Source organism: Lissotriton helveticus, chromosome 2_1, assembly GCF_964261635.1.
Source record: "Lissotriton helveticus chromosome 2_1, aLisHel1.1, whole genome shotgun sequence".
Taxonomy (NCBI): Eukaryota; Metazoa; Chordata; class Amphibia; order Caudata; family Salamandridae; genus Lissotriton; species Lissotriton helveticus.
The window spans coordinates 1471526977-1471599065 of NC_136059.1; positions in this window are offsets into that span (position 1 = coordinate 1471526977).

The window sequence follows — 72089 nt, forward strand, 5'->3', positions numbered from 1 at the left end:
TTGCGGCCTGACCGAGCTGAACTATCTTCGAGGCCCTGCTGACGCTGTCGCGGCCTGACCAAGCTGAACTACCTTCGAGGCCCTGCTGATGCTGTCGCGGCCTGACCAAGCTGAACTATCTTCGATGCCCTGCTGACGCTGTCGCGGCCTGACCGAGCTGAACTATCTTCGAGGCCCTGCTGACGCTGTCGCGGCCTTACCGAGCTGAACCATTTTCGAGGCCCTGCTGACGCTGTCGCGGCCTGACCAAGCTGAACCACCTTTGAGGCCCTGCTGATGCTGTCGCGGACTGACTGAACTGAACCACCTTCGAGGCCCTGCTGACGTTGTAGCGGCCTGCGCATCACTGAACTATCCACGCACCGGCTGGTGCCAAGACTGTCCCGCTACCCCCTTCTTCCCGAATCCAAGACTTTACGGGTCCTACGACCCCTGTGTGCTGCTACGACAAGAACGTGCTTTTATTGCTATATAAAGATTCTTGAGAATATCCCTTTGTGTGGTGTCCGTCTGTAGTAGTGTGATTACTCTGCTGGTACGATTGCAGGAGAGGAACCTCGCCAAGGAGGCCTCCCTACAGCGCCCAGCCTAGTCTCTACTGAGAGGTGGGTCTCGGGGCGGGCAGTCAGACACCTTCTGTCTCCCCTGGCATCGCCTTTCCAACAATGTGTTTAGTGAGTCACCTTTGTGCAATAAAGTGCAGTACTAATAAATGTAGAATGTGTGCAGTCACTTTTTTAGTTGTAGAGTAGTTAATAGTGTTGCTGGCTTAGAATTAGACTTGTGTTCTAAATCTACAATTGTGTAGTCAATCTACATACACTGCTGCATACACTCTTTGGCAGAGTTAAAAGCCCCTTGCGCCTCTTTGTTGTTCTATTGTGTCACTTTTTTATGTAATGTTGGCAAAAATAATGCAGCAAATTGGAATTGTATTTGTAAAATGAGTCAGGGTTGTCCACTGAAATGTAGTAGTTATATACATGGAATATGTGCAGTCACTTAACCGTTTTAGTGTAGTAAATGTGTTTTGGTAAATTGTATGGTCTCATATTTTTTGTCTAGAATCACACTGAGCATCTGTTTACATTAAGAAATTATACTTGCCCCTTTTTCCATAATCTCCCCCCTCTCTCCTCACAGTCTACCTTTCTCTGCTTATACTGTCCCCTCTCTTCTGATATTTCCCCTCTTTCTTTATTCTCACTTCTATCTCCTCATAGTTCTACTTATCCTCATAGTCCCTCCTGTCCTCATAGTTCCCCTCTGTCTTCAATGTCTCCGTTGTCTCCTAATACTCCCCCTTCTTTTTATACTCCCTCCTCTGTCCTCTTACTCATCCCTCTCTCATCATACCTCCCTCTTAACAATTCCCCAGTCAGTATACATACACTGCTGCATACACTCTTGGGCAGATTTACAAGCCCTTTGCGCCTCATTGTTGTTCACTTTTGTGATGTAATGTTGGCAAAAATAATGCAGCAAATTGGAAATGTATTTGCAAAATGAGTCAGGTTTGTCCACTAAAATGTAGTAGTTATATACATGGAATGTGTGCTGTCACTTAAACGTTTTAGTGTAGTAAATGTGTTTTGGTCAAATGTATGGTCTCATATTTTTTGTCTAGAATCACACTGAGCGTCTGTGTACTTTAAGTAATTATACTTACCCCTTTTTCCTTAATTTCCCCCATCTCTCCTCACAGTCTACCTCTCTCTGCTTATACTGTCCCCTCTCTTCTGATATTCCCCCTCTTTCCTTATTCTCACTTCTCTCTCCTCATAGTGCTCCTTGTCCTCTTAGTCCCCCCATCCTCATATTCCTCCTCTGTCCTCATTGTCTCCTCTGTCTCCTAATACTCCCCCTTCTTTTTATACTCCCTCCTCTGTCCTCTAACTCCTCCCTCTCTCATCATACCTCCATCTTAACAATTCTCCAGTCAGTATACATAGACTGCTGCATACACTCTTGGGCAGATTTACAAGCCCCTTGCGCCTCTTTGATGTTCTATTCCGTCACTTTTTTGATGTAATGTTGGCAAAAATAATGCAGCAAATTGGAAGTGTATTTGCAAAATGAGTCAGGGTTGTATACTGAAATGTAGTAGTTATATACATGGAATGTGTGCAGTCACTTAAACGTTTTAGTGTAGTAAATGTGTTTTGGTAAAATGTATGATCTCATATTTTTTGTCTAGAATCACACTGAGCGTATGTGTACATTAAGGGATTGTACTTGCTCCTTTTTTCATAATCTCCTCCCTCTCTCCTCACAGTCTACCTCTCTCTGCTTATACTGTCCCCTCTCTTCTGATATTCCCCCTCTTTCCTTATTCTCACTTCTCTCTCCTCATAGTGCTCCTTGTCCTCATAGTCCCCATCCTCATATTCCCCCTCTGTCCTCATTGTCTCCTCTGTCTCCTAATACTCCCCCTTCTTTTTATACTCCATCCTCTGTCCTCTAACTCCTCCCTCTCTCATCATACCTCCCTCTTAACAATTCTCCAGTCAGTATACATAGACTGCTGCATACACTCTTGGGCAGATTTACAAGCCCCTTGCGCCTCTTTGTTGTTCTATTCTGTCACTTTTTGGATGTAATGTTGGCAAAAATAATGCAGCAAATTGGAAGTGTATTTGCAAAATGAGTCAGGGTTGTATACTGAAATGTACTAGTTATATGCATGGAATGTGTGCAGTCACTTAAACGTTTTAGTGCAGTAAATGTGTTTTGGAAAAATGTATGGTCTCTTATTTTTTGTCTAGAATCACACTGAGCGTCTGTGTACATTAAGGAATTATACTTTTCCCTTTTTCCATAATCTCCCCCTCTCTCCTCACAGTCTACCTCTCTCTGCTTATACTGTCCCCTCTCTTCTGATATTCCCCCTCTTTCCTTATTGTCACTTCTCTCTCCTCATAGTGCTCCTTGTCCTCAAAGTCCCCCCTGTCCTCATGTTCCCCCTCTTTCCTCATTGTCTCCTCTGTCTCCTCTGTCTCCTAATACTCCCCTTTCTTTTTATACTCCCTCCTTTGTCCTCTTACTCCTCCCGCTCTCATCATACCTCTCTCTTAACAATTCCCCAGTCAGTATACTTGGACTGCTGCATACACTCTTGGGCAGATTTACAAGCCCCTTGCACCTCTTTGTTGTTCTATTGTGTCACTTTTTGGATGTAATGTTGGCAAAAATAATGCAGAAAATTGGAGATGTATTTGCAAAATGAGTCAGGGTTGTGCACTGAAATGTAGTAGTTATATACATGGAATGTGTGCAGTCACTTAAACGTTTTAGTGTAGTAAATGTGTTTTGGTAAAATGTATGATCTCATATTTTTTGTCTAGAATCACACTGAGCGTCTGTGTACATTAAGGGATTGTACTTGCCCCTTTTTTCATAATCTCTCCCGCTCTCCTCACAGTCTACCTCTCTCTGCGTATACTGTCCCCTGTCTTCTGATATTCCCCCTCTTTCCTTATTCTCACTTCTCTCTCCTCATAGTGCTCCTTGTCCTCATTGTCTCCTCTGTCTCCTAATTCTCCCTCTTTTTTTTACACTCCATCCTCTGTCCTCTTTCTCCTCCCTTTCTCATCATACCTTAGATGATATCGAGTTTGATCATATAACTTCCAAACATGATAACCAGGAAAATGAAATACCTGATGAAATTATTTAAGACGGTCTATTAAATAATGAGATGTTACAAGAATACATTTATTATTATATAATAATAATGGCTTGAGTACTATGTATTAAAATATTCACTGTAATAAAAGTGTATCACTTATGGATTCTCTTATTCATTTTTTAAATTCTTTGCCAGTCTGTATCCTCTACACTTCCTTCAAACACTCTGTTACTGATGTTTTAGTATTATATTGAGCCATTCAGCGGAATGGGCTTATTTATGCACTGTGCTAAACACGAAGCCCTTTTACATTCAGTCAGTCACTCTCCTTGCAGAACTGTAATTATCCAGTCAGTACCCAAGTAATTATGGAGCAAAGTAGGCCTTAAGCCATGGACTGCTTTAAACTCCTCTAGACTATGCTTGCAGTCTTCTATGCACCTGCAAACTTGCTTTTTATATGTTCAATTCCCCAGTGTCTATCCTTATACTTCCACCAAACACTCAGTCACTCCTGTTATAGTTTTGTAGTGACTCATTGATCAGTGTGTAGTAATCCATTCACTACATTAAAACACTAATCCGCAGATGTACAATAAGTGGTACATCCTTAGGGATATGCCAGTTATTATGCACTGTGACATCACCACCATGGATGCACCGTATTTACAATGTGGTGCATTATGGGGCAAATACGGCACAGAAATGTGATGTATCTGTGCTGTGAATGTGGCGCAGTGCTTGATTTGCGTTGCAAGCGCAACGCAGCTCCAGCAATGCTCTTGGGGCCCTCTGCTCACAATGCTATGTCAATCCTTACACCCGCTTCAAGCAGGTGCCGGGTTTTGACGCAGTATAAGCCCAAAAGTGACTAAATGGAATCTTATCGATTTCACTCAGTCACTTTTAGGAGGCGTTTCTGTGCCAGAACACCCCCATGCGCAGTAAATCCTCCTTCTGTTGCAGGGCTTTACAATGTGATGCACCTTCCAGATGTGTCACATTGTAAATACCACACACCAAGGCACATCTTTTGCACCACCGCTGCATCACAAAAGTGACGCAACAGCTGTGTGAAAGAGGCACATGGGGGTTGTAAATCCACCCTTAGCACATACAAATTCACCCAGGCAGTTTCACCAGCAGTAAGACGCACATGGGGGTTGTAAATCCGCCCCTAACACATACAAATTCACCCAGGCAGTTTCACCAGCAGTGCAAATTGAAGCATAGACTTGTAACATATTTATGTGCATATGTTACATTCAAGTGCTTCGGAAGTACTACAGTATACTATAGTTAAACACCTTATAGATTTATGCTGTAGCACTTCCTTATAGTTGTGCACGTTCACATTCACCATGCACTACTAATGTATTAATTCATTCATTTATGGACTACACATTCATTCAGACAAAGTTTTACAGACTATCAGAGAAATATAGCTCTTTCTTTGATGAGTGGAGGTAGTTCTGAGAAGAACTTTTTTTGTCTTTTCAGTTTTGTTTTGTTTTTGTATTTTTTTAACAAGTTTTTTTTTAAACAAAAAAATTAAACTGCAACCCAAAAAGTGTCCAACAGGAACAAAACAATGAAAGAAAAAAATTAATGTTGTGGATAATGATGCTCCCATTTCCTGCGTTTGATGAGGTCAATTAACTGTTCCCCATAACACAATAATTCATTGCAATAAATACAAAGAATTTTCAGTTCTCCAAAATCAGGATCTATGTTAGGGTTTGGACTGCTTGCCGAAGGTGGTGGTGGTGCAGTCGATGTACTCGCTACAGCAGGCAGTGGGTTCTCCTGCAACCTTCCTGTTGCAGCTCTTGCGAAGTACTTGGGGTGCAAAGTTTTACGTGTTCCACCATACTCGCTGTCCCAAACGAGTACTTTTTTGTTGGATCACCCCTGGAAAGAGTTGTATTTTGCAGGTTACTTTCGGTGCATTAACCTTTTTTTCCCCTCCAGGGAAAGTAAAAAATTTCCATATTAATGCTTCTTTTTTTTTCTTCAGAGGCTCTTAAGGAATAAATTCTCCCTCAGAAGAATGGTTGGAAGAGGACTCCACAGGTGTAGTCATGGTGATCTTCCTTCTATTTTGACAAGATTCACAGAAGAGATGTTTCTCCTTAGAAAGTCAAAGTAGAATGATTAAAATGGGAAGGGTATTTCAACAGTTGGAATAGGAAGTGTTATGAACCAATCAAATCTCTTCTTTTAAAGTCACATGGCTTTGCGTATGCTTACGGTGCAATTACGGTGCTCTTAAGATACGAGTACGTACAACGTACGGCCTCGATTTGCGTCATTGTTTTTAAAAGTAATATACGCTTATTAAAACTTAAAAAAAACTATTGTTATGATTATCCCAGATAATGTCTACCCTTAATATGTACATTAAATATATGAATATATGTTTTTGAACAATTAGAAACTTTTGCGCCGTACGCGTACGGGGTGCCGTACATGACGTCACGCGGAAGCGTTGATGCGACACGTAACGTCAAAGCGTATTCTTAACGTGTGTGCTGGTACACGTAGAGTACAATTACCTGTACAAAGTATGGTGCGATCACCGTACGCGTACAGTACGATTATCCCCCAAAAAACTATGAAAAAGGAATTATATACAATTTAATTTTAATATATTGAAAAAAAATAATTAATAAAAAAAATATTTTTGAATTTGATTTTTTTATCATTTTACATTAAGAATATGAAATATAACTTAAACCGTAAAATAAATATAAATATTTATAATACAAATGTAGGAAATTAATATAAAAAGAAAGAAATATAATAATTAATACATTTAAAAATTAGCATTTACAAAACCTTTGAAATTCACTGAAAAAACCATAGGTTTTACACACGTTATAGTTAGGAATTAGCATAAAAAAACCTTGCAAATTCACTGAAAAAACATAGGTTTCAGCCACGTTATAGATAGGAATTAGCATTTAAAAAACCTTAGAAGTTCACTGAAAAAAAAATTGGTTTCACAGATGTTATAGTTAGCTGGACATTTCACTCATACAAAATCATCAAAATTCCCCCGTTATAGTTAGTTCAGCTAACTATAACTCGTGCGCCCGCAATGCACTTCTGATGATGTCACATATTACATCACTGATGACATGGTCAGTGACATCACTCATGACATCACTGATGACATCTCAAATGACATCACTGATGACATCAGTGATTACATCATCCTTGTGAAAGAGTGGCACACCTCCTCTCACCCTAATATAACCTTTGATACACACATTGAAAAATAGAAACTAAACAATGGAGATATCAATACCAGTTAGAACAACCTATTCAGTAATTCCATAATCTACATACACATCCACTTATTCATCAACAGTTCTCATAAACCAACACATCATTTTACAAACCTACACTCATATAGAGTTACTCACACACATACTCACACATGCAAATAAACAATAAAACATCCATTTACTTGCATATACAGCTATACACCCACCACTACACTTACTTCTACAGAAACGTACACATACTTACTCTCTTAAATAAGCACTTATAGAAACACATACCAATTTACACAGGAAGTCTTCCAATCTCTCACTCTCGGGGCAATTGGGTGCCTAGTTTCATCAAATCTATAAGTCTAAGTTCACTTACTTGAGTCTTCCAAGTCCCATAATTTTCAAATCTCTTAAAATCCTTACTCCTTCAAAGCGGCTTCATTTACTTCAGTCTTAGAAGTCAAATCTAATCCAAGGTTGTTCCATGGGTTCTTTGCATCGTCGCCAGTGTTATAATGAAGAATGAAGGGAAAACACGTCGTGTAGAATAGGATCACAGCTTTATTAGATGTTAGTTAGATCCATTTTAAAGCCCCACCAGGAGCAGGCTCTCCACTGCTCAGCCCTTCCACACTAACTGACACACTCTTCCAAACTAAACACTATCAACATTCCATCTGACATCATCAGTGGTTGAGCAGCAGGGAGAGAACCTCTGCAGGGAGGGTGTATTAAGTAAAGGTACATTATAACAATCTTCCAATCTCTCACTCTCGTATATCCTCACTTATATACATCAATAGTCACATATAATAGTTTAAAACATATGTAATTACTCATGAAGACACTATTGAGACAGTCATTCACTCACTAACATACCCATACACACACTCATCCACCCATACAGTCCTGCACACATGCTGTCTTCAAAAGACATATAAAACTCTGAGTCAGTCATTCATTTATCTATGCGCTAAGTAATATCCCCCACCGAACCATACAGACACTCATACTGATACTCAAAAAAACAACTAATAACCCATATACACACTCAATTAGCTAGTCACCAACCCATGCAGTCACTTATTCACAAAGTGACCGACTGATACAGATATTGGCATATTTAAACATTACTCACTAACCTATGTATTTGCTAAGATACACTTAATCAATCAGTTATACAATCAATTTTACACAAACAAAATCATCCATTTAGACACTTATATACCCGTTTATTCTTCCATCGACCTTGAGATACACATATATAAAACATAAAACATATTTAAATTTCAGAAAAAAAACATTCACTGGATGATGTCATCAGTGAAGTCAACAGTGATGTCATGAGTGATGTCACTGACCATGTCATGAGTGATGTAATATGTGACGTCATCAGCAGTGCATTGTGGGCGCGCAAGTTATAGTTAGCTGAACTAACTATAACGGGGGAATTTCAATGGTTTTGTATGAGTGAAATGTCCAGCTAACTATAACATGTGTGAAACCTATGTATTTTTCAATGAATTTCTAAGGTTTTTTAAATGCTAAATCCTAACTATAACGTGGCTGAAACCTATGTTTTTTCAGTGAGATATATATATATATATATATATTCACTGAAAAAACCATAGGTTATAGACCATATATAGTTAGGAATTAGCATTTACAAAACCTTGAAAATTCACTGAAAAAACCATAGGTTATAGACCATATATAGTTAGGAATTAGCATTTACTAAACCTTATTTTACTCACACAAAACCATTGAAATTCCATATATAGTTAGTTGCACTAACTATATATCGCGCACCCGCAATCCACTGCTGATGATGTCACATATTACATCATTCATGACATGGTCAGTGACATCACTGATGACATCACTGATGACATCTCAAATGACATCACTGATGACATCACTGATAACAACATCCAGTGATTTTTTGTTTCTATAAAGTTTAAATATGTCTTACATATTGAAGAATGAGTGGATGTGTAAGTGTCTGGACGAAGGATTTAGTAGGTGCATGACTGACTGTATGAGTGAGTGATTAAATGTGTCTCACTGACTGCATGGGTTAGTGACTAAACTGTCTTAATTTGTGCATCATTATGTCTGTTGTTCTGTAAACTGCTGCATGTGTTGATCAGTAGCTATATGAGTAACTATATGGGTTATTGATTGATTGCCCAAGTATTTGTATGGGAGACTGAGTGTGTGTGTGGCTAGCTGGGAGGTGTGTGACTCTGTGCAGATCAATCTGTACTTGTATCAATGATTGTATAAGAAGGTAAGTATGTGTTAGTATATGTTTGAAAATGTAAGGTGCTCTATGTTTAACTGTATAGACAAGAAAATGGAAGTGTCATTGATTCTTTACAGGACTGACTAGGTGTGTGAGTAACTCCATGGATGCGTGGCAGACTGTGAGTGTCTGTATAGGTGTATGAGTGCATATGATAGTGTTGTAAAGATGAGTGATTGTATGTATGAATGATTGTATGGGTGAATGAGTGAAGGTGTGTGTAGACGTAGCAATCAGTGAGTGCGTATGTAGTAACTAGTATTGGTGTGTCAATGGTTTCAAAAATTATACTCTCTTTTTAACACTGGGTGAAACAGAGGTTATATTAAAATGTGAGGAGATGCATTGTATTGTCACATGAATGATATCATCAGTGATGTGGTCATTGATGTCAAATGAGATGTCATCAGTGATGTCATCAGTGATGTCATTTGAGATGTCATCAGTGATGTCATCAGTGATGTCACTGACCATGTCATGAATGATGTAATATGTGACATCATCAGCAGTGGATTGCGGGTGCGCGATATATAGTTAGTGCAACTAACTATATATGGAATTTCAATGGTTTTGTGTGAGTAAAATAAGGTTTAGTAAATGCTAATTCCTAACTATATATGGTCTATAACCTATGGTTTTTTCAGTGAATTTTCAAGGTTTTGTAAATGCTAATTCCTAACTATATATGGTCTATAACCTATGGTTTTTTCAGTGAATTTCATTGGTTTTTTAACAGCTAATATCTGTAGCTGTAAAATTTATTCTTCTTTAAATCCAAAAATATATTTTATATGTTTATGAATAATTATTTTTTTAAATATTTTTTTTTCTTCGTTCCCGCTTCGCGAATCGGGAACCTTACAGTAAAAAAATGTTCAGAAAAATAAAAAAAAAAGTTCTTTTCAGAACTACCTCCCCGTTATTAAAAAATTGGTACAATATTTGGAACTGTGCCAACCTCTATTTCTCTTAGTTCGCTTCCTAGTTCGCTCGCTGGTACGCGAACTGGAAGCGAACCAAAAACAGTAAGTATAAGGGAAGGAAACACACACTTATGTTAAAAGAAAGACAGCTATAGGGGAGTAAACTAGAGATACTATTACCCATAATCCACTACTGATGATGTCACATATTACATCATTCATGACATGCTCAGTGACATCATCAGCAGAGGATTGCGGGTTTTTTGGCAACATGCCTTATCGACGGTTTAATAACGCTGCCTTTTGCTTTATATAAGTTTTCAAATTGTATGAAATATATACCAATAGGTCTTTATGAACCTTTAGGTAGTGCTTTTGTTCATGAGGTCTGGTCGCTTCCATACACATACAGATGTTTCAAAGATGATCAAGAAGTTTATCTGAATGGAGAGGAATGCACTGAGACGCCAGATCATTCACTAATGTGTAGGCACATACAGTTACACGATTCATGCAACAAACACCGACCAAATATGGCTTGCGTGATGCAAGGCACGCCAGTTCCTGCTATCATCCCCACGTTCAAGTTGTTGGAAAATGGTAGTTATTTGATGCTCAATAATGAAGATTGTTCTGAGTTAATTAAAAGTATTCCTTTTATCGTAACAGTAAGTGAACGGGTTATTTGCTGCAGAAATGTTCTATTTCCTCCCACACATGAACATAGGGAGTTTTCAATCTGGCCACAAATACCAACCTTGGGACACGTTTCAACGGCATGACAAGAATAAGAGCTCTTTTGTCTCAGAGAGAGGTGGCCTTGAGTTCGGCCCGTGAAACTTTCGTACTTCACATAGCGAACACCCGTACACAGGTTTGCCTTTCAATTTCAGCAACATGTTTCCGACTATCTTTAACGCATCCTCCACAAAATCCCTGGCACACTTTTTTAAAGTTGTTACCAGTGGTCTCGTGACTTCATTTGAGAAAATCTTTGGAGTCATCCCTGCTCCCTTTCATTCCATTTTCTCCACTCTGGTTCGTGGATTGCATTTTTACTTGCATTACCAGCGGACGCTCTTGTGCTTTTTTACATTTTTAAATATGGATGTCCCTCCTATGCAACCTCCGACCCTGCAGCTGCTGACACTGTTCCGCAATCGCATGCTAGAATATTATGGCACAATGCCGTTGGCGATATTAAGCACGGCATATGGATTATCTTTTCGGTTCTCCTACTTCACCTGTGTCCAGCCTGTATTTCACTGCCTGACCTGTGATTTCGATTGGGCCATTGATTTGTGTCTCTGCAGACCGGTTTCTCCTGACGTCGACTTTAATCAGCTGATGACTCCTATCATTACTCACGAGTTGATTTGTCCTGGCGAAAGGATTATGGCTGTGGCATTGATGCATGGACTACTTGGTCCCTGGAATTTACTGGCGGCAGCACAGTCTTTCTTGGAACACAGCTTTCTTGAAAACCCACCGAGCTGTCCTCTGATGGTGATAGAGGATCCGGTGCTGGGAGAGCACGTATGTTCTTTTCCGCTTTTAAATTGGATGGCTGAACTGTTTTCGGATGAAGACGGTGACTTCCTGTTGGAGGCTGTTGCAGCTTATTTTGCATACACAGTTATGTCATAGACCTTTTTCATGTTTCATATGCTGAGTACTAGCATTTCATTGACAATTCATTGACTTAATTGTCAAGTTTTTATTATTTACCTTGCCTATTGGCTTAAGACTCGATAAAGTACTTGGCTGTTTTATTTTTCTTTAGCATTGAATTTTCCTAGTTTTTAATGCTTTACCTTGCGGACCGTCCACATATAAACTTGCAATCTGCTCTCATGAGATGGCACTTCTATTATCTTATTCAGTTCGTTTCCGGATCATGAGGAGGTGTCATCTAGGTCCTGGATATCTTTACACCGTGTTAAGTTAGCATGGGCTCATTACCGGTTTAAACGCCATTTTTCCTTTTTTGCAACTTCTGCACACGACATTTAGTTGTTGCTTTAGCTTTCCACCTAGTAGTTCATCGTGGTTTACATGAGAATAATATGTTATTGGTCTACTATCTGCTTTACTTGTTAAACTATATCTGTACAGCGAGTGCTAAAGTTTCAAGAACAACACGGTACAGAATTGTTATGAGGTCTGATCTCCACGACTTAATACTCATAACATAAGTGCAACTTCTGCCAATTCTGGGCATGAGGCGGGTTTTATATTGCTTTGCCGAACACACATACACAACAGTTGATGCGGTTCACATGAAGAGAGAGCTGGTGTATGCTGATGTGATTCCTTCAAATCTAAGACACTAAAGTATGGGCACGCCCTAAACCAACACAAAGAGACCTTCTTAGCAAATAATATAATATGTGTATTAGGGAGGGTGAGATATAAGCAGCCGCGGGCCGTGGAGGGAGTTACGGTGAGGCAGGGAGGCGGGGAGGGGGAGAAGCAGGGTGGAGCCCTCTCTACCTTGCCCCTCCCCCTCCCCGCCTCCCTGCCCCACCGTAACTCCCTCCACGGCCCGCGGCTGCTTATAAGTGTTGCTAACTCTTATTCATTTACAGCATGTTAACATACTGTCACCATTCGCTTTTTATGTACTAGTAACTATGCTGGTAATTTTGCTACTGATAATATGTGTACTTGTATTCTCCACCCTGCTTCTCCCCCTCCCCGCCTCCCTGCCTCACCGTAACTCCCTCCACGGCCCGCGGCTGCTTATAAGTGTTGCTAACTCTTATTCATTTACAGCATGTTAACATACTATCACCATTCACTTTTTATGTACTAGTAACTATGCTGGTAATTTTGCTACTGATAATATGTGTACTTTTATTATCTAAGGTACTACGCCTGAGAAGACGGCATTAGTAAATAAACATTTCAAATACACATGTGTTCTTCTTAACTCCATGTTCTGGTTTCTAAGAAATATATAACGACCGACTGTTCATGAGTTCCACGTATCCTGAGGTACTATAAGTTCATATTCTGGATTGTCTAAACATTGAGAGTTTGTTATATCCAATGTGACACTGTACCTAGCTTGCTAAATAGTTTTTGATTACTAACGTGAGTTTTGGGACACCCTAATTCGCCGAGGTTCCAATCCTCTGTCCACAGTTCTGTGTGAGAACAGAAACCCTGCGACAGGGGCACCCCCGACCCTTGCTGGACCTTCATCACACTTGCGATACAACTCCAGCAATGCGCCACCTTTACGGCACAGATACATCACGCATCTGTGCTGTTTTTGCCCCGTGATGCGCCGCATTGTAAATGCAGCACACCATAGGTGACGGAACAGCGGCACAGAATGACTAACACATCCCTGGTGATGCGCCAGTCATCATAAATCTATCCCTATGCTTCTTATCTTGTTAGAGATGAACCGCCATATGTATCATCAAAGTTATTTGCATTTCCTAAATAGCGAACTTTAAGGAATAAATAGCGATTCTTTACCATTCCTAGTTTGCGATGAGCTATTTGCTAATTAGCCGAATGTAGCCCAATGAAGCCCAATGTAGCCCAATGTAGCCCAAAGATGGCCGCCAGACACACAAAAAAACAAATGTAGCCCAAATATCAGCCAGATGTAGCCCAACTATAGCCCAGTGACAGAATGACCAATCAGCTTCGCAAACCTCCGTTACGCGAAGCGGAGCGCTGTTACAGATATATATCTTTTTTTGAACGTTAATTTCTCAAAATCCACTGGAGCACATATATTGAGACCTAGCAAAGGCACATCGGGCTACCAGTCCCTAATATTTTGCCAAGTTTCGTGCAAATCCATTCAGCCGTTCAATTATTATTTTTATTATTTTTTTTTTCCCCGCGGGGCCCTTTTAAAACCTCCACATCAAACCTAGGGGGTCAGCGAGGATCTACTATGCCCCCTTATAGTTATTTCCCCCTTTGTTTTGACCTCCTCTTGTCTCTCGATCCTACCGAGAGACAAGATGGCGGCCGCTACGGACTGTTTGGAATGTTGACAGACGCCGGAGAACCAATCAGCTTCGCTTCACAAAGCTCCGTTGCGCGAAAAGTCCGCGAACCAGAGCGCTAACCGGTCCGCTGTTACAGATATATATCTTTTTTTAAACGTTAATTTCTCAAAATCCACTGGAGCACATATATTGAGACCTACAAAAGGCACATCGGGCTACCAGTCCCTACAATTTTGCCAAGTTTCGTGCAAATCCATTCAGCCGTTCGGGCTAAAAGTGAGGCCAACCGCCCTATGGAAAACTCAATGTTAAAAACACGTTTTGGGACCCCCCTTTTTTCTCGGCCCCCACTGGACGAACCCCCCCCAAATTTTCAAGGGCTGCTCAGAAACAAAATGTGCCATTTTCCTGAAAATTTCAGCCAATTCCGTCCACAAACGCCAAAGTTATTAGACATAGAATTTTCAAAAAACCCATAGAGAAAAAATCCTAACTATATATACCTACTGGCGACCGCCAGTAGGTAATATATATATATATATATATATATATATATTTACTGAAAAAAACATAGGTTTCAGGCCTTATATAGTTAGGAATAAACATTTAAAAACCTTTAAAATTCACAAAAAAAACGGTAAGTTTTAGGGGTGTTATAGTTAGTTGGACATTTCACTCATACAAAACCATTGAAATTGCTCCTATATAGTTAGTTGTACTAACTATATTTCGCGCACCCGCAATCCACTGCTGATGATGTCACATATTACATCATTCATGACATGGTCAGTGACATCATTGATGACTTCTCAAATGACATCACTGATGACATCACTGATAACATCATCCAGTAAATGTGGTTTGCTTCGTTATTTAAATATGCATTATATATATAGCAATTTGCATTGAAGAATGAGTGGATATATAAAAATAATTATTTGGATGGAGGATTTAGTAGCAGTGCCATTGAATGTTTACTTGACCAATTTATAGTGTATGACTAAATATAGTGGATAGTGACTAAACTGTTTGAATATCTGTATCACGTTGTCAGTTGTTGTGTAAACTGGTTCTCCACTTGGTTACTAGCTATGCGAAAGTCTATATTAGTTATTGATTAGTTTACTGAGTATTTGTATGGGAGAGTGAATGTGTGTGTGGTTCGGTGGGGGGTGTGTGACTGCCCAAAGATGTGTGAATAGTTGATTCACTAGATATATGAAGTTAAAACTACATGTTCTAACAGTTGTTTGGGTGAGTGAATATCTTTAAGGTTGTGGTGATGAGCAAATATATTTCTCAATGGTACATGTCCAACAAACTAGTGAAATAAAAGGCAGTGTATGTGTCAGTTGTTGTATATAAATAAGTATACTTAAGACTCAATGATTGTGTGAGTGACTGTATGGATAACTTTATACTTGTAATAATGATTTTATAATTCACTAAGTATGACTTACTATCTAAATGAATAGATGAAGTTGTGTTTGTATAAGTGTGTAGCTAAGTAAATATGTAAGTATGATCCATTGTTTGCATAAGTGAGTAGGATGACTTCATATGTGAATAGGATGTGTGCTGGTGTGTAATGTTGATTTAGGTGTATAAGTATTTTTGATAGTGTGCTATTGTTCATTGACAGCATGTATGAGTGAATCTACAGGTAAGTGATTAGATGTGTGTATACATCTATGAATCACTGAGTGGGTTTTTAGATACTTGTATTGCTGTAACAATGGATTCAAATATGATACTCTGTATTTTACAAAGTGTGATGAAAGATTTTACTAGTGTATGAAAAGGTGTATGTGATTGTCACGTGGATGATGTCATCAGTGATGTCATTTGAGATGTCATCAGTGATGTCACTGACCATGTCATGAATGATGTAATATGTGACATCATCAGCAGTGGATTGCGGGTGTGCGAAATATAGTTAGTACAACTAACTATATAGGAGCAATTTAAATGGTTTTGTATGAGTGAAATGTCCAGCTAACTATAACACCCCTAAAACTTATAGTTTTTTGAGTGAATTTTAAAGGTTTTTTAAATGCTAATTCCTAACTATATAAGGCCTGAAACCTATGGTTTTTTAAGTGAATTTCAAAGGTTTTTTAAATGCTAATTCCTAACTATATAATGCCTGAAACCTATGTTTTTTTCAGTGAATTTGCAAGGTTTTTTAAATTCTAATTCCTAACTATATAAGGCCTGAAACCTATGGTTTTTTCAGTGAATTTCAAAGTTTTTTTTAATGCTAATTCCTTACTATATAAGACTTGAAAGCCCACCAGGAATCTCCAGTCTGCGCCAGGGGATTGCATTGCAGAGAGGTGTAATGAAGCCACGCCCCTTTTTACACCTCTCTGCAACGCAGCCCCCGGGCGTGTTTGCAGAGGGGGAACTAATTCCCCTTGCATACTGGGGGTCCCTGGGGGCCAACAAGCTCACCTTGAACCTGCAGTATGCGCCTGGGAGCTGCATTGCAGAGAGGTGTAATGAGGCCACACCCTTTTTTATACCTCTCTGCAACGCAGCCCCCGTGCATGTTTGAAGAGGGGGAACTAATTCCCCTTGCATACTGGGGGTCCCTGGGGGCCAACTAGCCCACCTGGAACCTCCAGTATGCGCCAAGGGGCTGCATTGTACAGAGGTATAATGAGGCTATGCCCCTTTTTACACCTCTCTGCAACGCAGCCCACTGGCGTGTTTGCAGAGGGGGGACTAATTCCCCTTGAATACTGGGGGTCCCTGGGTCATATCTGCCCAAAGGCTGATATCACGAACGATTGAAAATGACTTTTCTTGAGAAACATTTGGATTTGGATTATCATGTCCTATACTTTGGAATTTTTGAAAGACTGACTTTGAGGATGCTATAAATTACTCAAGTCTGCCCGAATTGTGTAGGTACAATTGATACCTAGTCACTTTGAATAAGAATGTACTTACGTCTTGTCTAACATTTGGAAGAAATATCTAGTTATATGACAACAGGATACCGACATTCAGACTTCAATAATGACTCTAAGTGATATGATTTGATTGGACTTATTGTGCAAGTGGTGCTTTGCCAAACTTTGGAATATTCTCCACTACTCTCTACTACTTACTCTCTACTACTCCACTACTCTCTAATACTCACTCTCTACTACTGATTCTCTACTGCTCTACTACTCTCTACTGCTCTCTCTCTACTACTCACTCCCTACTACTCACTATCTACTACTCTCTACTCTCTACTACCCACTCTCTACTACTCTCTCTCTATTACTCACTCTTTACTACTCACTCTCTACTACTCTCTACTACTCACTCTCTACTTCTCGCTCTCTACTACTCACTCTCTACTACTCTCTCTGTACTACTCTCTACTACACACTCTCTACTACTCACTCTACTACTCACTCTCTACTACTCTCTACTACTCACTCTCTACTACTCTCTCTTTACTACTCTCTACTACTCACTCTACTACTCACTCTCTACTACTATCTACTATTCTCTCTCTCTGCTACTCACTCTCTACCACTCACTCTCTACTACTCTCTACTACTCACTCTCTACTACTCACTCTTTACTACTCTCTACTACTCACTATCTACTGCTCTCTACTACTCACTCTACTACTTACTCTCTACTACTCTCTACTACTCACTCTCTACTACTCACTCTCTGCTACTCTCTACTACTCACTCTACTATTCACACTACTACTCTCTACTACTCACTCTCTGCTACTCTCTCTACTGCTCTCTACTACTCTCTACTACTCACTCTCTACACTCTATTACTGACTCTCTACTCTCTACCTCTCTACCTCTCTCTACTTCTCTCTCTACTAGTCTCTACCTCTCTACCTCTACCTCTCTACCTCAACCTCTCTACCTCTACACCTCTACCTCTCTACCTCTCTCTACACGCACACATATACACATATATATATGCATATATATGCATATGCATTTATATATATGTATGTGTATATTACCTACTGGCGGTCGCCAGTAGGTATATATAGTTAGGATTTTTTCTCTATGGGATTTTTGAAAATTCTATGTCTAATAACTTTGGCGTTTGTGGACGGAATTGGCAGAAATTTTCAGGAAAATGGAACATTTTGTTTCTGAGCAGCCCCTGGAAATTTTGGGGGGTTCGTCAAGGGGGGGCCGAGAAAAAAGGGGGGTCCCAAAACGCGTTTTTCCAATGTTAATTTCCATAGGGCGGTTGGCCTCACTTTTAGCCCGAACGGCTGAATGGATTTGCACGAAACTTGGCAAAATTGTAGGGACTGGTAGCCCGATGTGCCTTTGCTAGGTCTCAATATATGTGCTCCAGTGGATTTTGAGAAACTAACGTTCAAAAAAAGATATATATCTGTAACAGCGGACCGGATGGTTCTCCGGCATCTGTAAACATTCCAAACAGTCCGTAGCGGCCGCCATCTTGTCTCTCGGTAGGATCGAGAGACAAGAGGAGGCCAAAGTGAAGGGGCAAATGACCATAAGGGGGCATAGTAGATCCTCCCTGACCCCCTAGGTTTGATGTGGAGGTTTTAAAAGGGCCCCGCGGGGCAAAAAAAATAAATAATAATAATCGAACGGCTGAATGGATTTGCACGAAACTTGGCAAAATTGTAGGTACTGGTAGCCCGATGTGCCTTTGCTATGTCTCAATATATGTGCTCCAGTGGATTTTGAGAAATTAACGTTCAAAAAAAGATATATATCTGTGACAGCGGACCGGGCAGCGCTCTGCTTCGCGTACTTTTCGCGTTACGGAGCTTTGTGAAGCGAAGCTGATTGGTTCTCCGGCGTCTGTAAACATTCCAAACAGTCCGTAGCGGCCGCCATCTTGTCTCTCGGTAGGATCGAGAGACAAGAGGAGGCCAAAGCGAAGGGGCAAATGACCATAAGGGGGCATAGTAGATCCTCCCTGACCCCCTAGGTTTGATGTGGAGGTTTTAAAAGGGCCCCGCGGGCCTGGGGAGCGTACTACAAGGAAACAAGAATGATTGACTTTTAACTTATTGTATGTTTATAGACTTTTTTTTTTCTTTTTTTTCTGCTGAGTGACGTCTCGGCCTATCTCCACGGGATGCAGTCCCTACCATCTCGGCGTTTAAGCCCAGGGGGACCGGTAGTGTGGTAGAGATAACGTCTGTTAACGTTCGATTCAAAGGAAATCAGGAAGTGTTGATAAACATTGTCTGTGCCATCTTGCCTTTTTTCAAATGCCACACTTTTGTCGTGCACGGCAGCCATTTTAGATGCCTTGACCAGACCCACTCTCTGCACGCTGTCGATCCTCAGCATGGCTCCCCACCCTCGCAAGCATCTCCCCCAGGCACTGGTCACCCCCGCTCTCTGTCTTACGCATGGGCAATAAACCTCCCCCAATCTGCGCTGCTCTTCCCTGAGAATCACACCCTGTGCCAGTCCGACACCTCCCTTTCGCCCTATTCACTACCGCACCCTCTGACACTCCTCTTCCTCTGTGTCCGATTGTCCAGGCCGGTCCCAGGCTATCAGCTAGCCCTGCAGATGTAGTTTATGGCCCCAGCTGTAAAGAATCACCCCTCTTCAAAGGAGTTATAGTAGATCAAGGCCCACACCCGATGAGATCCGTCACACCACACGCGTTCCTACTATCTGAAAACCATTCTGTATTGTGATTGGGGATGGGACTGAGCCTGAAGCAGAAGATTCCAGGGATGCCTCTTTGTACATCAAAGTTTTTACAATTATGTGTCACAATAAAAATATATAGCACTCCAACAAAGTAGTAGGATTATAAAACTTTAATAACTTATAAATATATACAACAAAACAAAAACAGTAAAAACATTTAAACATTTTTAGGGAAAAAGAAGGAAGTAGCGGTCGGTTGTGCGAATAGTCCCAACGCAGCACAACGTCCAGATTTCTGGACGGCACCCAGGTGATGTTGCCTGGGTGCCGCACTGATTTCGGTATCCGGCGTGGGGCGTTGCAGGGGGTGGGTCATCAGTAGCGGTCTGTTGTGCGAATAGTTCCAAGGCAGCAGAACGATGGCACCAAGGTGATGTCCAGTAAGTTGCCGCCTTCCGAATAACGGCATGGGGCGCCCCGGGGGGGGGGGGGGGGTGAGGCGGCGTGAACGGGCCTCCCCAGGTGGAGGCTCGTCTGCTGTAGTGGGGCGCCCCTTTACCGTTTCAGTTGCCATTCCGTCCGCTTTTGGTCCACTGTGTCAAAATCCGCCATTCAGCTGAGTTGCGCCCACTCTTGCGGTGTAGCGATAGGCGGCTGCCACAGGACTCTCAAAATGGCGGCAGGCTCTTTCCTTTTTGGGCCTGGTCCACTGAAATGGCCCTGGGACACCTTGGAAATCGGACGCTAGTCTGCTAGGTCTTGGACCCCATTCTCGAAAGCGTTCCCTCAGCCTTGAGGATTGTACAAAAGTCTTGGGGGCCCCCGACTCCTGCAGGCTTCCGGTGGGGAGCGGCTGCCATGATTGCTCGCGGAATGACCACGACGGAGCCACGAGATGGTGGTGCTTTCATGCTGACGCCAGCTTCAGTCTGAAACATCCAGAAAAAAGGTGGGGCTTTCATCGTTTGGGAAAAAAAAAAGTTTTCATCCAATGAAAAGTGTTATTTTTAGGTCATATGATCAAGCCTTCCATCATTAGGAAACCAAAAGTAAAATGAACCAATGAAAAGTTTTATAAACAAGTCACATGACCTGTTATGCGGCATAGGGTATAAAAAGCGTAGAAAATCCGTTGGCACGTGAGGCAGCGTCAGTAGCGGACCGATGTGCGAATAGGCCGAAGGCAGCACAACGCGCCAAGATCCGGATGGCACCGAGGTGGTGTCTAGCAAGTTGCCGCACTGGTGTGGCCATCGTACAATGCTGAAAGTGGGCGTGGGGCGCCCCGTTGGCTTGTGAGGTGGCGTCAGTAGGGGACCGATGTGCGAATGGGGCCAAAGGCAGCGCAACGCGCCAAGATCCGGATGGCACCGAGGTGGTGTCATAGTTGAGAGTTCTGAGCAGCGGTTGTAACACTGTCTGAAGCTTATTTGCAGCTGCTGCAGCTTCACTACGCGCCAAGATCCGGATGGCACCGAGGTGGTGTCTAGCAAGTTGCCGCACTGGTGTGGCCATCCTATAATGCTGAAAGTCGGCGTGGGGCGCCTCGTTGGCCTGTGAGTTCGTGTCAGTAGCGGACTGATGTGCGAATAGGCCGAAGGCAGCACAACACGCCAAGATCCGGATGGCACCGAGGTGGTGTCTAGCAAGTTGCCGCACTGGTGTGGCCATCCTACAATGCTGAAAGTGGGCGTGGGGCGCCCCGTTGGCCTGTGAGGTGGCGTCAGTAGCGGACCGATGTGCGAATGGGGCCAAAGGCAGCGCAACGCGCCAAGATCCGGATGGCACCGAGGTGGTGTTTAGCAAGCTATGCAGCTGAGTTGCGTGCGCACTTGCGGCGAATAGGTCGAAGGCAGCACAACAATATTTTCTGAATAGAAGACACCACAAGGCGCTGAGATTCGGTTGGCACCGAGGTGGTGTCTAGCAAGTTGCCGCATTGGTGTGGCCATCCTACAATCCTGCTCCGAATAACGGCGTGGGGTGCCCGAAGGGGGGGGGGGAGGCGGCGTGAACGGGCCTTCCCAGGTGGAGGCTCGTCTGCTGTAGTGGGGCGCCCCTTTACCGTTTCAGTTGCCATTCAGCTGAGTTTCGGCCGCTCTTGATGCTACAGCGACAGGCGGCTGCAACAGGACTCTCAAAATGGCGGCCTGTCCTTTGGATTTGGGCCTGGTCCACTAAAATGGCCCTGGGACACCTTAGAACTCGGACGCTCGAATTTTTTTTCCTTTCCTCTACATGCAAAAAAGGTAAATTCCCGGTACGTTACACGCTTCATCTGCCACGATGTACTCTCCAGAGGAACCGAAAAAAAATATAGCTATGGTAACTATACCATGCATCGTCATATGGAGAGGTGGCACCGATTAATTATAGTGCTGCATAAAAGAGAGATTTGGAGGAGAACCCCCGACCTGCCAGTACATTCATCAAAGAACTGGCACTGACAGCATCAGAGGCAAGGGAAACGGTCCCAAATATTTAGAAGAACTTTGGAAAGATTAAAATGACATGTTTAGATTGTGGCAAATTAATTTCATGTGGACAGATGAGTGTTACTCTAATAAATACAGCATATGAACATCATCATAGTCGATGGTTGGTAGAGACATTTTGACTATATCCTGGACCTGCCCGTCCTCGCCCAAAATGGCGCCAGAATAAATGGGAGTCGTAACTCCTTGTTGTGTACTGGTTGCAGAACATTGAAATCACGAGATACGTATGCAGTTTTGAAGCACATGGCGGGCGGGGACGAGAATTGATTGAATATTTCGACATCCCTATTGATATTAAGTTCTGATGTGTTATTGATTACTGTACTATTGAAAGTTCGAATTAACGTCACCCATGGTACTTGCCCGCAAATGTATATCTAGATAATTTTATTGTAACTGGCCTTGTCGTATTTTAATTATAAAATGTACGTCCACCGATTCCGCAACTGTTAGACACCTTAGTTCTTGCAACCTAATGGCCCGCCCGTTACGTTCCTCTACAGTGTAAATGTCTACTCATCATATACGATTACAGTTTGCTCCGTGGCCGGCCCACGTGGTTATAGGCCCGTATTTGTATACTGACATTTTCACAATAAAGGTTTTTAAAAGAAAACATGGTAGTAGTATTTACATTGGTAAAGTTTTTAATAATAGTCACTGTTTTAGAATCAGTAAAAGGCAAGTGAAATAAAGCATTCGAATTACATGAAGGGTAAAAGGTATAATACGCAGGAACGCAGTAAAGATAAATGGTCAAGGGTTGTTGTGTTTTCTACTCCTGCAACATAAAGTGATCGATAAGAATCTGATATTCTGGCGTATCGGCGACTAAGACAGCAGGCCGACCCTCTTTTGCTCAACGGCTCCGTCATGGGACGAAGAAACGCCCTTTTTCTCGAAAAAGGAATATATTTTACTTGCAGGACAGTTGTAAATTTTCCGGGAAAGTACATTAGCCTGGAACATTATAACATATGTTTAAGAAAAAATAATGTTCGAAAGTAATAAAAAGCGTAATTTTTAGGTCATATGACCAAGCCTTTCATCATTAGAATAAGAAAAGTAAAATGAACCAATTAAAAGTTTTATTAACAAGTTACATGATCTGTTATGCTTACGTTACGCGCTGCGCGCCGCGCCCCGGATCACTTCCGGATGCGCTAACGCGGCGCGTCATATGACGCATTACGCGACAACGCAGGTCCAGAATATAGTCAAAATGTCTCCACCAACCAGCGGTCGGAACACAACCCCTTTCAGCAGGCTAAATAGTTCTGTTAAATGACAACAGAAGGGACAGGCAACAAGAACCATCAGTCAAAGAGGGGAGGGCAAGTTCTTCTCTACCGGGTCACGTTGGGGCGCTACCGGAACTGATCGAATTGGTAGTCTACAGAGTTTCTGGATGTTTCAGACTGAAGCTGGCGTTAGCATGAGAGCACCACCATTTCGTAGCTCCGTCGTGGCCATTCCACGAGCAATCATGCTAGCCGCTCCCCACCAGAAGCCTGCGGGAGTCGGGGGCCCCCAAGACTTTTGTAGAATCTTCAAGGCTGAGGGGACGCTTTCGAGAATGGAGCCCAAGCTCTAGCAGACAAGCGTCCGAGTTCCAAGGTGTCGCAGGGCCATTTTAGTGGACCACGCCCAAATCTGAAGAGCCGGCCGCCATTTTGAGAGTCCTGTGGCAGCCACCTATCGCTGCACCGCAAGAGCAGGAGCAACTCAACTACATGGTGAGCGAGACGTTGTAGTCGAAAGAGCGGGCGGTAAACAGCTGAATAGCGGAAGAGGCACAGTGTAGCAAAAGCGGGCGGAATGGCAACTGAAATGGTAAAAGGGCGCCCCACTACAGCGTGTCTTTAGGTGAAACGGATTGTGGGACAAGGTCAAGAATGGAAGAGTTACCAAAAGGCAAAAAGTTCCGCTTGATCCCGGGAGCCGGCCACCTATGTCGGGGGCGATCTCAGGCCACACCAGGAGAACACGACTTGGGGAGGGGGCCGGAGCCAAGCGCCCCCTCCGGGTTCCTCGCCATCACACCGTCCCTCGGGGGCCTCCGTTAAGCGGTTCAGGGTGGCACCGCATCACATTGTTTACAAATGCAGTAACGTACTCAAACAGCCCCCACGTACTTTTAGAATAGTGAAGATGAAGCAAGTGCAAATAGGCTTCAGACAGTGTTACAAGCACTCTTCAAAACTTTGAATCATCAGAGTGCATGAGTTTCATGCTCGATCGATTGAGCTAGCCGGATCGGGCAACAAAAAGTTTAAAATAGTTATGTAAATAGTTGTTTAATAAAATGTTTTACCCTGTTACTTTGCTGGTGTGTTGTATATATTTGCATAGAGTTTATCGTTATTTTGGGCGGGGTGGGTGGCGGAGCCGAGCTGTCTTGCAGCCATCATGGTGTGGAGTTCAGTTCATCTCACTAGTTTCGTATTTGTCATGAGGGGTTGTTCCTAATGTTTCTATTTTAGCGAGGTCAAAAAGAGATCCCATTAGTGGCCTACTGATTTTGCTCGATTCCTTTTGTTTTTTTACACGATTTTTCGCTATCTGCAAAGACTAAACAGAGTATTGCGACTCTGTGCTTGTTTGTAAATAGAGAATGAACCAAAGAGAACCAATTCTAAAACAGTAAATGCTTGGATAACAATCAATCAAATGGAGAGAGAAGCAGGCACGACGGATTACAACGGGGGCAAAGGCCTGCGTTAACTACCCTTCACTATCTGCAAAGAGAGAGTACTCCTAATAGAAATGAGGGGGGGGGGGCAGCATTCAAAGCAGATCAGTGTGCATAAACACGAAAATGTTTTTTCTTACCACGTACTTGACATTCGACAGCTTATGATATTTGCTATTAAAAAACCATTGAAATTCACTGAAAAAACCATAGGTTATAGACCATATATAGTTAGGAATTAGCATTTACAAAACCTTGAAAATTCACTGAAAAAACCATAGGTTATAGACCATATATAGTTAGGAATTAGCATTTAAAAAACCTTTTTTTACTCACACAAAACCATTGAAATTCCATATATAGTTAGTAGTACTAACTATATATCGCGCACCCGCAATCCACTGCTGATCATGTCACATATTACATCATTCATGACATGGTCAGTGACATCACTGATGACATCACTGATGACATCTCAAATGACATCACTGATGACATCACTGATGACATCTCAAATGACATCACTGATGACATCACTGATGACATCTCAAATGACATCACTGATGACATCACTGATGACATCTCATTTGACATTACTGATCACATCACTGATGATATCATTCATGTGATAATACGATGAACCTCTTCAGACTCTAATATAACCTTAGATACACTCAGTGTAAACAGACACTCACAGACTGTCACTCATCCATGGAGTTACTTACACACCTAGTCAGTCATGCAAAGAATCAATCACACCTCCATTTCCTCAACTATACAGTTATACACACCTTACTTATTCAAACATATACTAACACATATTTACTCTCTTTTACAATCCCTGATACAAGTTCACAATCATCCATACAGCCACTCACACATTCACTGGCTCTTATGCACAGTTATTTATATATGCCAACTCTCACATGTACTGTGTTTTACATATGTACTTACTTTGACATGTAGCACTGAGATATCCATTCACTCACCAATGCACAGAGTCATACACCTCCCAGCCACCCACACACACACTCAGTCTCCCATACAAATACTTGAGCAACCAATCAATAACCCATATACTTACTCATATAGCTACTGATCAACACATGCAGCAGTTTACAGAACAACAAACATAATGATGCACAAATTAACACAGTTCAGTCACTAACCCATGCACTCAGTGAGACACATTTAACCACTCATACAGTCAGTCATGCACCTACTAAATCCTTCATCCAGACTCTTCTGACATCCACTCATTCTTCAATATGTAAGACATATTTTAACTTTACAGAAATACACAGTCACTGGATGTTGTCATCAGTGATGTCATTTGAGATGTCATCAGTGATGTCATCAGTGATGTCATTTGAGATGTCATCAGTGATGTCATCAGTGATGTCACTGACCATGTCATGAATGATGTAATATGTGACATGATCAGCAGTGGATTGCGGGTGCGCGATATATAGTTAGTACTACTAACTATATATGGAATTTCAATGGTTTTGTGTGAGTAAAAAAAGGTTTTTTAAATGCTAATTCCTAACTATATATGGTCTATAACCTATGGTTTTTTCAGTGAATTACCTACTGGCGGTCGCCAGTAGGTATATATAGTTAGGATTTTTTCTCTATGGGTTTTTTGAAAATTCTATGTCTAATAACTTTGGCGTTTGTGGACGGAATTGGCTGAAATTTTCTGGAAAATGGAACATTTTGTTTCTGAGCAGCCACTGGAAATTTGGGGGGAGTTGGTCCAGGGGGGGCCGAGAAAAAAGGGGGGTCCCAAAACGTGTTTTTAACATTGAGTTTTCCATAGGGCGGTTAGCCTCACTTTTAGCCCGAACGGCTGAATGGATTTGCATGAAACTTGGCAAAATTGTAGGGACTGGTAGCCCGATGTGCCTTTTGTAGGTCTCAATATATGTGCTGCAGTGGATTTTGAGAAAATAACGTTCAAAAAAAGATATATATCTGTAAGCGCGGACCAGGCAGCGCCCCGGTACGCGTACTTGACGCGTAACGGAACTTCGCGTAGCGAAGTTGATTGGCTCTCCGGTGTCTGTCAACATTCTAAACAGTCCGGAGCGGCCGCCATCTTGTCTCTCGGTAGGATCGAGAGACAAGAGGAGGTCAAAAGCGAAGGGGCAAATGACCTTAAGGGGGCATAGTAGATACTCCCTGACCCCCTAGGTTTGATGTGGAGGCTTTAAAGGGGCCCCGCTAAGCAAAAAAAAAAAAAAATTTTTTTTGTTTTTTTTCGTGGTTAGCGCCCGGTACGCGAACCGGGAAGCGTACTGGGGAGCGTATCACAATAAAAAATGAATGATAGACTTTTCAAATGCTGTATGTTAATTGATTGTTGGTTTTGTTGATTATTTTTTTTTTTTTAAACTTTTTTTATTGTGTTTCATAATTTATTAAACTTTCTAACATTTCATTGTCAGAAATTTCATAATCATGGAATATAGATTGTAGTCTCTGAGGTTGTAAAATGTCCTCATTTGCAAGGAGGTTATCTACTGCTTGCACACATTGCAGTAGTTCTTGGTCCCATGTTTCATCCATAAATTCAATCTCATTTGGATCAATGATTTCTGTGTTGGACTCTGGAAGGACAATTTCAAATGAAATGTTTTGTTCACTTTCCATTTTTCCTGAAATTTGCATAAAAAAAATATATATTAGTAGAGGTAGGGCACTGTTGGGATTAATTTTAGATAGGCAGTTTTTATCAGAGAATTTATCTTTGGGCAGTGTATAGTATCAGAGTGGAAGTAGGAATATAAAAAAGTGTATCTAAATTTATAAGTACTACAGAGGGATAGTATATAAGTAACAGAAAAAGTTTGCCATATTAACTTAAAGTGCACAATATACTTCAGTTTTAAAAATAACAACTTACCTTTAAAAAGAAGTTGAAGTTATTAATGAAAATCCAAATGAAATGTACACCAGGAAGTAGTAGTCAAAATGGCTGTGTTTCCTTCTCTTCCTTTATATATATTCGGGTACATAACCAATCAAATGTCAGGTAAAAAAAGTAGAAAATGAAAGTAACATTTTAATTGGTTGTCAATTCCAACACTTCAGATGTGTTTTGTGAAGTAATTTACCTCACGGTATTTAGAGAGGACTACAGGCTAAATGGCTAAATGGAATTCCAATCAAATTTGTGAAAATGGTAGGGATTGGTATGTAGTATGAGTTATTCTATATTTGGTGAAATTGTCTCCAGTGGCTTTTCTGTGAACTACTTTCCCACCTTTTTTGATGGTGCGCTTCCCAGGAAGCGACCCGGTACGCGAACCGGTGAGCGCCCTGGTACGCGAACCTTAAGCGTAACGGGAGTTCACCATTTTGTGTTTCGGTCGAATTATGATACAAGATGGAGGGCAAATAATGTTCAGAATGGGTAGAAGGGGGCACGGTAGACTTATCTTGACCCCCTAGGTTTTGTGAGGGTGGCTGAGGAGGCCCATATGTGCGGAAAAAGAAACATTTTTTTAAAAAATTTCGCGAGGTTAGCTCCCGGTACGCGTACCGGGTAGCGCACCAGGGAGCGTATTTTGTTGAAAATTAGTGAAAATAGTTAGAGTAAAATAATAATTGTGAGTGATCAGATGTAGGGTAGCTCTGAGAAGAGCTTTTGGGTTTATGGTACATTTAGGTACTTATAAGTAGGTACCAATGCACATTCTTAAATTCAGAGTGAAAACTCTGTTGCCCTCATCTGAGAAGTGAACTCCATCTCCTCTGTAGATATCTTGCATGTAGTAACGCAAGTTATTGTTGTACAGGGAGCCCATTCCATGGTCTCTCATGTAAGCTGAAACAGATTTGTTTACATGCTTCCTCGACTTCTCAATTTGTGGACAAAATTGGTTTGACCACCTCCATTTCTGTCTTTGGCATATATTTGAATATACCAAGGCAGTCTGAGGAAAAAGTGCCATTAATTGCTCAAAGGTGTCCTTTAAAAGCATTTCCAGACCTACACCAGTCAAAGTGCCCAAGTCATTACCTCCACAGTGCACAATTAACAGGTCAGGTTTTGGCAAATGCATGAAGGTTTTCACCAATGGTATCAATTGGTGACATTTTAATCCTCTCTGGCCAAACCACTTAATTTCCACATCTTGTAAATTGAGGTTAGGTAAATTCCTGCTTTCAACGTACCTTTGAGCCCAGTGAATATAACTATGACCAACAATCCAGACAGAAAACATGGTGAGAGAAGGTTCTCCTGCAGTCAGATGAAGTGTGGCAATGAAATGGCAGTTGAAAAAATGTGAGTTTGAAATGAAAAAAACTGTGGAGTTTCTGTGTTCATGAAGTAGTAACAGTGATTGGTGGATTTTGATTGATGAAAACAGAAAGTTAGGGTGTAGAGATGTGTTCTTTGAAAGATGTATTTTGAGTGGTCAATAAAAAATCATTAAATGAAAGAAAGCACTGGATATGCAGGTGCACTGAGAGTTCAGAGTTCAATTGCAACATTGTTGTGTGAATTTGCAAACACCAGAGTTTCTCCAAGAGGTGGTTGCTATGGAAAATAGGCAGAAAGGGCAGAGGGGGAAGGGTTTTCATTTGAAAAAAAGTGAGGGAAGAGTTTTGATTGGGTGACATGAGAAATATGTGTGAAGAATTACACCATTTCTGTGCTTTTGATAGCTGCAGACTCTGGAGTGCATACCTTTTGCTCTGCTGAAGACAAATTGGTGTGTTTCTGAGACTGTTTTCAAACTCAAAGTATTTGCTAAGGTGAGAAAATATTTCTTTACTTTAGATAGAGAATAGTGTGCTTTAAGGAGAAAATTATGATTTATGTGGCGCAATTTGCTAGTAAATATGCTCTCACATGTGCATGGAAATTTTTGATTTTGAATGTTTCTGTTATATAGCCATGTTAAAAGTGACTCAACCATGCTGGAAAGTCAATCAAAAAATGATTTCATGTACTTTAATGACATTTTAAGTCATTTTCTGATGTGCAGTGTTTAGAAATTATGATTTGAAAATCGTTTTTGTGGAAAAGGAATTGTTTTTAAAATCATGACAAGGAAATAATGGTGTATGGTTATTTATAAGGCAATTGACTGTCCTTGATGTTATTTTTCTCATTTTATTGTAAGACCTTTCTCTGTGGCGCAAATTGCTTGTAAATATGCTCTTACATGTGCATGAAAATTTTAATTATCAATGTTTGTGTTACATAGCCATGATAAAAGTGAACCAACCATGCAGGAAAGCCAATAAAAAAACGCTTTCATGTGTTTCAATGACATTTTAAGTCATTTTCTCATGTGCAGTTTTTTGAAATTATGATCTGAAAATCGTTTTTGGGAAAAAGGAATTGTTTTTAAATTCAAGAGAAGGACATAATGGTGTATGGTTCTTTATAAGGCAATTGACTGTCCCTGATGTTATTTTTCCCATTTTAATGTCAGACCTTTCTTTGTGGCGCAAATTGCTTGTAAATATGCTCCCACCTGTACATTGAAAATTTTGATTTTGAATGTTTATGTTACATAGCCATGTTTAAAGTGACCCTACCATGCAGGAAAGCCAATCAAAATACGCTTTTATGTGTCTTAAGGACAATTTAAGTAATTTTCCCATGTGTAGTGTTTTGAAGTTATGATTTGAAAATCGTTTTTGAGGTAAAGGAATGTTGTTAAAATTTATGTTCGCCATATGCCCCCAAATTTCTTTCTCAGGGTTGCAGCAGGGTGCTCTTGAGACACCCCTGCACTTTTGGAATAAATTCCTAATTTGTGATGAGCAAATTGTTAATCGCAAATTGCACCTTCATTTATATGAGCCTCCTAGCCCATGGAAATGAATGGGTAATTTGCAATTAGCAATTTTCTCATCGCAAATTTGGAATGGTAAAGAATCGCTATTTATTCCTTAAAATTCGCTTTTTTGGAAATGCAAAATAGTTATATGATACATATGGCGGTTGATGTCTAACAAGATAAGAAGCTTATGGATACATTTATGATGACTGGTGCAATGAAGTAGAAATCACTTACTTCATTGGTAGGCCTTTACAATAAATTATCTCCTCTGTATTCTTCATCAAGCATAACTTTAATCTGCAATCCTGAGTAGGCCTCACCTTAAACAAACCTCTGGATAGGCCACATCTTATTGTCATCCTGATTTAATCATTTATAATTCTAGGGACAGATTTATGATAGGTGTATACCTCTTTTGTGCCACTTAGAAAACATTGTCCATGGGGAAATGAATTAAAATGTCATTAAGACACATGAATGTGTTTTTTTTAAACGTTTGCAATTTTTTTGGGTCACTTTCAACATGGCTATGTGTCTGAAACAGTCAAAATCTAAATTTGCAATGCACTGGTGGGAGCATATTTACAAGGAATGTGCTTCATGGGGAAAGGTCTTATAATGTAATATGGGAAAAATGACATTAGAGATACTGAAATGCCTTATAGAGAAGCATACACCATTATGTCCTTGTCATAAATTTGCAAACCATTACTTTTCCCCAAAAACGATTTTCAAATTATATTTAGAAAACAGTGCACATGTGGAAATTACTTAAAATGTCAATAATTCAAAAATTGTGATTCCTTAAATGCAATGTATAAAAAAAAAATATGTAAAAAATGATATTAAGGATTTGGAAACTACCACCAACTTGTAGTTTGTGGTAATTTGCGAATTCTTTTCAAAAAGATTTTTTTTTTTTTTAAAAAAAAGGTCCCATATGACGCCCATACATGCCATTAGGGCATGTAGGTGTGCCATGTGCTCCCAAATTTCTTTTTCAGGGGTGCAGCAGGTTGTTCTTGAGATACCCCTGCACGCTTGAAAAAAATCCTATTTTGTGATGAGCTAATTGCTAATCACAACTTGCAACATTAATTCCTATGAGCCTCCTAGCCTATGGAAATGAATGGGTAATTTGCAATTAGCAATTTGCTCATTGCAAATTAGGAATAGTAAAGAATCGCTATTTATTCCTTAAAATTTGCTATTTATAATATGTAAAATATTTTGATGATATATATGGCAGTTCATCTGTAACAAGATAAGAAGCTTAGGGATAGATTTATGATGAGTGGCGCATCCCCAGGGATGTGACAGTCATCCTGCGCCACTGTTCCGCCACCCATGGTGTGCTGCATTTACAATGCGGCGCAGCATGGGGCAAAAAAGGCACAGATGTGTGACGCATCTGTGCTGTAAAGGTGGCGCATTGCTGGAGTTGTATCGTAAGTGCGATGCAGCTCCAGCAAGGATCAGGGGTGCCCCATCTATACAATGCTGCGTCAAGACCTATGCCAGCTTCAAGCAGGTGCAGGGTTTTGAAGCAGCTTTCTCCTATCTGATTGTAAATGCGGCACACCATGGGTGGTAAAGCAGTGGTGCACATTAACTGGTGCATGCCTGGGGATGTGCCATTTAATATAAATCTGCACTTTAACATTTGAGTATGTGCAGGGGACACAGAGTCGTTGAGGCTTATCCAAGGTTAAGAACAGATGAGTCCTGTTCAGTGAAAAATTAGACATAGGCTTCACCTGCTCAGCATCGCTGGACATGGCTAAATAATAGCTGCAAAATGTTACTCTTGTTAAATAATTTTACTATTATAATCTGTGAGATTTGTCTCTTACTCTGCAACATCTCATTGTTGTTGTCTTTCTTTAAAGATAAAGACAACCTCAACATGAGCGACAATCTGCAATCAGTTGATTTTGACCTCATCATTGAACTTGTAATTGAAACATCAGTGGATGTTGATCCATTGGATGATTTAAATCCTGAGGATGAAGAAGAGCGTGATGAGGATGCAGATTTGTCCGAATTATATGATATAGGATGGGAAGATGACCTGCTTGAGCCTTTGGAATTATAAACATTTATTTTTAAAATTTATAATCAATAAAAAGTAAAAAGGTAAACCGTTTAATTTAAAAATAAAGACACCTTGAAAAACAGGTTATGTGTAGTGTCTTCAATAAAATATTAAAATATGCTCATAAAATTAGATCAGATTCACATATAAAATAGCATAGGTAACATAAATATAAATCTCATTTCTTTTCTGCTACTTCTGTATTGTAAATTTGCAAGGACTAAAAAATCTTCTATTTAAAATGTCAAGTAGTGTGTTATGTTTTTGATCACTATTACTGATTTACTGTTTGATAATATTTTTTTATTAACATTTTTATTATATTTTTCCTCAGATTCAACTATGCCTACAAAAATAAGAGAGATGAAGGCTGCAAAACGTCAAAGACAGCAGGAGAAAAAAAAAATGCAGCAGTCCTCTAACAAAAAGATTTCTCAAGCGATGAAGAAAGCACCGGGTAAGAGCTCTAAATATTTCATAAAAAATATTTCTAATAAAAAAAATATTAGTACAGAAAATGTTTCAATCCATAACAACACAAGTAAATCAAATGGAAAGAAAAGGACAAATGAAAATGTTACTGCTAGAGCAAGAGATAAATCTGTGCATGATAGTAGAAGGAAACAACAGTTTACGGAGATTCGTAAACGAATGTTCCGTAACAGGATAATTGGCAATTTGTTAAAAAATATTAAGAAAGGTCAACAGAAATTAGTTTTTTATAGGAGAAAAAAAAAAGTTGAGAAAGTTATTGATCAGGCTTTTGAAATTAAACGTAAGTTATTTATTTTGATAATCAATAGAATTAGGAAGCTAAACAAGGCAATTTTTGATTTCAAAAGAAATAGTAGATGGAAGAGAATAGTTAATCATAGTAATTTTTGTGAAGTTTTTTCTGGAGAATGGATACATAGTTCAAGCTGTGAGGCATTTTTTAATGAAGAGAGTTATTTCCAGGATAATGATTTGGTGCATGCAGTTGACATCAGTGGTCGTGCTTATGAAGTGAAAGATGGTTGTCCAGTTGAAAAAGAAAAACTTGTGACAACAGAGGCAGAAGAGTTGTTAGGTAATGAGGTTTTAGGAAGACGTGCTAAGGGTCCTGTGTACACCTGGAAGTGTAGTAGTATTTGCAGTGTGCGACAGGATTCTATCAATTTGCTTTGTGATTTTGTACGGTCATTTAACAAGAAAAGTTTGAAGCAGAAAATGAGGTTGTTGCAAGAATTAGATCCTTGCAGAGTGAGAGAAGTGACAGGTTTGCATGGTCATTCACTGGCTTGTCTTTCCAGGAGAGTATGCCAGAGTGTTTTTCATCATTTCAGGATGCTAGCAGTGCATCATAACAAAGTGAGGAAGTTAGTTAGACTGTTGTATTATGCTAAGAGTCCAGCAATTATGCTGAAACAATTATGTGCTGCTCTTCTGCATGGTTCTGAAATAGATGTGAGGAATATATGTGAAGAAATTGAGTTTTGTTACTTTGGAAGTAAAGAGGAGAATGTTGAAATTGAGCAAGAAATAGAGGGTCATTTGGAAGATACTGTACATGTTTCCAGTACAGATAATTTCCAGAGGGAAATTGCGACGTTTGACATGAAATCAAGTGAGAGGCCTAATTTCACTTGTGTGTGTTGTCGACGCACTTATTATAAGAATCAGACTAAGTTAGTGGATTTATATGCAAAAAGTGAAAGGGAAAATAATAGTGAATGGAAGGATTTTGCAACATACTTGATGGTAGAAAATTGTTTTGATTTGGGATTGGATCAACGTGTGTGTACTTATTGTTGTAACAAATTAAAACAAAACCAGATGCCTGCTAGAGCAGTTCATAATAATCTGGAATTGGTTGAGATTCCTTCTGAATTGAAGGATTTAAATACTTATGAATCTATTTTGATTCAAAGTATCCATCCCTTTCAGGCTATTGTAAGAATGGAGCCAAAGACAGGGAAATTGCCTCCATCAGATTTACAGAGAGGATTAAAGGGAAGAGTTGTTTATTTGCCTCTAGATTTGAAGAAAAACATTAACACAATTGGAGTAGAAAAAGTGGAAGAGGAACCTCTGGTTATCTTAGTTAATGGGGTTCCGACAAAGAATAAGAAAATATGGCAAGATTTAGTAGATGTTAGGAAAGTTAAAAAGGCAACATTGTATTTGAAAAAAAATAATAAATACTATAAGAATGTATATGTTGAAGAAGAGGAAGTAAGTGAGGAAGAGGATAGCGATTTGTGTGCTGGTCAAATTGAGAAAGTAGAACCCTCTACTAGTGAGGAAATATATGAACATTATAGTGTTCATCCTTTGCATTCAAAGGAAGTCATGGGGAATGCTATTGAGTTGTTTCAAATGAAACAAGCCAAAGGGAGTCCCATTAGTGTTTGGGAGGAAAGTTTGGAAGCTCGGTGTTTCCCACAGCTTTTTCCAACAGGTCAGGGAGGAAGATATGATGAGCGACCTCATCAAATTCCTGCTTCTGAATACCGGACTTTGCGATTGTATGCAGGAGATGCTAGGTTTCGACAATGCATTCCATATTTGTTTCATCTCCTGTTTGAAAGCGATCTGTCTGGACTGTCATATGCAGTGAACCACATCTTGAAAAGTGGTATACACATGCAAAACATCTCGGCAAGTGATTTTATGGATAAAGTGAATGTCCAAGATAGTATTTTGGATTCTCACCTGATTAATCTCATGGCGTGTCAGCGTGGTACTAATGAGTACTGGTACCGTCGTCATGGTGATTTAAAATGTATGCTGAGGAACTTAGGTACTCCCACATGGTTCCTCACTCTGAGCTGTGCCGAGTATGGCTGGGAAGACTTACTTGAATTTCTACGAGAGGCAAATGCTAACGTAGAAAACATCGAATTCAAGACACCCGGAGAACTGTGCTCTTTGGATCCAGTCAATGTATGTAGGTACTTCAATCATAGATTTGAAGCTATGATGTCTTTCATCATGAATAAGAAGAATCCACCTCTTGGAGAGGTGTTGGATTTCTTCTGGAGAAAGGAGTACCAAGCAAGAGGTGCTCCTCATATACATATGTTGCTGTGGATCAAGGATGCACCTAAATTTGGAACGGATCCAGATGACTCAGTGATGAGTTTCATCCAACAGTATTCTACGTGTGCTGTTCCAAACGCAAAGGAGAAGAAAAGCCTAAGAGAAAAAGTTCTGCGTTTCCAAAGCCATCGATGTGGAAAGTACTGCCGTCGTAAATTCCGAAACAAGGACAAGTTCTACACTAAATGTCGTTTCGGCTTTCCACGACTGGTGATTTCTAAAGGAAGAGTAAACAGTTTGATGTCTTCGCTGCGACACAATGTCATGAAGAAATCACCTAAAAACACTTACAATTTGAAGAGGAACGAAGAGTCCAAGTACATCAACGACTACAACCCGGTGATTTTGTCCATGTGGAATGCTAACATGGATATACAGTTTGTGGCTGATAACTGTATGGCTGTGGCTCGGTATGTGACGTCTTACATCACCAAAAAAGAGAAGACAGAATTGAAGGATATGTGGGAGGACATTTCCCATGAAAAGAGCCTCAGCAAGAAGTTGTACAGTTTCAGTCTGAAGATGTTGTCGCATCGAGAAATCGGAGCGTACGAATGTTCTGACCGGTTGTCTTCAGCAAGTCTCTATGCCAAGTCCAGGAGTATCGTTTGGGCGAGTCTTGGTCTTGCTGCAACGCGTAATCGAGTTCTCAAACCTGTGCGGGAAATTGAGTATTTGGCGGAAAAGGAGCCAAACAGTACCGACATTTTGAAGACAAACATGTTGGATACATATTATCCAAATCGAAGCAGTCACCTAGAGAATGTTTGTCTGTATGAGGTTCTGCAAAATTACATGTTCAAGAGGAACATCAAAGAAGATACTGAGAAAGGAGTGTATGCTGTAATAGGAAGTGAGGGATGTCTGGTGAAGCAAAGAAAATGCCACTTGATAAACCATCGAAAATTGAGTGGCGAATCTCCTGAAAAAAAGGAGTTTTTCTATTTAGCACTTTTGCAACTTTTCAAGCCTTGGCGTGCAGAAGAGGAACTGCTTGGAGATTTCCTCTGTTATGAAGACTCTTTCAATGCCGCCAAGGAGACCATAGAATGTCCTGCTTTTCCCAAATATGTAGAAATGTTGAATGCGGAAATTGAGCAGGAAGCAACGATTGCAGCCGAGATTGCCAGAGACAGTTCTCAGGACAGTCAGAGTTCTGCTTCATTGAGTCAGGATCCACTAGGAGGACCTCTTATTGAAAATGAAGCTGCCACTGCTATGAATGAGGTGGAAAGAGCCATGGCACATGCTCAAGAGGATGCGGTTAACTTAGAAGAGTTGGAAAGGCAACTCAATGTTGAGCAGAGGAAAATATATGACGAAGTTACCATGCAAATTGATCATGGATTAAGTCATGATAAGAAAGAGTGCTCATGTACGTCGTTGAAGCCTGTCCGACTGTACGTGAGTGGAGAAGCGGGAACTGGAAAAAGTTTCCTCATTAAAGCAATTTCATGCTATTTGCAGGAAAGGACAGAGTCATCGCTGTCTTGTGTTGTCACTGCTCCAACTGGACTGGCAGCACATAATATTAAAGGGATTACTTTACATCGTTTACTGATGCTGCCAGTGGAGCATGACAACAAATTAGAATATCACAAGCTATCTGGAGATGCTTGTTTTGAAGTTTCAAGAATCTTGAGGAAAATGAAACTTCTTATCATTGACGAAGTAAGCATGGTTTCCAATGTCATGCTTGCCTTTGTGCATTTGAGAATGCAAGAAGTTCTCAAAACAGAGTATGATGTGTTATTTGGTGGCAAACACATCATTGTTTTCGGAGATCTTCTGCAGCTGACACCAGTGAAAGGGCAACCTGTGTTCAAAATGCTCACGCATGAAGATACCAGGAAGTGCCTAGGCAGCATTGGCAACGTCAATATATGGTTAAACTTCAATTATGCTGAACTGCATGAAAATATGCGTCAGGCAAAGGATGAAGTTTACAAGACTATTCTACAAGATGTTAGAATTGGAAAAGTGACCGAGCATGGAAAAGAAGCTTTACATGCACGATTACTGTCAAATTTATATCCAGAACAAGATGTTGTGCCTGAGAATATTTTTCAGAAAATTACTGATAAGAAATCTGGAATATGTTTGATGCCAACTCTTGCAGAATGTGCCAAATTTAACAACAAAATGTTGCATTTAGAAAAGCAAGAGATTGTGAAAGTGGAAGCTATTGATAGAGTAGAGCATATGGGATCAACAATTATTTTGTCTGAGAATCTGAAATCAAAATTGGATTCATTAGAGAAGACTATATCTAAAACTGCAGGTTTTGAAAAGACTCTGAATGTGTGCTTGAACTGCCGTATAATTTTAAGAAGGAATTTACATGTTGAAAGAGGTCTGGTAAATGGATCAATGGGTAATGTTGTTGATTTTGTGAAATACAGAAATAGAGATGGAATTGAATTTTTAAAAATTAAATTTGATGGCATTGAGGAAGTACAGCTAATTGCTCGTTGTTCTGCTAGATTTTTGCTTGTAAAAGACTTATATGTTCGCCGTAAGCAGTTCCCTGTTTGCTTGGCATATGCGGTGACAATTCATAAATCGCAAGGTTTAAGTGTAGACACTGCATTGGTGAATATTGGCAGTTCTGTGTTCAAGGAGGGTATGGCATATGTGGCATTGTCACGAGTTAGAACTTTATCGGGATTGTACTTGATTGAGTGTGATGTCAGAAACATTTGTGCAGATCTAGATTGTGTTAAGGAATACAATAGGTTAAGAAGAGAGTATGCGCCACATTTGCCTCAGTTTCCTTTGTTTGAGAAACGTCTGGTAGGCCGGAAACGAAGAAATGAGAACAATACTGGGGAGGTTGTAGCAAAAAGACAAAAAGTGAATGAACCTAAAATTACAAGCAGAAACAAAGAGGATTCTGTTGAAGATGTTGTTGGTTTTCAGTTTGAAAACAGTTCTGGTGTCAACTGCTATGCTAATGTAGTAATGAATGTTTTGTTTTCTCTAAAAAATGTAAAAGAAGAGATTGTGGTCAATTCTGATCAAAGATTTTGCAGTTTGTTGAATTCTGTGTTAGAGAAATGTAGCACAGATAGAACAAAAATAGAAAGTGTGTCTGAAATTCGAAACCTGTTAGACAGATGTTCAGGGCAAACACAATTCTCTCAAAATATTCAGCAAGATTGTCAGGAGTTTTTAATGTATATGCTTGATGTATTACATGCTGAAGGTGTAGATGTAGATCAGCTGTTTGGGCTTTCTTATCAATGGCAGCATGACTGCGAGAACTGTATGGTATCAGGTACTACTAGTGTAGACTCAGAAAGATTTATATATTTAACTTTGCCAGACAGTAAATCAGTCTCCTTTAATAAGCTAGTAAAAGCTGCTAATCACAGCATGGAGTGTAGCCAATGTAAATCTGAAATGATGTCCACATTATTTATACGAAAATATGGCCAGTACGTCATTTTAATGTTCCAACGATGTAGGCCTGATGGAACAAAATTGACAACTTTAATAAAAAATTTTGTAGCTTCGCAGTTGTCAATATCAGGAAGGACTTTTGTAACTACAGCAATTATATATCATGACGGCCCTTCAATATCATCAGGACATTACACAGCTTATTTAAAGTCTAGAAATGGCTGGTCATTCTGCAATGATTCTGTTTTAATTTTCAAAAAAAAATTGCCGTATGACCTTAAAAACTCTTACCTGGTGTTTTTAAAACCAAAATTTTAGGAAAATAATCTCGGGATATGATCTGTGGAATTTCAAGAAGTTCTAATGGCTCCTACACAATTTGGCCTTGAGGATAAGTGTAGTTCAGAGACATAACTTCTAATCAAAGGATTGGACATCATGGAGATGTATGTGCACTTTAAATGAGTTCAGAAAAATTGTTTCTTTTCATAAGCTAATTGAAGCAGCCAATCAAAACATGGAGTAGAGGGAATGTAAGTCTGCAATGCTGTCTACTGTTTTACATTGCTTTGTGATTAAAAGTGATGTAGAGAAATAAATAATTGTAGTACTCATAGAGGTAGTGTAAGTCTGCTTCATATTAAGCAGTATCAGTGTCATAGGAAATGTAGAACATGACTGACCAAGAAGGGGAAGATATTACTATTCCAGGATTGTGAAAATGATCTTCAACATTTTAATTCTGAAAGTTGCGGAAATGCCAAATGATGGGATTGGCTTACAAGAAATCCAAGAGTTATAAATATCTCTGACTAGATTTGGCCTTGTGGAAAATAGTGGTAGAGAGCAAGAAGTCATTTATTGCATGTAACGTGTTTTTAAAAACGATGGAGGTTTTCTTTCAGAAAGTGGCGGGCTGAAAGTAATAACAGCACAAAAGAGTGTAAGCTGTTCATAGGACATCCTTGGACGTCATGGAAAGTAAGTTAACTTTAAGGAGTTCTGAATTTTATTTTCTGATGTTGTATGGGTTTTTTAAACACAATCATTTTGATTGTGTTTTTTTTTCCCTGCTGTTACATGATGAATACCTTCAAGTCACTGTTTTTAGTGAATTTTGATACATTCTGAGAACAGCAAAAATAAACCATTTAACATGTATAATTAATTCTGTACTGTTTGCATTTATGATGTATATGTAGAACTGTGTAGGAGGCATGGAGAAGGTGAGTTTTCTGTAAGTGTTAAATTTATTGTATGCAGTGCTGCACTTCTACGTAATCTTTCATATGCTGGACTACATCTGCACAATGAGATACCTAAGCAAAGGAAACACAAGTGATGTGATTGTGAAATGAGCAAAATAAATTGCACATATTTCAATTACAACACTTGAGTTTCCTATCATTACGAATCACATTGTGCAGATCAAGTTTAGGTCTGTCCAGGGAAACATAGGAGGTTTCTACTTTGTTGAAGAGTGCAGTGGACATGACTCACTTCATTAGTAGACTTTCACAGATATTATCTCCTCTGTACACTTCAACAAGTGTAAATCTCATCTTGAACTCTGAGTAGGCCTCACCTCAAACAAATCTCTGGATAGGAGACATGTTATTGGCATACTGAAGCGACACTTTTCTGAAACAAGAGCAATGCAAAAGATGCACCATGTTTTAAGATAGTCCTCACTTCATCTGCATCAAGATACTGTTAGTTTAAAATGTATATCTTTAGCATTGTGTAGAGGACCTGGAGAAGCAGAAGCTTCTGTCAGTGTCAAAGTTGTTGAAAAACTATTTGTCCTTCAATATTTTCCCTTGTCTTTTGTAATTTTTAAATACATATTTTAATTTTTTTTTAAATGTTGGTTCTCTCTTTCACAGATTGAAAGTATAGAAATAAAATGTGATTAATTTAACAGCAATTACAAGGTAAATAGTTGTACTCTTTTCGTTACATTTCTATCACATTCACCTACTATTAGATCCACTGCTTCACTTCTTTAATCCTCAGTTTCCTGCCTTTGCTACTTTCCTCATTCCTTTCTCTATTACCTATTTACTCAACTCCTTCCAGTCTTTTTCTCAGTCCCTCTGTTCTCATAGTTCCTCAGTCTTGTTCACTCACTCCATCTCTATTACTCTTAGTGTCTGTGAATTACTTTCCCAACTTTTTTTTTTTGGGGACCGCTTCCTGGGAAGTTGCCCGGTTCGCAAACCAGCAGCGTTATGGCAGTCCACCATTTTGTGTTTCGTTCGAATCAAGATACAAGATGGAGGGCAAATAATGTTCAGAATAGGTAGAAGGGGGCACGGTAGATGTATCTTGACCCCCTTGGTTTTCTGAGGGTGGCTCAGGAGGACCATATTTCTTCACTCTTGTTCACTCTCTCTGTTTCTATTAATGTCACTGTTTATGACTGATCAAAAAAATGTTTTTTAAAAAAGAACAGTAACTATAAGGGAAGGAAATAGACAGTTATGTTAAAAGAAAGACAGCTAAAGGGAGTAAACTAACGATACTGTTACCTACAATCCACTGCTGTTGATGTTACTGACCATGTCATGAATGATGTAATATGTGAAATCATCAACAGTGGATTGTAGGTAACAGTATCCTTATTTTACTCCCTAGAGCTGTCTTTCTTTTAACATAACTGTGTATTTCCTTCCCTTATAGTTACTGTTCTTTTTTAAAAAATATTTTTTTGGTTAGCTTCCGGTACGCGTACCGGGTAGCGCTCCGGGAGCGAACTAAGAGAAATACAGGTTGGCAGAGTTCCAAATTTTCTACCAATTTTTTTATAATGGGGAGTTAGTTCTGAAAAGAACTTTTTTTTTTATGTTTTTGTTGTTTTATATTTTTTTTAGTATTTTTTGAACATTTTTTTACTTTTTTTGTATTTTCTGAACGTTTTTAAAAATTTTTTGGTTTTTTGGGGGGGGGGGAAACAAAAACGATCCATTATAAAGGGCTCAACAGGAGCAAAAAAAAAAAAAGAATTTATTTTTTGGTGCGTTTTGTGCAAACATTAATATGATTTTGAATTGCTCGCAAAATCAAAGTGATGCTACTTTCTCTGTAGCAGATGAAAGCGCCACATTCCACGCACACTTGTTTTACGTGACCAAACAACATTTGGATGTTTGCAATCACCTCCCTCGCCTCTGGTCCCGACACCTCTGGAACCACCGATCTTCTTGCCATTTGGAGGGGATGTTGTTGTTGGTCACGTAGCTGGGCAGCACTATAGTTATTTGGGTGCCACCTACTCATATGCCGATGCATAGTATGATTCCCATAACTATATTTTTTATCGGTGCCCCTTGACAATCTGTCACCGCATATGCGGCAAAACACGTAACGAGCATTCACTTTCTTTTGCCCCTCAGGAATTCTGTAGAATTGCCAGATATAATTCTCCTGTCGATTGTACCTCCTGGGCTCCTCTGGCAAAAACTCATGCTCTTCCTCCTCTTCCTCCTCTTCCTGTTCTTCCTCTTCTTGCAGAATTACTTCTGCAGGTGGTCCTCTCTTTCTTGGATTTGGTGGAGGTGGTGGGCTAGCACCAGCTGAAGCTACTAATGAAGCCATCACAAAGTCTCAATAAAGGGTCTTTCTCTCACCAAGATGAAAGTCAGAGTGATGAAAGAAGGAGGGGTTTTCATCATTTGGGAAAAACAAAAGTTCTAAACCAATGAAAAGTGTCCATTTTAGATCACATGACCTTGTATTACATCATTAGGAAACCAAAAGTGAAATGAACCAATGAAAAGTGTTATTATCGAGTCACATGACCTGCTATGTTTACATTACGCGGTCGGCGCCGCGCCGCGGATCGCTTCCGGTTCGCGTACCGGTGCGCTTCCGGGTACGCTAACGTAGCACGTAATATGACGTATTACGCGAGAACGCGAAACGTCATGCTGACGCGAAGCGTCGCGATGTTGTTTTGTAACGCGAGAGGTGCGCTAAAGGAACGTTTACCAGTTCGCGTACCAGGTCGCGCCTCCGGATTGAGCTAACGGGAAGCTAACCGGTACGCGTACTGGGAGCGAAACAAAAAAAAATAAAAAAAAAATTGTATAAAAAACATGTAAAAAATATTTTTCTTTTTAAAGAATAATACATTGTAAAGGTTTTGATATTAGCTATTAAAAAACCAATGAAATTCACTGAAAAAACCATAGGTTATAGACCATATATAGTTAGGAATTAGCATTTACAAAACCTTAAAAATTCACTGAAAAAACCATAGGTTATAGACCATATATAGTTAGGAATTAGCATTTACAAAACCTTGAAAATTCACTGAAAAAACCATAGGTTATAGACCATATATAGTTAGGAATTAGCATTTAAAAAACCTTATTTTACTCACACAAAACCATTGAAATTCCATATATAGTTAGTTGCACTAACTATATATCGCGCACCCGCAATCCACTGCTGATGATGTCACATATTACATCATTCATGACATGGTCAGTGACATCACTGATGACATCACTGATGACATCTCAAATGACATCACTGATGACATCATCCAGTGACTGTGTGTTTCTGTAAAGTTTAAATATGTTTTACATATTGAAGAATGAGTAGATGTAGAAGTGTCTGGATGAAGGATTTAGTAGGTGCGTGACTGACTGTATGAGTGAGTGATTAAATGTGTCTCACTGAGTGCATGGGTTAGTGACTAAACTGTCTTAATTTGTGCATCATTATGTCTGTTGTTCTGTAAACTGCTGCATGTGTTGATCAGTAGCTATATGAGTAACTATATGGGTTATTGATTGATTGCCCAAGTATTTGTATGGGAGACTGAGTGTGTGTGTGGCTGGCTGGGAGGTGTGTGACTCTGTGCAGATCAATGTGTACTTGTATCAATGATTGTATAAGAGAGTAATTATGTGTTAGTATATGTTTCAAAATGTAAGGTGCTCTATGTTTAACTGTATAGATTAGAAAATGGAAGTGTGATTGATTCTTTACAGGACTGACTAGGTGTGTGAGTAACTCCATGGATGAGTGACAGAGTGTGAGAGTCTGTATAGGTGTATGAGTGCATATGATAGTGTTGTAAAGATGAGTGATTGTATGTATGAATGATTGTATGGGTAAATGAGTGAATGTGTGTGTAAACATAGGAATCACTGAGTGCGTATGTAGTAACTAGTATTGGTGTGTCAATGGTTTCAAAAATTATACTCTGTATTTAACACTGGGTGTAACAGAGGTTATATTAAAGTGTGAGGAGATGCATTGTATTGTCACATGAATGATATCATCAGTGATGTGGTCATTGATGTCAAATGAGATGTCATCAGTGATGTCATCAGTGATGTCATTTGAGATGTCATCAGTGATGTCATCAGTGATGTCACTGACCATGTCATGAATGATGTAATATGTGACATCATCAGCAGTGGATTGCGGGTGCGCGATATATAGTTAGTGCAACTAACTATATATGGAATTTCAATGGTTTTGTGTGAGTAAAATAAGGTTTTTTAAATGCTAATTCCTAACTATATATGGTCTATAACCTATGGTTTTTTCAGTGAATATATATATACATACATATATAAACATATATAATCTGCATATCTATATAAATACAAATATAAATGCATGCATACATATACATATATGCATACATATGCATGTTATTTACATGAAAGTTTTAAAAACACCAATAAAAGCAAAGCAAAAAAGCCACCTCATTACAAACAGAATGGCTTTAACTTAAACGAGGGCGAGATCTATTGCATTTTCAATGCTTGTTTACTTTGGTTCCATCAAGAAGGCATTCAGATGTGTCACACATTTGCCATAAATTCTGAATGTTGGCACTCTAGTAGCTCATTAGATCACTGTAGTAAAGCTACTTCTCACCAGGGAAGTCTGCTGCTGGTATTCAAAGTGCATGTCTCAGTCTGCATGTCAGAATTTTTTTAATGAAATAGAAAAGGATTTGAGAAGTCACTCAAAATGTCCACTAATTTTTCTTTCTGAAGCACTAATCATACTTTCTATGGCAAAATTAACCCCCTCATTTTGTTCCTTTTTAAATGAAATGTTTTCAGACTTACCACTTCATTCCAATCAAGATGGCTTCTGGTGTGCCATACTTTTGTCATAAGTAAGACTGTTAGCGCTCTAGTTGTTCTTTAGAACACTCTCGGACATTCTGTTATTGGGCTATACTTGGACTACATCTGGGTGATATTTGGGCTACATTTAGGCTCTTTTGTCTCTGGTGGCCATCTTGGGAGACTGCATGTCAGAATTTTTTAATGAAATAGAACAGGATTTGAGAAGTCACTCAAAATGCGCCCTCATTTTTCTTTCTGCAGTACTAATCATACTTTCTATGGCAAAATATACCCCCTCATTTTGTTCCTTTTTAAATTAAATGTTTTAAGAGTTACCACTTTATTCCAATCAAGATGGCTTCAGGTGTGCCATACCTTTGTAATAAGTAGGACTGTTAGCGCTCTAGTTTTTCTTTAGAACACTTTAGGAGGCTGCAGTAGAACACAAAGGAATCAACTGACAGTCTCTGTCCTTGTTGGATGTACATGTTTTACTGAGAATGTCAGACTTCATTCTCACATGACTGAGAAAGATAATGTGAATTTACAGAAAATATTCTTTCAGTTTAGCTTATAGATCCCCTTCCAAACCACTGTGGGGAAAGCATTAGATTATAGTTTTCTTTCAAACATGATTCATGATATCCCAGCTGAAGGCTTTTTCACATAGTAAAATCACCTTAGAACACAGCACAATTCCTAAAATGAGTATGGTATCATCAACAAATGATTTATAATGTAACTAAAGTCCTAAAACCTTCTATTAACTACCATGCTTTTTAATGAGGTGCTATCATGTATATTGGTCCCAAGATGGCTGCCAACACTTTTTGGATGAAGTGCTGACAGCCAATCAGATCTCATGCGTACACCACGATTTTATTTAAAAAAAAAAGAAATTTTGGGGCCTGGGGGGTCCTTGTGGGACTCCCTGAGCAGGCCTAGGGGGTCAGGGTGCTTCTACACTGCCCCCTTTTTGAGTTCTATATGTTTGTTTTTCTGCTTTCCTGTGCCTCAGTCTACCGAGGTACAAGATGGCTGCCAACAATTTCTGTTTTGGAGTGTTGACAGACATTGGCAGCCAATCAGAATGCAGCTCGTACTCGGGAAGGGACAGAGTACAGTAAGCTTACAGTAATCTTATATAGATATATACATTTTTTCAAATTCAATTTTCTCAACAACTACTGGAGGGATTTACACCATTTAAACAAAAGGCCATACTGCGTACCAGTCCCTACCATTTTGCCAAGTTTGGTGTAATTCCGTTCACGGCATTCCATATTCTTGTCTGGGTGTATATTTTATTATTCTGCATGCACTTTCTGCTTGCACCAATGTCAAAAATTGCGCAAGAGTCTTGTAAATATGCCCCTCTTTATCTTATATTCCATCACAATTCATACCATTACTGAAATACTTTATGCATCTCCCACACCATTTCATATGGTTTTCTATCTGCTATTCCTATCCTTCTCCATATATTCACTGCTTCCACCCATGCTAAAGGTTGCACAAGGTGCTTCAAAAAAGGAGCATATTTACAAGTCCAATGAAACCATTACACAATTTCAATTTATCATAATAATGAGCAACTAGAGTGCTAACATTCTGAATTTATGGAAAATGTGTGACATATCTGAATGCCTTGTAGTTGGAAGGAATGTAAACAAGCATTGAAAATGCAATAGATCTCAACCTCGTTGTCAGACATACTGTTGGTAGAGACAGACATGGTACATTATATCTAAAATTCTACTAATCTGCCTAATATCACACTGTAAGAGAAGCTTAATTCACCCATCATTCTAATCTTAGGCAGAGTCACACATACTGTTGGCAGAGACAGACATGGTACATTATATCTAACATTCTGATTATGTGCCTAAGATTCCACTGTGAGTGAAGCTTGATTCACCCATTACTGTGATGTTAGGCAGAGTCACATATACTGTCGGCAGGGACAGACATGGTACATTATAACTAAAATCCTATTAATCTGCCTAAGATCACACTGTGAGTGAAGCTTGATATAATGAGCAACTAGAGTTCTAACATTCAGAATTTATGGCAAATGTGTGACACATCTGAATGCTTTCTTGATGGAACTAAAGTAAACAAGTATTGAAAATACAATAGATTTGGTGTGATCTTAGGCACATGTGCACCATATTACATGTAATCTACCATCTCTTTGTCTGCAAGCAGTATGTATGTCTCTGCTGATATTACTTCAAAGTATCTATAGGCCAAAAACAGACAACCTATATATAAACAAGACATAACATTAATTAGTAAAACATATCTATCATTGCAGAAGCGGCTTGTAAGTATGCCAATGAAACCTTTACACTATCTCTGGACCAGCATTAATGTCAAACATTCAGAATTTATGGCAAATGTGTGACACATCTGTATGCCTTCTTGATGGAACCAAAGTAAACAAGCATTGAAAATGCAATCGATTTGGTATGATCTTAGGCACATGTCCATGATATTACATGTAATCTACCATCTCTGTCTGTGCAAGCAGTATGTGTGTCTCTACACAAATTATTTCTCTGTATCAACAGGTCAAAAACAGGCCACCTATATATAATCAAGATATAACATTAATTAGTAAATTATATCTAACATTGCGCAAGCGCCTTGTAAATATGCCAATGAAACCTTTACACTATCTCTGGACCAGCATTAATGTGAAACATGCAGAATTTATGGCAAATGTGTGACACATCTGAATGCCTTCTTGATGGAACCAAAGTAAACAAGCATTGAAAATGTAATAGATCTCGCCCTCGGTGTCACACATACTGTTGGCAGTGACAGACATGGTACATTATATCTAAAATCCAATTAATCTGCCTAAGATCACACTGTGAGTGAAGCTTGAAATAATGAGCAACTAGAGTGCTAACATTCTAAATTTATGTCAAATGTGTGACACATCTGAATGCTTTCTTGATGGAAGCAAGGTAAACAAGCATTGAAAATGCAATAGATTTGGTGTGATCTTAGGCACATGTCCACGATATTACATGTAATCTACCATATCTGTCTCTGCAAGCAGTATGTGTGTCTCTGCACTAATTATTTCTCTGTATCTACAGGCCAAAAACAGGCCACCTATATATAAACAAGATATACCATTAATTAGTACATCGTTTTTGACACAAAGTAAAGCACATGTAATGTAAATGAGCCTTTTGTTGTATACTAGTGTTTATATAGTTTACTTATTGTAATTATTATGTAATATGTTTGTAGTGGTCTATAATATGTTATTTTTGGTTTTCCACAGATTATAATCATCTATACAAACAAACAAAAAGATGCCTTCTAAAACAAGAACAGAGAAAAATTATAAAGGAAAACTAAGGTCTAAGGAAGAAGAAAATTAAGAACCAACCAAAATAAAATCTTCAGAGAAAAAGAAAAATGCTCCTGGTAAGCAAAGTAAAAATGTTCTCAGGAAGTTATTGAATTGTCAAGAAAAAAAAGTTTTTTACCTAAGAACAATGAAACACCTGTAATTTAAAAAAAGACAGGATGTCCTTCTAAAAATGTTAGACGTGTACAAGGAGACGATATCTTGCAAAGCAATAGAAGAAGCAAACAATTTTCTGACATTCGTAGACGAATGTTTTACAACAGAATTGTATTAAATTTATTAAAAAATGTCAAAAGGTATAAAAAAAAGACCGCTTTTTACAAGAAAAAAAAACATAGTTAAGATTGTGGATGAAGCATTTAAAGTGAAAAATAAATTGTTTCGTTTAGTAATGAATAAAATTCGTACACTTGATAAGATAATCAATGTGTTCAAATCAAAATGTAAGTGGAGGAGAGTAATTAATCGAACTAATTTCGGTGATGTTTTTTCTGGAGAATGGAAGCATAGTTCAAGTTCTGAGCCATTTTTTAATGAGGAAAGTTACTTTCAAGATAATGATTTGGTGCATGCAGTTGACACCAGTGATAGAGCATATGAGGTGAAGGATGGTTGTCCGGTTGAAAAAGAAGAGATTGTGTCTAGAAATACAGAAGAGGTGTTACCAAATGAAGTTTTAGGGAGATGTCCTAAGGCTCCAGTGTATACATGGAATTGTAGTAGTATTTGTAGTGTTCGACAGGAATCAATTGATTTGTTTCGCAATTTCTTACGGACATATAGTACGAAAAGTGTGAAACAAAAAATGAAAATTTTACAAGAGTTAGATCCTTGTAGACTGGGAGAAAAAAAAGGTTTGCAAGGGCATTCAGTGGCTTGCCTTTCAAGAAAAGTATGTCAGAGGGTTTTTCACTATTTTAGGATGTTAGCAGTGCATCATAATAAAGTGAGGAAATTAGTGAGAAGGTTGTACTATGCAAAACGTCCAGCACTTAAACTAAAACAGTTAAACAGTGCTCTTTTGCATGGAACTGAATTAGATGTCAAAAACATTTGTGATGAAATTGAGTTTTGTTACTTTGGTCAAAAAGAGGCCAGTGCAGAAATTGATACAGTAATAGAAGGTAATGTAGAAGAGAATGAAGAGATTTTAAGTACAGAACATTTTGAAAATGAAATTATAAAGTTTAAAGTCAATTCAAGTGAAAGGCCTAATTTCTCTTGTGTTTGTTGTCGACGAACTCATTATAAGCATCAGACTAGATTAGTTGATTTATATGTAAAAAGCGAAAAGATAAATAATAATGAGTGGAAGGATTTTGCAATCTATTTGTTGGTTGAAAATTGTTTTGATTTGGGCTCTGATCAACGTATTTGTACATATTTCTATAATAAATTAAATGATAATAAAATGCCTGCTAGACCTGTTCATAATAATATGGAGTTGGTAGACATTCCTTCTGAATTGATGGATTTAAATACATATGAGTCTATTCTGATTCAATGTGTGCATCCTTTTCAGGCTATTGTTCGCTTGGAGCCTAAGACAGGGAAATTGCCTCCTTCAGATTTACAGAGGATTAAAGGGAAGAGTTGTTTATTTGCCTCTAGATTTTAAGAAAAATATTGATACAATTGGTGTTGAAAAAGTAGAAGACGAACCTCTGGTTATTCTAGTTAATGGTGTTCCGACAAAAAGTAAGAACATCTGGCAAGAATTAGTGGATGTTAGGAAAGTCAAGAAGGCAACGTTGTATTTGGTAAAAAATAATCAGTACTATAGAAATGTGTATGTGGGAGAAGAAGAAACAACTGTAGAAGAGGACACTGATGTCTCTGCTGGGCAAATAGAAAAAGTTGATGTCTCTAGCAGTGAAGACATTTATGAACATTATAGTGTTCATCCATTGCATTCCAAAGAAGTAATGGGGAATGCTATTGACTTGTTTCAGATGAAAAAAGCCGAAGGAAGTCCCATTAGTGTATCGGAAGAAAGTTTGGAAGCTCGTTTTTTTCCACAGTTATTTCCAACAGGTGAAGGTGGACGATATGACGACCGACCTGTTCAAATTCCTGCATCTGAATGCCGGACTTCAAGATTATATGCAGAAGATCCAAGGTTTCGTCAATGCATTCCATATTTGTTCCATCTACTGTTTGAGAGTGACTTGTCTGGACTTTCTTATGCAGTAAACCATATACTGAAAAGTGGACCAAATCAACAAAATGTTTCAGCAAGGGACTTTATGGATAAAGTGAAACTGCAAGACAGTATTTCAGAATCTCAGCTAATTAATCTCATGGCATGTCAGCGTGGTACTAACGAGTATTGGTACCGTCGTCATGGGGAATTGAAACGTATGCTAAGAAACTTCGGAACTCCTACATGGTTCCTCACTCTTAGCTGTGCTGAGTATGCTTGGGAAGACTTACTTGAATTTCTACGAGAGGCAAATAAAAACATTGAAAATATTGAATACAAGACACCTGGAGAACTGTGCTCTTTGGATCCAGTTAATGTATGCAGGTATTTCAATCATAGGTTTGAAGCTATGATGTCTATTATTACAAACAAAAAAAATCCTCCGCTTGGAGAGGTGTTGGATTTCTTTTGGAGAAAGGAGTATCAAGCAAGAGGTGCTCCTCATATACATATGCTGCTATGGATTAAAGATGCACCTAAATTTGGAACAGATTCAGATGAGAAAGTGATGAGTTTCATTGAGCAGTATTGAACATGTGCTGTTCCGAAAAGTACAGAAGAAAACATTTTAAGACACCAAGTTTTACGCTTTCAAACCCATCATTGTGGGAAATACTGTCGTCGAAAATACAAATCCAAGGACAAGTTCTACACGAAATGTCGTTTTGCATTTCCACGTCCAGTAACATTGAAAGGAAGAGTCAACAATTTTATGTCTTCTCTATGACATACTGTGACAAGGAATTCACCCAAAAATACATACAACCTAAGAAGAAATGAGGAATCCAAATACATAAATGACTACAACCCAGTCATTTTGCCCATGTGGAATGCTAACATGGATATTCAATATGTGGCTGACAACTCTATTGCTGTGGCTCGATATGTGACGTCTTACATCACAAAATCAGAAAAGACGGAACTGAAGGAAATGTGGGAGGAAATTTCACATGAAAAGAGTCTAAGCAAGAAATTATACAGTTACAGTCTGAAGATGTTGTCGCATCGAGAAATCGGAGCATATGAATGTTCTGATCGATTGTCATCAGCAAGTCTATATGCCAAATCTAGAACCATAATTTGGGTGAGTCTAGGTCTTGCAGCAACACGAAACCGAGTTTTGAAATCTGTACAAGAAATTGAATATTTCGCGGAGAAAGAACCAGACAGTACAGAGATTTTGAAGACAAACATGTTGAATACATACTATCCAAATAGAAGTACTCACCTTGAGAACGCTTGTCTCTATGAAGTTCTGCAAACCTACATTTTTAAAAAGAACGTCACAGAAGACATCAATAAAGGTGTATTGGATGTGAAGGCTGTCTAGTAAAACAAAGAAAAGGCCATTTGATTATTCATCGAAAATTGAGTTGTGATTCTCAAGACAAAAGGGAATTTTATTACTTAGCTCTTTTACAACTCTTTAAACCTTGGCGTAGAGAAGAGGAACTACTTGGAGATTTTCTTACTTATGAAGATTCGTTCAATGCAACCAAGGATAAGATAGAATGTCCGTTTTTTTCAAATTATCTGCAAATGTTGAACGAGGAAATACAGCAAGAAGCTACAATTGCAGCAGAGATTGCTAGAGACAGTTCTCAAGACAGTCAGAGTTCTGCTTCATTGAGTCAGGATCCACTAGGAGGACCAATTATACAAAATGAAGCTGCTACTGCCATGGATGAAGTTGAAAGAGCCATGGAACAAGGATGGAGTTGACTTAGAAGATTTGGAAAAAGAACTAAACATTGAGAAGAGACAAATATATGACCAAGTCACAGAACAAATTGAGCATGGTTTATATCATGAGAAAAAAGAATGCTCATGTACATCATTTGTACCTATCTGACTGTATGTGAGTAGAGAAGCAGGGACTGGGAAAAGTTTCCTGATTAAAGGGATTGCAACATATTTGCAGAAAACAACGGAGTCATTGCTCTCTTGTGTTGTTACTGCTCCAACTGGGTTGGCAGCACACAACATTAAAGGGATTACTTTACATCGCTTATTGATGCTGCCAGTGGAGCATGATAACAAATTACAATACCACAAGCTATTTGGAGAAGCTTGTTGTGAAGTTTCAAGAGTCCTAAAGAAAATGAAACTTCTTATCATTGATGAAGTAAGCATGGTATCAAATGTAATGCTTGCTTTCGTGCATTTAAGAATGCAACACATTCTTAAAACAGACTATGATGTATTATTTGGAGGCAAACACATCATTGTTTTTGGCGATCTACTGCAACTAACTCCAGTGAAGGACAGCCAGTGTTTAAAATGCTTACGCATGAAGATACCAGGAAGTGCTTAGGAAGCATTGGAAATATTAACATATGGTTAAATTTCAAATATGCAGAACTACTTCCAAATATGCGACAGGCAAAGGATGAAGATTATAAAAATATTCTACAAGATGTAAGAATTGGAAAACGAACTGAGCATGGCAAAGAAGCTTTACATGGACGATTAATTTCAAATTTGTGTCCAAAGGAAAATATTCTCCCAGAGAATATTTTTAAGAAAATTCCTGGAAGCAAATCTGTCATATGCTTGATGCCAACTCTGCAAGAATGTTCAATCTTCAACACCAAAATGTTAAAGTTGGAAAATCAAGAGATTGTGAAACTGGAAGCTTTTGATAAAATAGAACATGTAGGAGCAACTATTGTTTTGTCAGAAAAGTTGAAAACAAAATTGGATTCTTTAGAGAAGACAATATCTAAAACTGCTGGTATGGAAAAGACTCTGAATGCATCTTTAAATTGTTGTGTAATTTTACGACGTAATTTAAATGTGAAAAGAGGTTTAGTAAATGGAGCAATGGGTCATGTTGTGGATTTTGTGAATTACCGAAATAGAGATGGAATTGAAATAATAAAAATTCAATTTGATGGTTTTGAAGAAGTACAACAAATGAGTTGTTGTTCTGCTCGTTTTTTGCTAGTGAAAGATTTATATGTCCGCAGAAAACAGTTTCCTGTTTCTTTGGCATATGCAGTAACTATTCATAAATCTCAAGGTTTAAGTGTAGAGAAGCAGGGACTGGGAAAAGTTTCCTGATTAAAGGGATTGCAACATATTTGCAGAAAACAACGGAGTCATTGCTCTCTTGTGTTGTTACTGCTCCAACTGGGTTGGCAGCACACAACATTAAAGGGATTACTTTACATCGCTTATTGATGCTGCCAGTGGAGCATGATAACAAATTACAATACCACAAGCTATTTGGAGAAGCTTGTTGTGAAGTTTCAAGAGTCCTAAAGAAAATGAAACTTCTTATCATTGATGAAGTAAGCATGGTATCAAATGTAATGCTTGCTTTCGTGCATTTAAGAATGCAACACATTCTTAAAACAGACTATGATGTATTATTTGGAGGCAAACACATCATTGTTTTTGGCGATCTACTGCAACTAACTCCAGTGAAGGACAGCCAGTGTTTAAAATGCTTACGCATGAAGATACCAGGAAGTGCTTAGGAAGCATTGGAAATATTAACATATGGTTAAATTTCAAATATGCAGAACTACTTCAAAATATGCGACAGGCAAAGGATGAAGATTATAAAAATATTCTACAAGATGTAAGAATTGGAAAACGAACTGAGCATGGCAAAGAAGCTTTACATGGACGATTAATTTCAAATTTGTGTCCAAGGAAAATATTCTCCCAGAGAATATTTTTAAGAAAATTCCTGGAAGCAAATCTGTCATATGCTTGATGCCAACTCTGCAAGAATGTTCAATCTTCAACACCAAAATGTTAAAGTTGGAAAATCAAGAGATTGTGAAACTGGAAGCTTTTGATAAAATAGAACATGTAGGAGCAACTATTGTTTTGTCAGAAAAGTTGAAAACAAAATTGGATTCTTTAGAGAAGACAATATCTAAAACTGCTGGTATGGAAAAGACTCTGAATGCATCTTTAAATTGTTGTGTAATTTTACGACGTAATTTAAATGTGGAAAGAGGTTTAGTAAATGGAGCAATGGGTCATGTTGTGGATTTTGTGAATTACCGAAATAGAGATGGAATTGAAATAATAAAAATTCAATTTGATGGTTTTGAAGAAGTACAACAAATGAGTTGTTGTTCTGCTCGTTTTTTGCTAGTGAAAGATTTATATGTCCGCAGAAAACAGTTTCCTGTTTCTTTGGCATATGCAGTAACTATTCATAAATCTCAAGGTTTAAGTGTAGATACTGCTTTGGTGAATATTGGAAATTCTGTGTTCAAGGAGGGCATGGCATATGTTGGTTTATCTCGAGTCAGAACTTTATCTGGATTGTACTTGATTGATTTTAATGAGACAAAGATTAATGCAGATCTTAATTGTGTAAAGGAATATAATAGGTTAAGAAGAGAGTATTCTCCAAATTTACCTCAATATCCTCTATTTGAAAAGCGTGTGGTAGGCCGAAAAAGAAGAAATGGGAAAAATTGTAGCAAGGCTATAGCAAAAAGAAGAAAAGTAGATGAACCAGTAATTGTAAGCAGAAACAACGAGGATTCTGTTGAAGATATTGTTGGATTTCAATTTGAGAACAGTTCTGGTGTCAACTGCTATGCTAATGTAGTGGTTAATGTTTTTTTTTCTCTCCAAAGTTTGCAAGAACAGATTGTTGAAAATCGGGATCAAAGTTTTTGTTGTTTGTTGAATACTGTGTTTGAGAAATGTAGCAGTGATAGAACAAATATAGAAAGTGTTTCTGATATTCGAAATGATTTAGACATATGTTCTGGTATAACTCAATTTTCTCAGGATATTCAGCAAGATTGTCAGGAATTTCTAATGTACATGCTTGTTGTATTACAAGAGGAAGGTATAGATGTTGAAAATCTTTTTGGCCTTTCTTATAAATGGGAACATGTCTGCGATAATTGTTCCTTTTCAAGTAGTACAACAGTAGATACTGAAAGATTTATATATTTGACTTTACCAGACTTCAAATCAGTGTCTTTTAATAATCTAGTTAGAGCAGCTGATCAAAACATGGTTTGTACCCAATGTAACTCTGCAATGCTATCAACATTATTTATACAAAGTTATGGACAGTATGTAATTTTAATGTTCCAACGATGTAGACCTGATGGAACTAAATTAACAACTTTAATTAAAAATTTTGTGGCTTCTCAATGATCAATTTCAGGAAGAACCTTTGTAACAGTAGCAATTATTTTCCATGATGATCCTTCAACAACATCTGGACATTATACAGCTTATTTAAAATGTCAAAATGGTTGGACTTATTGTAATGATACTGTTTTGACTTTCAAAAAACGTTTGCCTTTTGACTTAAAAAAATCTTACCTAGTGTTTTTAAAACCTAAATTTTAGGAAAAGTAATTGGCCTAGAAAGATTGGAGCAATTAATAAAAGTTAGTCATCAGGATACTATATGATGTTCAAATTCTGATAGTTTACTGGTTGTTTAAAGTTTTATGGACATGATACACATCCTTGGGTAGAGATATAAATATTGTTAGGTGTTACGAAAGATGTTGGAGCTTTTCATGCATAAGGTCAGGAAATGGAAGGTCAAGAGTATTATTAAGTATTTTCCAAAACAAGGAATTTTTACGTACTATTTGGCCATGTGGGAAAGTACAACAATGAAAAATGAGTTTGTCGGGTAAATGTTGTTAATATTTGTTTTTACATAAGTTTGTAATGATACTCAATTGATTTTCAAACAACGTTTGCCTTTTGACTTAACAAATTCTTACCTAGTGTTTTTAGACCCAAATTTTTGTGAAAGTAATTGGACAATGAAGATTGGAGCAGTTAATAAAAGTAAGTGTGTTGTTCAAAATTAGTTTGTGAGTAAAAGTGATCAAGATAATTAGTAAACTGGTAGTTGTCATAGACGTAGTTTAAGTGTATCACATAGTGAGTGATATCAGTATTATAGGAAATGTTTATCAAGAGTAAGTTAGAGGTGCAAATATAATTATTGTTAGATGATGAAATACATGTTGGAGTTTTCATTCCGAAAGTCGGGTAAATGGAAGTTTAAAACTACTATTAAGTCATTTCCAAAAGGAGGACTTTCTCTATACCATTTGGCCATGCGGAAAGGTATGTAAATGAAGAATATGTATTTCGGGTTAATGTGGTTAATATATGTTTCTATATCACTTTAGTTTGAGAGTATAATAATGAGATACTGTATCTTAGAAATTGCTGTTTGGAAGAAAACATTTAAGATATGTTTTTTCTAAGTTTTATGGGTTTTTTAAACACAATCATTTTGATTGTGTTTTTTTTTGCCCGCTGTGATATGATGAATAGTATTGAACTCACTGTTTTTAGTGAAAATCAATATATTCTAAGAACAGCAAAAATAAACCATATAACATGTTGTACAAGGTAATTTGCATTTTGTATTATGAAATATATATTATAACTGATTTGTTTACTGTCTTCCACAGATATTATGATTTATAGGGTAAGTACGACTAATAAAAAATAAATTTTCATTACTTTTTTATTTCTGTTTCTTTCTATCCTTCCCGTACTGCCTCTCTCTTAACCTCACTGCTTTCATCCCTTCAGTTTCTCATCGCCTTTCTCTTATGTTCACTCCCTTTAACTCATCCACATTTTGTCACTGGCTTTTTTTTGCTGCTTCACTCAGTCCCCTTCTCTCACTCTTTCCTTCACTCCCTCTATTTCCTCACTCTTTTACTCTTCTTGTCTCATGCTCACTCGCCTTTATTCATCCTCTATCACCTCTGTTTCGTCAAACTTACTGTCATTCTTTTACCCTTTGTCACCCCTGTCCCTTTATTGTGCTTCTCTCACTTATCCTCATTCCCTATACTTCACTCCCCTTCTTCTTAGTCTTCTCACCCACTCATGTTCAGTCAGTCTCTCTGTTTCACTCCCCTTCACCTCTCTTTCCTTCCTTTGCTCACTCACTTTTTCCCCTTCTGTCACTCACCTAACTGCACTTCAAACACACCTTCACAAAACTCCGTGTCCTCTTACTTTCTCTGTACTCTTCCATCACTCCCTCTCTCTTAGACTCACTGTTGTTAACACACCTGCACTAATTCCCCCTTCCGTTTCCTTTACTTCCCTTCCTTAACTCCTCTTTAATTTTTCTCCTGTTTTGTGTCTTGTATTGTGAATATTGTATTATAACTGATTTGTTTTTTCGTTTCCACAGATATTTCATTTATAAGGTAAGTACGACTGACCCCAAAAACTTTTTTATTTCTCTTTTTGTCTATCCTTCCATCGCTCCCTGTCTCTTAGCGTGACTCTCTCCATCACCTCATTCTGTCTCTCCTTTTCTCTCACCTACACTACCTCATTTTCCGTTCTTTGATCCCTCGCTGAGTCTCCTTCTATCACTCCTTCCTTCACTCCCTGTGTATAGTCAATCACTCACTCCCATTGTCTCACGCTCACTCGACTTTATCCACCCTCTATCATTTGTCTTTCTTCAACTTCACTGTCCTTCTCTCACTCACCTCACCCTTGTTTTGTTAGGCTGCTTCCCTCAGTACCGTTTATTCCTATCCTTCATTCCCCTTCTCCTTTCTTGTTTCCCTCACTTACCTTTTCTCAGTTCATATGATTTACTCCCCTTCACCTCTCTTTCCTTCTTTTGCTCCTTTACTAATTAACCTTCCCTCACTCACCTTACTCCACTTCACTTACTACTTCTGTCACTCCCTTTGAACTCTGACATCCTCACTTCTCTTTCTTCACTGTCTCTCTGTTAGCCTTACTTCCTCTGTCTCTTCACTGTCTCACTGCCCTTCCTTTACACGCACTCTCTTTAACTCACCCACACTCCATCACTTGTCTTTCTTGCTCCCTCACTCAGTCCCCTTCTCTCACTCTTTCCTTCACTCCCTCTGTGTCCTCACTACCCTTATCTCACGCTCATTTGACATCTCTCTTTTGACTGTGCTATGTCTTCCTTTGGCTGTTCCATGTTTCTCTCTGTGTGTGCCATCTTACCCTCCGTCTGCACAATATATGCATGGGCCTGTGTCATCTTACCCTCTGCTTGCACCATCTCACCCTCTACTTGTCCTGTGGCATCTGTCCATCTGCGTGTGCCATCTAACTTTCCCATTTTTTAATCTTCTTCCTTCTTTCTTGTATTGTGAAATATACATTGTATGCATTACAAGTTATTTTTTTCTTGTGTTTTACAGATATTATACTTTTTTTAAATAATTTCCTTAACTTTTTTATATCTTAGAAGGTAAGTATAACAAATAAAAAACTTTTTTCGCAATAGTGTTTTTATTATTTATAAGGTAAGTATGAGAAAGAAAAATGAGTTTGTTATCACTCTGTTATTGTCACAGAATAACTGCCTCACTCTTTCTCAGTCCCTATGGTTTTTTCAGTGAATTTGCAAGGTTTTTTAAATGCTAATTCCTAACTATAAATGACCCGAAACCTATGTTTTTTTAAGTGAATTAGCAAGGTTTTTTTAAATGCTAATACCTAACTATATATGACCTGAAACCTATGGTTTTTTCAGTGAATAAATATATTAATTACGTATTTAGCATTATTATATGCCTCCTACCAAATTGATTGGATGAAAATATTTAGAAACTGTGATGGATTTAGGGTTCTATTTCATGAGTTGCTTTGAGCACTATGCTACAATTCTTTCTTTTCTATTGCGGTATTTTACTGTGGTAAACTGTTTATTTTACATGCTAGGTCTGCATTGTTGTACACCCATGCGACCTGTTTCTTTAGGCGCAGGGGCTTTTATCTTCTACATAATGTATCCGCCTACTCCTGACGCGTCATGTGACCAAGATCCGTCCGCGGAGCGAAACGCGTCAGGGAGGGCACTTGCTCTGGCATCACTGTGAATAAACTTCTGCACTGCTACACTATTCTGGTGTATTGGCGTTCCTTACTTGATTAGTAAGCAAGAGGAGAGGAGAAGAGATCTGTGCCCGTCTATGACCGCAGCAAAGGGCGGTCGGGATCGCTTTGAGATATATATATATATACATATGTATATATAATATATATATATATATATATATATATATATATATATATATATATATATATATATATATATATATATATATATATATATATATATATATATATATATATATATATATATATATTACCTACTGGCGGTCACCAGTAGGTAGTTATAGTTAGGACCTAGTTTCCATAGGAAATCGTCAACATTCTATTTGGATTAACTTTGGCCCTGGTGGATGAATCTTTGCGAATTTCTCAAAGAAGATGGCTCGGTTCTCTCCGCTCCTTCCCTGAAAATTTGAGGGGGATTGGTGAAGTGGGGGCTGAGATAAAAGGGGGGTCCCAAAATGTGTTTTCTCCATGTTATTTTCCATAGGACGTTTAGACACGGCTACAGGTCGAACGGCTGAATGGATTTATAAGAAATTTGGCAAAACTGTAGAGTCCGGCTCGCAGATTACGCTTTTTGTGGAATGGTGTAAATCCGTTCAGTAGTTGTTGAGAAAATTAAAGTCAAAGTCAATTATATATCTATAAGCGCGGACGGGTGCGCGCACTCAAGTGGCTGCGCGCGAGCGGAATTTTTTTGTTGCTGCGTGACGTCTGTTAACGTTCGATTCGAAGGAAATCAGGAAGTGTTGACCGCCATTTTGTCACTGCGAGTAAATATATTGTCATTTCAAAGCGTTAGAACATGGAAAGGGGAGAAGGTAGAGATTGTTTTGCTGCGTAGGTTCTCTCAGGGTGTGCAGTAAGGCCCTTAAATGCGAAAATTATATATATATTTTTTTTTTTTAAAGTTGCGGGGTGCGCGCGAGTAAATATATTCTCGTTTCAAAGCGTTGGAACATGGAAAGGGGTGAAGGTAGAGATTGTTTTGCTGCGTAGGTTTTCTCAGGGTGTGCAGTAAGGTCCTTAAAGGCGAAAATATATATATATATTTTTTTAAGTTGCGGGGTGCGCGCACTCGGGCGCGCACACCTATTTACAAGAGTGTGAAAATGGAGATAAATCAGAAGTTTGAGTGCTTTGATATAAGGTGGCTCTGAAAAGAGCCCTTGTGTTAATTGAGTTGTTTCTGCATTTATAAGTAAGTACCGATGCAGAGTCTGATGTTGCAGAGGAAGATTTTGTTTCCCTCATCCGTGAAATGAACACCATCTGTCCTATAGATGTCTTGCATGTGGTAACGCAAGTTGTTGTGGTAAATAGAACCCATGCTATAATCTCTGAGGAAAGCAGAAACAGATTTATTAACATGTCTCCTTGCTTTCTCAATTTGTGCACAATGTTGATTGGACCAATTCCATTTCTGTCTTTGGCATACATTGGAATATACCAAGGCAGTTCGAGGAAAAAGTGTCATCAATTGTCGAAAGGTGTCTTTTGGAAGCATTTCCAGACCTACCCCAGTCAATGTGCCTAGATCGTTCCCACCACAGTGCACAATTATAAGGTCTGGTTCTGGGAGATGCATAAAAGTTTTCACCAATGGTATTAATTGGTGACATCTTAATCCTCTTTGCCCAAACCACGTTATCTGCACATTTGGTAAATCAAGGTTGGAAATTCGTCTGCTTGCTGCATATTTTCCACTCCAGTGAATATAGCTATGTCCTAAAAGCCAAACCTTCATTTTCAAGGCAGATGCACTCGTACTCCGATGGGTTCTGGAAGAGGAATGGCAGTTAGAAGCTGAAAGTCAGGATAAATAAATGGATGAGGCTTTGTGTGGTTGAAAAACAAAAGATGATTGGTTGATTCTAATACGTGAAGATTGAAGACTACGTTGCATGTTAATGTGATGTAAAAGAAAAAGTAGTATTGGGTGTGAAAAAAAATGACATGTAACAGAGCTGTGGATAGGCAGGTGTTTCTGGAGGGAAAACAGTGTTGTTAGTTTGCTGTAGAACGTTGAGATATGAACTTTTGACCTGTGCCTTCAGCCAGGTGCAGAATGAGGTGTTACCATGGAAACAGCCAGAGATGGCAGTGGGTGATGGGTGACTTTTATGTGACATTGAAAATATTGTGAGGGACAACGAACTGAAATGTATATTTGAATACCAAATTTTGCGGGAGGAAATATGATTGGCTGAAGAGACATATATGAGTCTGTATTGACTGGATATCTGTGCCATTGAATTTTGGTTGCAGTGATAGCAGCATAATTGAGACTTCCGTCAAACGAATATCTATTTTGTGACTGTCACTGTTGTACATCGTACAAAGCATTGGTAAAGGTAAGTCTGTAATTGTTTGTTTTGTCATGTACCGTAAAAGAAAGGGTTCACGGGCTGTTATAGGCCTCTGGGTTCTAGTATGAGTAAATCAGGTCGACAAAAGAAAATATTAAGTTAGTACAGCTGAAGTTACGTGGAACACATAAATACTGTTTCAATATACAATCATTTTAGTTGAGATTATGGATTAAAAGAGAGAACGTGTATATTTGAAATGCTTATTCAGAAATGCACTGTTTTCAAGGCAAGTTTCTTATCTAATACGAGTGCAGACATTGCAAAAAAAAAAAAACTATTCGCGTAATGGTTCTCCATAGTTGTTTTAATATATTTTTGTTCAAGAATAAAAACGTTTTAACCTGTTATTTTGTTTTTTATTATATTATATAATATTATTTGCTGTCGTGTGGTATTATAGTCTCTGAGATTTGTCTCTTACTCTGCAACATCTCATTGTTGTTCTCTTTCTTTAAAGATAACGACAACATTAACCATGAGTGATAATAAGCAATCCGTTGATCTCGATCTTATCGTTGAACTTGTCATTGAAACATCAGTGGAAGTGGATCCCTTAGATGATTGAAATCCTGAGGATGATGAAGAACATGATGAGGATGCCGATTTGTCAGAATTGTATGACATAGGGTGGGAAGCTGACGTGCTTCAGCATATGGAACTATAAACATTTATTTTTAAAATTTACTGGAAAGAAAAAGTGAAAATGTAAACCGTTTCATTTAAAATTAAACATAACTTGAAAAACAGGTTATGTGTAGTGTCTTTAATGAAATAGTCAAATATGCTCATAAAAATATTTCTAAACCAATGAAAAGCTTTATTAACAAGTCACATGACCTGTTATGCTTACTTTACGCGCTCCGCGCCCCGGATTGCTTCCGGGAAGCTGCGCTTCGCGCCTCGCGCACCGGAGGACTTCCGGGTGCTCTAACGCGGCATGTCATATGACGCATTATGCAACAACGCGATACGTCGTTAGGGCTCCACCGGAACTGATTGAATTGGTAGTCTACAGTGTTTCTGGAAGTTTCAGACTGAAGCTGGCGTTAGCATGAGAGCACCCCGTGGCTACGTCGTGGCCATTCTGCGAGCAATCATGGCAGAAGCTCCCCACCGGAACTCTGCGGGAGTCGGGCACCCCGGTGACTCTTGTAGAATCTTCAAGGCTGATGGGACGCTTTTGGGAATGGGGCCCATGCCGTAGCAGTGAAGCGTCCGAGTTCCAGGGTTGTCCAGAGCCATCCTTGCAGGCCAGGCCCAAGTCTGTGGAGCCGACCGCCATTTCCTGAGCTCTGTGGCAGCCGCCTGTCGCTGTACTGCAAGAGTGGGTGCAATTCAGCCGGATGGCGGGTGAGACGCTGTAATAGCAAGAGCAGGCTTAATTGAGCTGGCCGAGCGAGGCAATGTGCTGCAGGAGCGGGCGCAACTCAGCTTGTCGAGTGAAGCGCTGGGGTGCAGCTGAGAAACCTCCACCTGGGGAGGTGGGGGAGGCTCCACTCCCTTCCAGTGCACCCCACGCCGTCTCCTGGCGGAGGTATATGTGATGGTTGGACTAGGGCACCGCAGGACGTGTCTTTAGGTCAAACCTTCAAGTATGGCACCGAACATCCAGGACTTATGCCATTTGTGGAAGGCATTTACATCGAAGAATCTCTGGGATCAAGCATATCCAGAGTCCTCCCTGGGGTATTTGCACAACGGTCCTCCACCCCTAGGCCGCCAGCTATGCTACCTTGACAGGAACAGTGTCATGCATTTGGATCGATGTTGCAGCAGGCTGACATGAAAATAGTTATTTAATGAAACGTTTTACCCTGTTACTTTGTTGGTGTGTTGTATATATTTTTAATATTTGCATAGGGTTTGTGGTTATTTTGGGCGGGGTGGCTGGCGGAGCAAATTCACTGAAAAAACCATAAGTTATAGACCATATATAGTTAAATATCTCAAGTCCTTCTGTGCACTCGATGGAGATACAGGTCGTCGATCAGAAAATGTGCTGGCCACCTCTAATGGTAATAGCGTGGCTAGGGCTTTTGTCGATGCCTCTGCAAATTGCACAGGGTGCATTTGTTTGACATGGCGCACCATGGTATGTATGGAAAAGGAATATTTTTTTGTTGGATTTCTTCTTGAGAGAAACGAGTCACATATCGTGCAGGTTACTTTTGGTGCATTTACTTTCTTTTGATCTTCAGGATAAGTGAAAAATTGCCAGATGAGATTATTTTTTCTTCTTAAAGGTAGTCGATCATTTTGGAAATGTTGTTTTCATATTGCAGCAGGCTGGCATGTAAATAGTTATTTAATAAAACGTTTTACTCTGTTACTTTGCTGGTGTGTTCTATTTATTTATAATATTTGCATAGGGTTTGTCGTTATTTTGGGCGGGGTGGGCGGCGGCGCCGAGCTATGTTGCAGCCATCATGGCGTCGAGCTCGGTTTCTCTCACTAGTTTCATATTTCTCATGAGGGGTTGTTCCTAATGTTTCTATTTTAGCGAGGTCAAAAAGAGATCCTATCAGTGGCCTACTGATTTTGCTCGATTCTTTTTGTTTTCTCTAACGATTTTTAAGTTAAAGTTTGCTAGTACGATACAGCGGCTAGTCCGCATTTTATATATATGTCTTTTTTATTAGGGGTGTCCTCCGGTGGAGTCGGACGATCTGAGTCCCTTGCTCACTTTGCCACTGGATTCAAGCAAGCCGGGCTGAAGACGGCTGGAATGCCAGAAACCGGTCCTCGGAAGCTTGTTTCCGGTCCAGGGAAGACATGGCTTGGCAGTTCGGGCTGGACTGTTCCCATAAGGCACAGGGTCAGAGTTATTTGCATATAGCCATGTCAGAACTGGGGTGGCAGAGTGGGCTAAAGAACGGTGATGGATTAAACCCAGATCTTTTGACTGGGTGTGAGTGTTTGATTTATTCAGATGCTCCGTCCATCACCAACCCCTTTTGTACCGCTTTTGGCCTCCATAAGTGTGGCAGGGTATGCCCAGACGTGAGTCCCTTGCTCACTTTGCCACTGGATTCAAACAAGCCAGGCTGAAGACGGATGGAATGCCAGAAACCGGTCCTCAGAAGCTTGTTTCCGGTCCAGAGAAGACATGGCTTGGCAGTTCGGGCTGGATTGTTCCCATGAGGCACAGGGTCAGACTGATTTGCATATAGCCATGTCAGAACTGGGGTGGCAGAGTGGGCTAAAGAACGGAGATGGATTAAACCCAGATCTTTTGACTGGGTGTGAGTGTTTGATTGATTCAGATGCTCCGTCCATCACCACCCCCTTTTGTACCACTTTTGGCCGCCATAAGTGTGGCAGGGTATGCTCAGACTTGAGTCCCTTGCTCACTTTGCCACTGGATTCAAGCAAGCCGGGCTGAAGACGGCTGGAATGCCAGAAACCGGTCCTTGGAAGCTTGTTTCCGGTCCAGGAAAGACATGGCTTGGCAGTACAGGCTGGACTGTTCCCATGAGGCACAGGGTCAGACTGATTTGCATATAGCCATGTCAGAACTGGGTTGGCAGAGTGGACTAAAGAACGGGCTAAAGAACGGTGATGGATTAAACCCAGATCTTTTGACTGGGTGTGAGTGTTTGATTGATTCAGATGCTCCGTCCATCACCACCCCCTTTTGTACCGCTTTTGGCGGCCATAAGTGTGGCAGGGTATGCTCAGACGTGAGTCCCTTGCTCACTTTGCCACTGGATTCAAGCAAGCCGGACTGAAGACGGCTGGAATGCCAGAAACCGGTCCTCGTAAGCTTGTTTTTGGTCCAGGAAAGACATGGATTGGCAGTTCGGGCTGGACTGTTCCCATGAGGCACAGGGTCAGACTGATTTGCATATAGCCATGTCAGAACAGGGGTGGCAGAGTGGGCTAAAGAACGGTGATGGATTAAACCCAGATCTTTTGACTGGGTGTGAGTGTTTGATTGATTCAGATGCTCCGTCCATCACCATCCCCTTTTGTACCGCTTTTGGCCACCATAAGTGTTGCAGGGTATGCTCAGATGTGAGTCCCTTGCTCACTTTGCCACTGGATTCAAGCAAGCCGGGCTGAAGACGGCTGGAATGCCAGAAACCGGTCCGCGGAAGCTTGTTTCCGGTCCAGGGAAGACATGGCTTGGCATTTCGGGCTGGACTGTTCCCATGAGGCACAGGGTCAGATTGATTTGCATATAGCCATGTCAGAACTGGGGTGGCAGAGTGGGCTAAAGAACGGTGATGGATTAAACCCAGATCTTTTGACTGGGTGTGAGTGTTTGATTGATTCAGATAATACGTCCATCAGCACCCCCTTTTGTACCGCTTTTGGCCGCCGTAAGTGTGGCAGGGTATGCTCAGACGTGAGTCCCTTGCTCACTTTGCCACTGGATTCAAGCAAGCCGGGCTGAAGACGGCTGGAATGCCAGAAACCGGTCCCTGGAAGCTTCTTTCCGGTCCAGGGTAGACATGGCTTGGCAGTTCAGGCTGGACTGTTCCCATGAGGCACAGGGTCAGACTGATTTGCATATAGCCATGTCAGAACTGGGGTGGCAGAGTGGGCTAAAGAACGGGCTAAAGAACGGTGATGGATTAAACCCAGATCTTTTGACTGGGTGTGAGTGTTTGATTGATTCAGATGCTCCGTCCATCACCACCCCCTTTTGTACCGCTTTTGGCCGCCATAAGTATGGCAGGGTATGCTCAGACGAGAGTCCCTTGCTTACTTTGCCACTGGATTTAAGCAAGCCGGGCTGAAGACGGCTGGAATGCCAGAAACCGGTTCTCCGAAGATTGTTTCCGGTACAGGGAAGACATGGCTTGGCAGTTCGGGCTGGACTGTTCCCATGAGGCACAGGGTCAGACTGATTTGCATATAGCCATGTCAGAACTGGGGTGGCAGAGTGGGCTAAAGAACGGTGATGGATTGAACCCAGATCTTTTGACTGGGTGTGAGTGTTTGATTGATTCAGATGCTCCGTCCATCACCACCCCCTTTTGTACCGCTTTTGGTGGCCATAAGTGTGGCAGGGTATGCTCAGACGTGAGTCCCTTGCTCACTTTGCCACTGGATTCAAGCAAGCCGGGCTGAAGACGGCTGGAATGCCAGAAACCGGTCCTCGTAAGCTTGTTTTCGGTCCAGGAAAGACATGGCTTGGCAGTTCGGGCTGGACTGTTCCCATGAGGCACAGGGTCAGACTGATTTGCATATAGCCATGTCAGAACAGGGGTGGCAGAGTGGTCTAAAGAACGGTGATGGATTAAACCCAGATCTTTTGACTGGGTGTGAGTGTTTGATTGATTCAGATGCTCCGTCCATCACCACCCCCTTTTGTACCGCTTTTGGCCACCATAAGTGTTGCAGGGTATGCTCAGACGTGCGTCCCTTGCTCACTTTGCCACTGGATACAAGCAAGCCGGGCCGAAGACGGCTGGAATGCCAGAAACCGGTCCGCGGAAGCTTGTTTCCGGTCCAGGGAAGACATGGCTTGGCATTTCGGGCTGGACTGTTCCCATGAGGCACAGGGTCAGATTGATTTGCATATAGCCATGTCAGAACTGGGGTGGCAGAGTGGGCTAAAGAACGGTGATGGATTAAACCCAGATCTTTTGAGTGGGTGTGAGTGTTTGATTGATTCAGATACTACGTCCATCAGCACCCCCTTTTGTACCGCTTTTGGCCACCATAAGTGTGGCAGGGTATGCTCAGACATGAGTCCCTTGCTCACTTTGCCACTGGATTCAAGCAAGCCGGGCTGAAGACGGCTGGAATGCCAGAAACTGGTCCTCGGAAGCTTGTTTCCGGTCCAGGAAAGACATGGCTTGGCAGTTCGGGCTGGACTGTTCCCATGAGGCACAGGGTCAGACTGATTTGCATATAGCCATATCAGAACTGGGGTGGCAGAGTGAGATAAAGAACAGTGATGGATTAAACCCAGATCTTTTGACTGGGTGTGAGTGTTTGATTGATTCAGATGCTCCGTCCATCACCACCCCCTTTTGTACCACTTTTGGCCACCATAAGTGTGGCAGGGTATGCTCAGACGTAAGTCCCTTGCTCACTTTGCCACTGGATTCAAGCAAGCCGGGCTAAAGACGGCTGGAATGCCAGAAACCGGGCCTCGGAAGCTTGTTTCTGGTCCAGGGAAGACATGGCTAGGCAGTTCGAGCTGGACTGTTCCCATGAGGCACAGGGTCAGACTGATTTGCATATAGCCATGTCAGAACTGGGGTGGCAGAGTGGGCTAAAGAACGGTGATGGATTCAACCCAGATCTTTTGACTGGGTGTGAGTGTTTGATTGATTCAGATGCTCCATCCATCTCCACCCCCTTTTGTACCGCTTTTGGCCGCCATAAGTGTGGCAGGGTATGCTTAGACGTGAGTCCCTTGCTCACTTTGCCACTGCATTCAAGAAAGCCAGGCTGAAGACACCTGGAATGCCAGAAACCGGTCCTCGGAAGCTTGTTTCCGGGCCAGGGAAGACATGGCTTGGCAGTTCGGGCTGGACTGTTCCCATGAGGCACAGGGTCAGACTGATTTGCATATAGTCATGTCAGAACTGGGGTGGCAGAGTGGGCTAAAGAACAGTGATGAATTAAACCCAGATCTTTTGACTGTGTGTGAGTGTTTGATTGATTCAGATGCTCCGTCCATCACCACCCCCTTTTGTCCTGCTTTTGGCCGCCATAAGTGTGGCAGGGTATGCTCAGACTTGAGTCCCTTGCTCACTTTGCCACTGGATTCAAGCAAGCTGGGCTAAAGACGGCTGGAATGCCAGAAACCGGTCCTCGGAAGCTTGTTTCTGGTCAAGGGAAGACATGGCTTGGCAGTTCGGGATGGACTGTTCCCATGAGGCACAGGGTCAGACTGATTTGCATATAGCCATGTCAGAACTGGGGTGGCAGAGTGGGCTAAAGAACGGTGATGGATTAAACCCAGATCTTTTGACTAGGTGTGAGTGTTTGATTGATTCAGATGCTCTGTCCATCACCACCCCCTTTTGTACCGCTTTTGGCCGCCATAAGTGTCGCAGGGTATGCTCAGACGTGAGTCCCTTGCTCACTTTGCCACTGGATTCAAGCAAGCCGGACTGAAGACGGCTGGAATGCCAGAAACCGGTCCTTGGAAACTTGTTTCCGGTCCAGGGAAGACATGGCTTGGCAGTTTGGGCTGGACTGTTCCCATGAGGCACAGGGTCAGACTGATTTGCATATAGCCATGTCAGAACTGAGGTGGCAGAGTGGCCTAAAGAACGGTGATGGATTAAACTCAGATCTTTTGACTGGGTGTGAGTGTTTGATTGTATCAGATGCTCCGTCCATTACCAACCCTTTTTGTACCGCTGTTGGCCGCCATAAGTGTGGCAGGGTATGCTCAGACGTGAGTCCCTTGCTCACTTTGCCACTGGATTCAAGCCAGCCGGGCTGAAGACGGCTGGAATGCCAGAAACCGGTCCTCGGACGCTTGTTTCCAGTCCAGGGAAGACATGGCTTGGCAGTTCGGGCTGGACTGTTCCCATGAGGCACAGGGTCAGACTGATTTGCATATAGCCATGTCAGAACTGGGGTGGCAGAGTGGGCTAAAGAACGGTGATGGATTAAATCCAGATCTTTTGACTGGGTGTGAGTGTTTGATTGATTCAGATGCTCCGGCCATCACCACCCCCTTTTCCTCCGGCCTATGGCTCAGAGCACACTGCCTGGCTTCAAAATGGCCCCTTGTCCCCCAGCCACATGGCCAAGCCCTGCCTGGGCCAGGCCTCAAAATCGCCCCCACCCACATAGCCAGGCCCCAACAACACCCCAAAAAGTCAAAAAACACGCAAAAATCACCACAATCCAATGCCATCCATGCCCTCAATGAAGTTTCAATTCAATAGGCCCCACACAAAGCCTTGCTACATGCACGATTCACTACCCCTGGGCATAATGGGTAAAAGCAGGGCAGGCTGGGTGCAGGCCTATGGCTCAGAGCACACTGCCTGGCTTAAAAATGGCCCCTTGTCTCTCACCACATGGCCAGGCCCTGCCTGGATCAGGCCTCAAAATGGCCCCCACCCACATGGCCAGGCCCCAACACCACCCCAAAAAGTCAAAACACACACCAAAATCACCACAGTCCAATGCCATCCATGCCCTCAATGATGTTTAAATTCAAGACACCCCACAGAAAGACTAGGTCCATGGACCACTAAGTACCCCTGGGCATAATTGGTGAAAGCAAGGCAAACTGGGTGCAGGCCTGAGCACACTGCCTGGCTTCAAAATGGCCCCTTGACCCCCACCACATGGCCAGGCCCTGCCTGTACAAGGCCTCAAAATGACCCCCACCCACACGGCCAGGCCCCAAAACCACCCCAAAAAGTCGAAAAACACACAAAAATCACCACAATCCAATGCCATCCATGCCCTCAATGATGTTTAATTTCAAGACACCCCACAGAAAGACTTGGCCCATGCACCACTCACTACCACTGGGCCTACTGGCTAGTGTGGCTTTACAGGCACCCCAAAATAAAAAATAAAAATCCACATATAGTGAGCTAAAATTCATTGACATAAATGAGATTTAAGTTCAACAAAACTCACAGAAACAGTTGTATCATGCACCCATGACTAACCCTGGGCCTACTGGATACTGTGGCTACCCACAATATATTTATTTTAAATTTGTGAAAAAAGTTTTAAAATTGTAGTTGCAGCAACTGCAATGCCCCAAACAAACAACACCAACTTACTTGTAAAATCTCAAATCCAAAAGTGTAGTCCAAATAGTCCTCAAATACAAATATCCAGAAGTAGCCACAAAAGTAATCCTTCCAGCTCCAGATCCAAATGAAAAGTGACCAGGAGATGGACAAAGCACTGGGAGGTGCCTGCTGGACAGGAACAGGAAGTTGGAGACTCTGGGGCACTTCCTTCCTCCCACCCCCTCCAAAAATGGACTCCTTCCTCAAAAAAGTGCAGCCAAATCTCAATCTGAGGAGTTATTCTGATCAAAATCATGATTTTCAGAAGGTTTATGCTGCCTGCGGTGGATTTCTTGTGCAGAATTGCAATTTTTGCATTTTCGGTAAAGCGAGCTGTTCAAATCTCCCGCCGGATGTCAGCTGTGCGCCGCATCTACGTGTTCGGCATTGTTTACTCCTGCGATGCGTGATCGCGGGCCCTCATGATGCACTCGCGTTGTCAACCTCTTGCTGTGCAAGATGGCAAACCGTGATGACGTAATTGCGGTCGAAAAACTCACGCGCGATCACGCAGCAAGATCCAAAATGGCGCAGCACACGCAAATCGGGAGAAAAAAACTCGGCAGACTCAGAATCACGGCAAGTCAACGCCGTGCGCGCGATATTGTATTTTTCAAGCGCGACCAAGCAAAATAATTTGCAACTTGCGAATTTGCGGATTTTTGGGCAAATTCACGTGATTTGCGGATCGCGAAATTGTCAAACATCCACAAATTCCCCCGCAAAATGGATTTTACACCCGCGCTTATTCCCAACTTCATCCTAAGCCCAACAGTGGCACAGCAAGGTAGAACCCCTAGGGATACTTTCCGGTATATAAACATCACATCTAGCTGGGATAGTCAGAGGAGATCACGACTTCCATGCCAAAACACTGACGGCAAGATGCTGAGGTTTCTGCATGCAGAAACTCCAGCTAACAGTGGACTGAACATCCATTGCAGGGTATACAACTTGAGACCAAGACGGGGTCCGTTAGTTTCTCACTTCAGGTAATTGGGGTGACTTCATCCTAGAGGGATTCTTGGCTTAAAGCCTACATACATGCTAGGTACACCAAGGTACATCTAGTTAGGGATGCTTCGTAGGACT